The 72,089-nt window shown below is 41.3% G+C and overlaps 2 protein-coding genes across 3 annotated transcripts in view; one reads left to right on the plus strand and one right to left on the minus strand.

Annotated features, from left to right (window-relative positions):
* Nucleotides 1-13,265: 13,265 nt before the first annotated feature.
* TRMT9B (tRNA methyltransferase 9B (putative)) lies at nt 13,266-31,995 on the plus strand (the record flags this gene model as incomplete). The annotated part of the gene is made up of 4 exons (XM_084266895.1): nt 13,266-13,294; nt 24,860-25,014; nt 27,943-28,116; nt 30,959-31,995. 4 exons carry the CDS (start codon nt 13,266-13,268, stop codon nt 31,993-31,995), a joined length of 1,395 nt encoding a protein of 464 aa, XP_084123021.1.
* A 28,519-nt stretch (nt 31,996-60,514) lies between these two features.
* The window catches only part of DLC1 (DLC1 Rho GTPase activating protein), a 220,654-nt gene continuing 209,079 nt past the window's right edge, over nt 60,515-72,089 (minus strand). The window contains exons 9-18 of one of the 2 annotated variants that reach the window (XM_084266827.1): nt 71,448-72,089; nt 70,160-70,336; nt 68,097-68,256; nt 67,671-67,869; nt 65,094-65,307; nt 64,602-64,716; nt 63,471-63,692; nt 62,556-62,773; nt 62,216-62,389; nt 60,515-61,730 (exon numbers count right to left, since the gene is read on the minus strand). The exon at nt 71,448-72,089 is cut by the window's right edge and continues 785 nt beyond it. In XM_084266827.1, coding sequence (XP_084122953.1) covers nt 61,610-61,730; nt 62,216-62,389; nt 62,556-62,773; nt 63,471-63,692; nt 64,602-64,716; nt 65,094-65,307; nt 67,671-67,869; nt 68,097-68,256; nt 70,160-70,336; nt 71,448-72,089 — 2,242 coding nt within the window. In that variant the 3' untranslated portion in view covers nt 60,515-61,609. The remainder of the gene's footprint in view (nt 61,731-62,215; nt 62,390-62,555; nt 62,774-63,470; nt 63,693-64,601; nt 64,717-65,093; nt 65,308-67,670; nt 67,870-68,096; nt 68,257-70,159; nt 70,337-71,447) is intronic. The other variant, XM_084266828.1, reaches the window with a different exon arrangement.

Consider the following 72,089-nt stretch of genomic DNA (forward strand, 5'->3'; position numbering starts at 1 on the left):
CCCTTCTTTCTTGTCTGGAAGCCTACATAAGCTTTTCTTACAGAGCAGAGCCAGCTCTTTGGGGTCTCTAAAGGGGCATATTATACAAAGGCATTTATTTTAGCTTATCTCAAAGTCCTGACAGGGTTTTTTGTTATCTGAAGGGCAAATCAGTCAGAGATGCCAAAGAGTGCCTACGTAAATTACTGTAAATTATTTATGAGCCCCAGGTTTTCATGGCATGTTAAAAATTCATATGAACATTAGATTTAATATTTAAGTATCTCATTTAGCTGCAGCACTTCTTCAGGCTTGTAATCAGGCAGATATATATCACCATTTGCAGCAAGGGAGGCTCGGGACTTGTGTCTGCATCATCAGATGTAGTATGTAGCCAACTCTCATTGACAAAAATCTAAATTTGGTCCTTGGATAAACACCTTGGTCTTGGTTTACTCACCCAAAGACAAAACATGCCAGTAGTATATGTTCAAACAGTCTGATTTTGCTTAAGCATTCCCCACCCAAGGCAAGGGTTTGGAACGTGATGATCTTTAAGGTCCCTTCCAGCCCTAATTATTCTATCATTCTATGATTAAATTTCTTTAGGCAGGTTTGGATTGGTAGCCATTAACAACTTGTTTAACTAGAGAGCACTACTGGACGTGAGTGCTGGTAGTGAAATCTGACCCTGGATTTGCTCTTTGTTATGTTCATGGGTTTGGAAGATATATAAAACAGTAGTCTTGCCCTTGTTTGTCTCTTTTAGTCATACCACATAGCTTTGTTGGGGCTACATTGCTCTTACTTGACTGTAGTCATCTGAACATGAAGCATGTGCTCCAATTTAATCTGTTGCTGCCTTTTAGCAGGTAGCATGAGGCACCCCTGGAAGGCAAGTTGTTCCACCTAAAAAGAGTGGGGAAAATACGCCTCTATCTTTCTTTGCTATCCATGTGGGAGTCTGGACTGTTAGGTACACCTGGTCAGACAGGTAGCTTTTTTTTTCTCTTGAGAAATAAACCAGAATCTGCATGGTCTGACCTTTATATAATAATAAAATACTGGAGATAAACTGCTAAGAAAAGAGTCTGCTGGTATTCTCTTAAATTCTTAAGAAATTAAAATTATTGGCAATAGGAGTAAAGAGAGTGCTCTATTCATTGTTTAAAACTTTCATCAAGATGACAAATCAAATACCTTCTGATGTGTGCTTATGGGATTGCATTTGCTAAAATGAGTTTCTGAAGTTCCTGGAATGAGGTGGCTAATAAACTGAACGTTCGGCTTGAGAATTTGTGTGGGCTGGAGAAAAGCTCAGAGTTATATTGTCTTCATTGTATTTAAAACTGAAATTCTAGGGAGAGAGCCTTCCAATATAGAGGTGTTAAAGTTCTGAAAAAACTGAGATAAAGGGAAATGAAAATATTTGCTAATAAAGCCTTCTTACACAAGAGAGAGAAAGCAATAACTGACATGAGTGTAATGTAAATGTTTATATTCCAAATGTTCTCTACCAGACTCTACAAAATTTCATATATTCAAAGATATTTAAACTAATTGCTTACCTGCCTCCAGATGGTAGAGCTGCTCTTTGTTGTGGAAGTAAGCATAATCATCACAAGTAATGTGCATAAGTAGAAAGGAATGGGCCTGATTCTGTAATATAATTTAACAGCTCATGGTTTATCCTAGGCTGCATTCTGATTTGAGGCATCTCCTGCTAAAAAGGGGCTGCTTGTGTAAGAAGAAGCTGCAGATAGTTGGAGGTATCCGATGTTGCACCTTAGTTCTGAGGGAAGGTACTCTGACTCCCACAGAAATGGCAGTTCTTCTCCTCTTGTACATTTTTTGATGTTGTCTTCCTCTCCATGGAGCATTACTATCCCCTGACATGAAGTTCATCTAGATAAGAGCAGTTGCATTTACATTTCCTTTGTGGAAGCCAAGGGTAAAGGGTAAAATCAGTGAAGCAGCACAACGGTGGCATATTGCTCACCAAACGGGTTGATAAAACTTCTCAGGAACTAGGATCAAAATTTGCTAGCAGTGGCTTCTATTGTGAAGATGCTACAAGGGCTATGGTGTCGATTAGAAGGGCATCTTCATGGATGAAAATCTTGTCCCTGCCTCCCCTCATCTTTCAGTATCTTACAGCAGTGGCAGCCGTGGACTGAGAATGCAGAGTCTGTTCTCTGGAGATCAGAGATCTCCTGTCAGGATAATGGTCACCAAGAGTGGAGAATGTTTCATGAAGAACATACTCGGCACCAAGTTTTTTGTGCTTCAGACCAATAATCCTTTCTCTGAGCAAAGCAAATTCTTTCACAACTTGCCATCTCTCCTGCTCATGGTAGACAGGCAACCACTCCCGAAATACCATTTTTGTCTGCAGAGCTCTGAAAATCCTAAGAAGTAGAACAGAAATAGAAGCTGGAGCTTGGAGGTGTAACATGGGAACCTGTTTCCATTTCCCTGGGTACAGTCACTTCAGAAATATATGCTACCTTCATTGAGACCAGCCAGTCAGTCATTTTTTATCTAGGTTCATAAGTAGCAGAATGTACAATTTGCATCTACCTTAGGATTATCCTGTCATCTCAACAACCACATGTCCTGAATGCACACCAGCATGCATTCTGCAAGAGTTTGTTCACATGTTCTTCTTCTGCAAGAGGACCACTTTCTTGCAAGGCTCCTGAATAAGGTCACTCATGCTCATGGAAAGTTTTACAGACTTCAGGGTTTGCTTAAAAGGTGTGGCACCCCATAGCTTCCTGCCATAGCACTGAATTCAGCTGCTGTGTCCCGGGCCTTTTGGGCTGCAGCATCCACTAAACTCATCTCCAGTCTCAGGTAGGAAGTAAGAGTGCAAGAGCAGAGCAAAATAAACCGGGCAGAATCATGGGACTGCTGACTGATGCTGTACTCCTCATATGCTTGAACAGTGATTCAGATGCTTAGATGATGAGTACAGGTTGAGTCTGTTTAGAACAGAAAAATACAGTGAAATGAACAAGTAAGTCATGTACACAAAGAAAAACATTTCACTGGTACCATTACCAAACAGAAACTAGGCAAAATATTGTGGTTCTTGGAGAAGAGCACTGAACATTTCTGAGGGATCTTTGTTTCTATTATTATAAATGAACAAATGATACAAAGCAAACGGCAGCAACACAGGTGAACTACTAATGGTGCAGTGTAGATGGCTAAAGCTGTATTAAAACCCAACAGATCACATGCTTCCACAAGTCCATAAAGTTAACCTGCATGTAGTACGCTAAGGAAAAGAAGTCGAGTTTCTAGTCAGGCTGTCTGTAAACATTTATTAAAGCAGCACAAGAATCTCAACGGGCACCTCACGTCAGTAGTATGTACAAATTTGAGGACTCAGTCTGGTCTTGTGATTCTTACCCTAAATCAACCAAAAATAAGGACTTTTTGTTGTTGTTGATATTTTTTGTGGAAGGTCAGAACTCATAAATCCAAGCATCCCCATATTTTGCTATCTGATTTGCTCTGTGAACTCCAACTTCATAGGTCTGTTCTTGTGTCTCATAAAGGGATCTTAGATACTGAATCAAATTAACATCTTATTGTTATAGCATAGACTTCAATGCCATTTGTGGTGACCTAGGGAATCCCACCAGGCCTCTACAAACTGCTACAGACGGGCATAGGTCTTGAACAGTTCCTGTGTTTTCCAGTCTTGTCCAGGAACATTTCAGGTCCTCAGCCATCTAAACTGAGATATCTCCATCTGTAAGGAAATACTCATAGCTCAGGTTATATAACTAACATATCTTCAAGCAGATGGCTCAGCAGCATCCATTTGTCTGATTTAGCAGGGTTATATACATTGTCCAAGAGTGAGTGTGGAGATGCACTTACCAAGCTCTAAAAACGTGCACCACGAGTGCAGAACTAGTGCATGGCTATGTAACAGGTGTGACTAGTAGTGATTAAACTGGTAGTAACAAAACAAAGCAACTTATTATGTAAGCACATCCAGAGAAGGTAAAGGCTTTATTACAGTAAAGAGAGAGTCATGAGACAGTTGCAAGGATTGTGAATGGAACATGATCTTGACACTATTAGGAAATAGGAAAGTAGAGCTAGAACATTCTTCTTGCCACACAGTTCATTTAAATCAATGACTTTAATCCACCTTAATTTCCTCCTCCTGGTTTTCAATTAACTCATTGCTTTCCATGGGTGGAGCAGCTTTCAGACCTTATAATCCCTCATTAAGGCCATTAGTAATTGCCTTAGTGTCATCCACATGGTCTGGAAGGAAAAATCTGGTTTATGGCAGGTCACGCGCTGCTTTTGTTTGGGAGGAGTGGGCATGGCTGAATTGAAGCTGTGTCAGAGAAGCCACTGCCTGTGGATGGGGGTCTTTTCAGGTAAACAGAACTGTTTACTGTCAGCATGTTTCTTGTGATGTTTTGTCAGATGCCAGTTAGGATTTCCCCAGACAATTCCTGAGCATGGCTTAGAGGACAGGACTGGCTGGGGGTGTTTCCTGTACGGCAGTTCTGTGCTCCCTGTCCCATGCAGTAACGCTCAGCATCATGACCAGGGCCTGATTCACTGGTTTACTTGTAGTGTAGCATAGTGTACCTCACTCCTCTATCTTCTGTCCCTCCCTGGGAAAGATCAGCCAATTTACTTGAGGTCTTTATTGCAGTCCCTCTCAAAACATAGAGTTGCTAACTGGAGTTTGATAGTGCTTGAGAAATACCTTTTATGTGTATTTTTGATTTAAAGATTTTTTTGGGGGGGATTGCTTTCTAACCATGTATTTCTTCTTGTGCCAGGTGCTTTTCCTGCTGGTGGTCACTCTCACAAGGCCTGAAAGTTCCAAGTGAGATCAACAGAGAACCATGTTAACTTCTCTCACTTCTGGTCATGTTAGTGGAACAATAGTTTCTTTCCAAAGGAGAAGTCTGAAAGTCCTCAGAAAGTGAGCTGTATGGGTAAGTCTAAAATGGTTACCATTTCAAAGTCTGTCAGTGTTCTGTTAGGAATTCTGTGTGATCTTCCCAGTGTTAGGATCTCACTTCAGAGATGCAAGAAAAGTGAATCTACAGCTTTATTAAACTAAAGGAGGTGTGTTTTCAAGAACTGAAATTCAGAAAGACAATTTTGCTCTAAAAAGAAAAAAAAGTGTTCTCAACAAATAAGTGGAAACCTCTGGTAGAAGCCCAGCTGGAAATTACAGTTATTTCTGTAATTCACCAAAGCCTCCATCTGCAAAAGCTGTAGCCAGCAGGATAGCAACTCGGTACTTCTGCTGCCTGCAACAGCAGCTTGTCAGGATTTTCCCTATTATGTTTCTTTTTTCCTGGAGAGCGTGCTGAAAAGTTTCCAATATGGAAAGAGAGTATGATTCCCTAAGGACCTAATAATTGATTTAATTCTTATCCATTTTCATTTGCGTTGCTGGGTTTGAGTTTCTTCTTGTTCGTAGGAGGGCAAAGAAATGTAGAGTCTGTAATGAAGTGAGCAAGGGAGAAGTTTTTGCTGAGAAGATGCTATACGCATACAGAGATTTGCCCATTCCCCTGTTGGGGCACCAAAGCAGTAACAGGAGTTTTTCCAGATCTTAAGGAGCTCCTACTTAATTTTAAGGTCATTGTTACAGGCATGAGAAAGAGGCACGTTTTTTACTAAGTATCTTGTCCCAGGATGTGCAAGGACTCTGCAACCCTTCAGCACATGCTCTTTGCTTGGTTTTATTTTTAGTAAGGTTCTCTTTATTATTTTTTTGTCCATATTTTTCCGAATGCTTTTTCATAAAAGTAAATTATACTTGCAAAGAAAGGGGAGAGAACCAGTTTGTTATTTGCAATGAAGCATAAGATATTTCACTCTAACTTCAAAATGGGCAAAGGTGAAGGAACAGAAAAAAGGTCCTGGAATGTAATGGATCTATGAGCAATCTCTAAGAACTTCTTCCAAAGAAACCTCCCTTCCATTCAATCTCTTTCTAGATGCAAAGGACAGCAGAAACGTTTTCAGCATTTCACTGGAATATGTACTCAGGAGAAATACTGTGGGAATAAGTTCAGAAATATTAAGAACTCAGATTCAGAATGCTTGGTGTTAACAGCTTCTCTCGCCAAGAAAGACTTTTTATCTCTGCTTGGTATAGAAATCTCCACTATACGCATATACCACTAACATGAGACTCTTCCTAGCTCCAGTTGGGTTAGGACAGGAGCATCTAACTGGATTGTGTTGTGCATATTTTTCTGCTCCTTGGTGATCAGAAGGAATTAAATTAGACTAACCTTCCCTCCATCCCCCATGCCTATGAAATGGGTTGATAGATGAGAAAACAGAACTCAATTGATTGGATTGAGGTGAGCATTTTAGTTGCTTTGGTCTTGAAAGTTACAGGGTGTCAGAAAAATAGAGGACATTTTCCTAGCCCCAGGAAAATGGTTTCTGTTGGGAGCTCAGGGCACCAGAAAACTGATACATTCACAGTATATCTGGTAGATAGTTCAGCAGAGAAAGACAGTATTTAAGGCCCAGCATATTCCGAACTAATCTGCCCTCTGAAGAAAGAAAAAGTTGAAAAAGATGCACATGGTCGTCTTGTAATGGATCTTGGTCTGCTGTGAACATAGGAAAGCTGTGGACATGCCACCTCTCAATACTGTCCACCGTAGAGCTGCATGTGGCCACTGCCAGCAAGACACATATGTCCTGCCTTTTAGTGGCAGGTGATCCATTGCATGGAGGGACTGATGGGGTGCTTGCTTTTTGTGCTGCTTTTTTGTCCTGTACACCACATACTGGTTTTAAGCAGCATTCAAAAACATTTGTTGATGGTTCCATTTTTACAGTGTTTAGGTTTATAGTAAATATACTAAAATCACATGAAAACCAAGCCATGTACACCTACTTCCAAACGGTGTGTGTCAGGGTCTGAACAGTAGGTAAAACTGCTGGCAGTCCTTGTCTCTTTAAGGCTCAGAACCTCAAGCATCAGATGACCTAGCTGTGTTTTTTTTTTTTTCAAATTCTGACTAGATTTTCACCTGGTAAATATCTGCCCTTTCAGAAACACAATTTTCACTTCTGCCAAAATAAGCATTAAGATTACTAATTCAGGTCAAGTATTTTACTGTTGATATGAGCAACAGCACAAGTAACCTATAATTTGAATCTAAACTGAGTAATGAGTAGCTGCCACTGTACGATTCAAGACTCTCTAAACAAAACAGAAGGCAGTAAGGTAATCCAAGAAAAAGGTTCCTGAAAAGACAAAAGAAATTACCGTTACAGCTGAGTTGCTTTTCTTGCTTTAGCTGTGACACTGAGGTGAGAGAGCAACTGTGGAGGTGAGAGGAGGCTCAGCTGAAGGATTGGAAAACCTCTAAAGCCTGGCAAGAACAAAAAAAGCTGCGAATCTCTGTGTGAACTCTTTTGAGCTTAAGGAGCTGAGCCTGAATGAAGTAAACCACCTCCAGTTTTCCACATCTCCTGGGATAACTGGTCTGAAGACTGATAAGGCCCTGTTAACGGTTTGTAAAGTCAAATTTGCCACCATGTGTAGACAAATCTTTTATGTGAGCAGTGTGCACTGAGCTGTTGTATTCCATTTTAAGATGATGAAAGGTTAAAGGAATCTGGGTTGGGGATCAGTGTCTAGAAAGCTAAGCTGAGCTCTGCCTTTTTCATGGACTTGATGTATGCTTTGGGACAAATAATTTGATCTCCTGTGATGCAATGATTGTTAATAACTTCATAGAGGAAGCAAAGTTTATTCTTCCTGCAGAGAGGTAGGAGCATTAGAGACTGGCATCTTCTTTGACCCACGAAAGGCCAAGGATCCATGTTTATTGTATAAGTGCACTTTTCACTCTCTGTTTGCTCTCTTCTGCCTTTACTTGGCTCTAAAGCTCCAGTTCATCCTGGAGGCATTCAGTGAAGTGCATTTTTATTATATGCTTCAATTCAGATCAAAATGTCAAAACACTATAGGAGAGTAATCTTTATTCTTAGCCACAGAGAGGAAATGCGTACACTTGAAGAGTCTGTCCTTGTGAAATGTCTGCAGCACTTCTGCAGAGGCAGGAAATCTAAGTACTGAGTGCTTTGTCCTGCAAAGAGAGTGGCATTGAATAATAATTAGTCCTTCTAAGGTAAATACATCCAACTCTCTTTCCCTGCATGCCAAATAGGGTCTTAGGGCTTCAGGATGCTGGAATGCAAATCAAGGTCCGACAGTAACTGGCACAGGGTGCCCAGAGAAGCTGTGGCTCCCCCCTCCCTGGCAGTGTTCAAGGCCAGGTTGGATGGGGCTTTGGGCAGCCTGGGCTAGTGGAGGGTGACCCTGCCGATGGCAGGGGGTCAGAACTTGATGATCTTTAAGGGCCCTTCCAACCCAAACCATTCTGTGGTTCTAAGAGTATGCCACCCTGACATCTATAGTGCATGGATGCTGGCAGACCTGAAATGCTTGTGTTGGCAGCATAGTTAGGTACAAAATTATGTCATGTTCTTGCTGTTTGGCATAGTTATTTTATCAACAAATGCTTTGTCCCTTTGCTACCATAAAAAAACCCCTCCCAACAAACAACTACTGCTACTGAAAATTGATGTTACAAAACAAAGGAGAGGAAACATGATACAAAAAAATCAAACTCAACAAAGACACTGTCAAAAAAGCTGTCCTAAATCTGGTTGATAAAGACAACAGTCTGTGTTCATCTTTCTTCCAAAATTTTTACTTAAATAACTTTTAATTAAGTCAAAGCTAAAATGTGTCTGAAGTATGACTTGTCAGTGTACAGATTTTATCCATCCTTACTGTCACTTGGCAACAATTTCAGTGGGTAAAATTGATGTGTTTCATCAATTTATGGGTTTGATGGTTGGAGTTGTACTTCCTTGAGGACAGTCAGTGGGTCTGCTTGGGTAGGAGGGGACACAGATTTGGTAAGATCATAGAACAGGCACCTTAAGGAGCCCTGTATTTTGTATGTGGATTTCTTGGATCTACTATAGCATTTCATAATATTTTAAAATTACACTTTTTGCAATGCTATTACAGTTCTATCTCACTTTAGTCTCTGATAGTGAAACAAGAAAGGAATTTCAGCCTTGCAGTCAGTTCTGCTTGCCTTAGCTCTTGCAACAAGGGCATTGAAATCACTAAGACTCAGACTAGTAAGGTGAATGTGAATTGTCCTGTAAAGCTTGGTTATAATGCCTAAGTATTAAATAATAGTGTTTAGCACTTATGCAACTTGATGCCTTATAATCTTCAAAGCACTTTGCAAATCTTAACTAGTTAATCCCCACAGCAGCTCTGTGCAGTAGCTTCTGAAGGCCACACATTAAAAATCTCCCATGATATGAGCTTGTCTGCACACTAAGCCTATGTGGAAGAATATCTGCACGGTTATGTCCCCAAAGTCACAAGCATTTCATTTTACTGGACTGTAACATGCCTTGCCATTAATAAATTAGTTCTGCTTTCTTATCCCATTCAAGGTAAATCCATAATACCCTGCAGCATGGCTCAGCACACAGTATTATTACAACTTTGAGGCTATTTTTTATTATTATAACTCCCAGTAGCAAATAAGAAGCAGAGAATCTTAATTTTATTCAGGAAATCAAGTTCTAGTGCCAGTGGCTGTGAAGAAACTGTATGGGAAAGGGCCAGAAAGTCTCTCATGTCTGAAGCACTCAGGAGAATGACTACCATTTTAGGCACTTCTTTTGGAAATGTGAGTTTTGTGATACTGAGATTGATTGGCACTTCATTTAGGAAATAGCATGTTTCTCTAGCTCAAGTTTTCTTTTGAATTTTCATGTTCCTCAAAAGAAAAAAAAAAAAAGAGAGTATTGAATAGTTATTGCTTTAATAAGTGATGGAGCACTGTAACACACTACCCAGAGAGGTTGTGGAGTCTCTGCTGGAGACATTCAAAACCCACCTGGATGTGATCCTCTGTGGTTTAGTCTAGGTGATCCTGCTCTAGCAGGGTGATCTTTCATTACTAGATGATCTTTCGAGGTCCCTTCCAACCCCTAACATTCTGTGATTCTGTGCTTTAGCCTGTTTTGGGTCTAAAGTTCCCCATGAAGTGGAAATACTCCTTGTAGTGCACAATAATAATACTAACTTACTGATGATCTTTCAAACACCACTGGTTCTCTTTTTGTTAGTTCTGCTGGAAAACTTTAAAAAAACCCATTAGAGTTTGAAGGTAACATTATAATTCTATGTGAAGAACAAATTCATCAACTGAAGATGTAAGTTTATTAGGTCACGCTTACATCTCAAGCATCTCCATAGAAAATAATCCTCTGAAAAGTGTTTGTTCTTGTAATACCTAGCATAGAAAGGGAACAAAGGCTTTGACTGGCGAGGCCTTCTTCCAAGAGAAGCAGATAGAAAGCAGAGTTTTGTCACAAATTAAAAAAAAAAACAAACCCATCACCCACAATTCAAAAAAAAAAAAAGCATCAGAATGTCTACTGGCATGGTGCAGCATTATTTATAAATATAGTATGATCCTTGCCCTCCAAGACATCAGGCAACTTAATGCCTTCCTTTTGCTTTCACCTACAGCTGTGTCTCTGTAGACTTTGAAAGCTGATTTGTAAGAAGGAAGCTCTATATCATGAAGTCTGACCTCAAATCCTTATTTTCCTTCTGCTTCTACCTGGAATCTTTTGTTTCCTCCTTTTTTTTCTTCACTCCCTTCCTTGTCTTTGTTTTCCTTCCCTTTCATTTTTCTCACATTTGGAGAAAAATCACAAATAAGCTTTGAGGGAATAATTAGCAACCTCTGTGCCCCTATTATAAAAAACCTTTACCTGATTCACTATTAAAGTGGCTATCTGAGGGTAGGAGTTTCAGACAGATCGGGAAAAGAGAAATTTCCACATGAGAGATAAAAGAGATGAGGAGAAAAGAGGCCCCTAGAAAGTAGGGGAATAAATGGATGGGAACGCAGGAGGAGACGTAATTAGCCAGTCTCACATGCTTGCCACTACATAATTTCAGATGTTTGAAATGGAGCCTGGTGTTCTGCAGGCAAGCTCGTAATTAAGTACAGGGTAGCAAGCACATGCACAAGAGGGCTGAATTAAGATTTCATGGGCAGCCTTCTGGCTTTCCCAACCTTTGGTCACTTAATTTATTGACCTAAATCCTTTTTAATAGAGAGGGGAAAAAAAATTGATCTTGATGAGGTCTTTTAATTGTTTTGGGAGGAGGGGCTGTTAATGACTTCTATTTATATGTAATTGTAGATGCATAGTACTTCAGAGGAAAATGTATTCTATTTTTATTCTACATAAATTTGTATACCATGCTGAGACCTTAGTTACCCGTGTTTTGTTGGTTTGGTTGGGTTTTTTTCCAAAAGTGCATTAAGCTACATGACTAACATCTAATTGAGAAGCAGGAAGTCTGCCAGGGAATCTATAGAACCAGCAGATAATAGTGGGTTTAAAGAGAGTCCAGAAGAGGTTGGGTTGTGTGGGGAAAGGCTGTGTGAATTCACAACGGGGGGAGTTCTAAGAGAGTCTGCATTGGAATCTTTCTCTAAGAGGGTTACATTTGAGGTAGTTGCTTTAAAATGGAGTGGTCTTAAAATAAATCAATAATTATGCCAATAAATGGACTGTATGGTTTTCACATCTGAGGAATTTTTAGGAAGCTCAGGTACGAAGTTGCTGCGGGTACTGAGCTGTGGAACATTGCAGCCTTTTGCTGAAATCAGCTTGGTACCCAAAGGCAGGATGAGGCAGATATGATGGTGTCTTGCAAAAACTGGTCTCTGAGAGAATCTGGGAATGTCAGACCCTGATTTGTCAGCACCAGTCAGTTTAGCTGACACTACATTACAGAATTGAATTAGCACACGCACGTGGAAGTATGGAATGGCAGGGACAAGCCAACAGTGTTCCTAAGGGGCCATCATGTTCTATAGATCAGTCAAAGCTCTTTGAAGGAGTTAAGAAGGTTTTTTGGGATTTAGCCAACAGCACTGACTGTTGAATATCTTGATAATGAAGATCAAGAGCTGTTACTGTGACTTTTTTATATTTGATAGAATATTAGGTATATATGTCTTGAGTGTAGTTTTTCTTAGTTTGATCTTGCAGTCTTCCTAATCTTCCTGTGACACTGTTTTGGGTTTGTTTTTTTTTTTTTTGTGGGGTGGGTTTGGTTTTTGGTTTGGGTGTTTTTCTTTTTTTTTTGGGGGGGGGGGTTGGGTTGTTTGTTTTGGGTTTTTTTGTTGTGGGGGTTTTTTTTTTTTTAGTTCATGCAGGATTGTCAGAATAAAAGGAATGCATGTTCCTGAGTCATTTTGCCAGTTTTGAAAATCCCATTCCCACAATTTCCCCATAATCCTGTCTCCAGGTACTTTCCAAGCTGATTTGAGCAAAAGGCTGCACACAACAGCAAATAGTCCCGCACCTTCGGTACTTTGTGCGGTGCTCTCTGCCTGTCATACTGGCTCGTATTGTTTCCTCACGTTCTTCTCTATTTGAAATCTCTTATACATAATCTATGAGGTCTCTGGACAGGACTATCTCTTTAGCTGGTGTTTGTAGTGCTGATAGTATTGGGATGCTGATGCATGGCTGGGATTCTGTGTACTTTTGTCTAATAAACACCTATAGAGATGTGAAAGTATAGAAACAACCTGCCATTTTCAGACTGCTGTAACAGGAACCGGTGCTGGAGTAAGGGGGGAAAAAAAAGATAATCACTCTCAGGAGGGGAAGCCCTGCATGCAGGACCCAGTCACAAAGGTTATCTTGAGCTTAACCTTTAAATGAGCAAAGGCTAATCCTCCTTGGCCGCTTTTATCACCGGCGGAGACAGCGCGGCTCCCATCACCCGCGGTTTATTGGAGCTTGGGGACCCTGCTGCCCACCCCCCCAGCCGCCCCTTCGCTCCTTGACGGAGCATCCCACCGTCACTACCGTCTCCATCAGCACCATCTCTCCCCATCTCCCGGTGGAAGACGCCCAGAGGGATGAGACGAGACCGCAAGGAGAAGAGTTAACGGGGGAATTGATAACCCGGCCCTTTTTCCCCGCCTCCTCCTCCTCCTGCCTGCGGGGTAAAGGGAGGGGGGAGGCGATCGGTACCCACCGACCGGGGGTGGCCCCCGGCGGAGAGGCGCGGGGAGGGCAAAAGCAGTCCCCGCGCCTCTCCGCCGGGGCCCCCTCCCACCGCGGTACGGTACGGCCCGGCCCGGCGCGGCGCGGCCAAGCGCCGCCTCCGCGGCGGGATGCAGCCGCCGCCGCCCCGCGGGTGCAGGTAAGGAGCGGGGCGGAGTAGCGGGGGGCAGGGGGAAGGTGGCCGCGCTACGCCGATGGGAGGGGGGGATGCTGAATACAGACCACCCCCCCTTTTTTCCCCCCGGGTTGGCCATAGGAGAGAAAAAAGGGGGGGATCTAAAAAAAAAATCAATTCAACCCCATGCCAGCCAAAAAAAGAAGAGCCTCGCTGAGATTTATTCTTTCTTGTGGCTGTAGATTTTTATCAAACTGAGATGATCCGCCTCGAAACGCTGCCCACCGAGCCGGGAGTCGCCCCTAAGGCGCTGACCCACCCCGGGACTGAAAGATTTCCAGATTTTTAACTAATATTATTTTACCAAGCCACCACCCCCTTTCCCGTTTCAATTGAGTGGAGCCGCGGCTTGCAGACCTAGGGATGAGGAGGGATGCTGGTGCTGAATTTGGCGTAGCAGTTAGGGAGGATAGTTTGTGGATGTGCATGTGCGTGTGTGGAATTTTCAACAGAAATAATAAGTTTCTCTATGTTCACTTGATTAATTAAAAATGAAGTGTACCCTGCACATCACCAAACAGTCCTGAACAATGATCTGGAGCAATCCTAAGCTCCACTAGTTAATAATTTATTTTTTAATTCCCCCCCCTTTCTCAGAAAATCTGAAATACCTAAGCACTGCCTTTGTAAACCCTCACAGAGCCCTCGGCGTTGCAGTGTTCGCCGCTTAATGAATGTTTGCGAAGGGATTTTCATTCCCCACTGGATGTCAGTGGGAGCAGCCAGAGCTCAGGGAGTCAGGTCACCTGCTCCTTCCTTCCTTCTGCAAAGAACGAAGCAACAGAATTACTTGAGCAGCACTGCTGTGGCAGTGTAGTGCATGTTCCCTCTTGATAGAGTTGTTCGGGTGAAACGTGCTTCTGGAGTTTATGATTCTGAGCGTGAAACTCAAGAAATAGGTAAAGCCATGCAGCCGTGTCTCCGTGAGCAATGGAAAAGGTCCTCTTGGGACTTTTTAATGTGCCATAATGGACCCCTGGAGGGGGGGTTGGGTTACATTTGTGTAATTTGTTTTCAGTCTGGTGTATCGATGTATTTATTTGGGTTACCTGTGCTATTTATAGAGCAGGGCTTGGAGCCAGTGAGTTTTTATTTACTGATTTCCTCCTCGCATTGTGTGTTTGTAATGGGTTGCATGCTGAGGTATTCCAGTGGTGCTGCTGCTGTTTAGCTTACAGAGATGTGAATTTTGGGCAAATTAGATATGTGTAGGTAACTCTGCCTGTGCATTTTAATATCGCCTCTGGCAAGGAGATCTTCAAAGGCATCAAACCTTTCCAGACACACATATATATAATGCTAAGCTGAACTTTGTGCAAAGAAAAAATACAAGTAACTCTTCATATTTTTCTGCATTTGCTGAGGTAAACCAGTCATAAATCCACAGCTGAAGTTATAAAGCAAAGTCAGACTTTGAAATCAGCCTTGTATCAAGGGATAAACACTTGTCGTGCAAATACTCAGATTTGCAGGTATTTTACCATCTGTTCTGGATGCATGGATCAGAATATGGCATGGTACAAGCAGCACAATGCTCTGCCCTGACAAAAAGTTGTGTGCAGATTCCTGCTTTTAGTTATTATTAATAGGCTACCCGAGGTCAGTAAGATGATTTACAGTGCATAAAGTTAAGCGGATATCCATGCCTTTGCAGTACCTAGATCTACATGGGCAACTTTGTAAGTAATAATAGATACAGAGTAATCCTGTGTGGCAGAAAACCACAGCTTGAGGGCTGCCTGTCTCTTTAATTCATAAAGATTAAAGAGATTGAAAAAATATTATGGACTTTTATAAGCTTGTGAAGTAATTTAAAAATAATTTTAAAATCCATTGTGTTTAAAAGCACTGAACAGTAAAGACACTGGTTCTTCAAAAGTTATGTGTTTACCTTCTTAAATGGAGATGGAAATATCAGCTGAATTACTGGGAAGAAAAAAAAGTCTAACTATTGGAAAATAATTTTTTGGGTCATTGCCAGGCATGACTAAAACTCATGTTGCTTGATTATTTTTTTTCCTTAGAAAAGTTTTAAAATGGCACAGGTAGAGCAAAGGCACTGTATATTTTGGTTTGCGTTTTGCTGTTGAAAAATGTTCCATTTTGAAGAAAACTTTGCATTCAGATTTACATGTAATAATTTCAGAAAAAATCAATTACTTCTGGATCAAAGTCTTTCTAAGAAGATACTTGTATTGATGCTTCATATACTGATTTTTGTAGGTATCAACTCTTGTTCCCCGTCATACAATAATTTCCTGGAAAATATTAATTTTAAGGGGAAAAAATTTTAAAGAGCCATGGTATTAAAATATGTTCCAAATGGAGAATTTCAGTGGTGTTTATATGAAATGTCAGCTCCCTCAGGGAGCTTTTCCTTTTGATGCTGAATAGGAAAAAATGCTTTGTGTCAAGGCCTTTCTTTGCCTGGAAATAGAGGCCTTAGAAAGTTGTGTAAAAAGGTATCAGTCAAACTGTAAAGCATTTTAAGTGAAGTAATCTTACAGTGAAATTCTGGTGATTTATGGAAATGAAGGATCTTTCCTAGGGATTTTGACTACAGGGACACTAAGCCTTCACGCTGCTCAGTCGACTACAGCTACGACTGGAAGAACCTGTGTCTGTGACAGCAGCCAGGCATGTCATGGAGGGTCACACCTCAACCTTTTAGTAACAACATAATGCAGTTTTTGTGTCTCTGAGTCTAACTCTGAATCCTGGCAGGGTTACTGTCGTATCTTCAGGTGCCTTTGTCAGCTGCAGAAGTGCACAACTACTATGCAGTGGTACATAAGATAGCTTTTTGTCTTTGAGCCCTAACCTCAAAGACAGATAAGACACCTTTTCTTTGACAAGAAAGCAAATACATATATGTAACTTCCTATGACTAACAATTACAGAAACAAACAAAAAAAGCTAATTGATTGGATTTTTTAATTTAAAAAAGTAATAAACATATAATACTGTCTTTGCTTTTATTCTCATGTTCATCTACTGAGCTTAATACCTGTGTTCAGCACTGACTACGTTGGTACATGAATATTTTAAGATGGGAAATTATATGTTCAGTTATCATAAGCATGTGATAATCAAGAGTAGTTTATAAAAGGTATCAAGAGAATCCACTTAGTTCTGTAATTACTGTAAATGATTGGGCAATATTTTATGTTTAATCTTGGGATCAAAGGTAGCCATTGGCAACCTTAATTTGGAATCCTGTTTGATAATGTGCTGCTTATCTTTCTGACACTAAGACATTAGGTTTCAGCAGAAGGTGGATTTTCAAGTAAATTAGTATCTTAAGTTGGTTTGTAAATTGTTTTAATTGGGGAGGCTTTGTATATAGCAGTATGTATAAAGCAAGAAGTAACAGTGATGAGCTCTATGGGCAGAAAAAAAAGATAAAATTAATCCATCTGGACTATAGTACTCTAAATGCAAACCCACGGTGTAAGGAAACAGAAGGAATGTGGAGAAGTGTAATTCCACGACTGTAGGATGACATTAAGGAAGCAAATATTCCTCTGAATATAGTTTGGCATGAAGAATGCCAACATATGGAGAGGATATAGAGAATGACCACAGTACTTGCAAAAGACCACTGAGACGGATTCATCAGGAAGGATAAGAACTACTAAATATTTAATGTTTAATTAACTGCTGGTGAGTAAGGAGAGAAGACAAGATAACTGTTGATAGACAGTCACCAAGGAGGGAAGATAGCTACATTTAGAGCTTGTGAGGAGCATAGAGCAGACAAGGGCTTTGAGAAACTGCTACAGGGCTCTTAGGAAACCAACCATCTGAAAGTCAGAAGGAAATTAGTTTAATACCTGCATTGTTTTGACTGTAGAAACAGCTCCTCTGTTAAAGCATAATAGAACGTTGTGAAGCAGCCTTTCATTTTTGTGTTTCTGCAGCAGGTCACTGAAATCTTGCTTATAGCATGAAAAATTGATGTTTTGTACTGACACACAGTGTCACAAGGCTAGATGTTGGGGCAACATGCCCCTCCCCTGAAGCTGCATCAATTACATCAGTGTACTTTCTGACAAGTGCTTAACTAACTTCTGTTTTTTAAGACTTCACTGATAAAGACTCCATGATGTACCCAGTCTACAATAATTTCCAGTGCTTTACTGTTCTTCTTGGTTTTAAAATGCCTCACATGTATCCTTGCTGTAGTTTAAGCCCACTTATTTTGGTCTACCCTTCATTTTGGAAAATGGATTATTCCCTCCCATTTTGCACCAGCCCTTCTTGTATGAGAAGATGATCCTCTGTTGTCCTGGACAAACAATTTGAAACAACTGTTTTTGCCAGGAGTGTACTTGATTTCTTACCTCACAGAGATTTGCAATGGTCTCTGGCCATTGTTCTTTTCTGTAAGATTCTTGCTGGAAATCAAACATAATACTCAAACCCAATACATCAGCAGTGCTGACTGTAGGAGAAGGACAATTTTATGTAACTTGCAAGTATCTGCCCTATTTCTGTGTGCTGTCCTTAATTTTTTGCAACAGCGTATTGCAAAAAGCACAATAACAGCACAGACTATCCTGTTAAATCTGCAAAATGTTATAGTGTCCAGATCCACTTCCAGTGAACTGCTCCTGGTAATCTCATCCTTCCTCCTTCAGTCTTTATTTGTGCAGTTGGTTAGCCTTATCTAAATGAAATGCTCTGCTCTTTTGTCTTTCTCAGTTGATTAAAGCACCTGAATTCTAATCCATTGCATTTGAACCCTTGTCTGTTTGGTCCAACTGCAGACATAACGCTGCTCTCTAATCCATCACGCAAAGAAATCGCTGAGGAGTATCCAAAGCAGACTTCTGAACAGGCTTCTCAGGGCATCCTTCCAGTGTGATAGTGATTTGTTGATAATTACACTCGTGATAGTGAATTGTTAACTGTACTCTAAATACTCTCTTCCAAATGGTTCCACTTTCTACTGTGATATCATCTAAACCAACTGTCTCTAGTTTGTTATGAGTATCATGAGACCAGGGACTCTACCTGTTGCCCACAGTCTCTCAAAGCTAATTTCTTGCTGCTCTGAGGCAGTTTAATCTAAGGCTGGTGCAATCAGTTCCCTGAGTACCGTTTCTTAGGCTACTTGTTTTGAAAACCCTGAACTTACTTAAGAAGCCCCAGTCTGTCCTTTCCCTAAGTCCTTTTCCCGTTGGCACTGATGTATGGGCTGCCTGAGGACAGTTAGCATGAGTAGTGGAGAAAGAAAAGGAAAACCTCAGTGCTCTTCTCAGCACCACTTGCTGTTGGATTTCTCTTCCTGTATAGTAGACCAATTTTTTCCTAGTCTTCCAATGCCCATACTCACTGTTTCTGTCCAGGATCTGAAGGTGCACATTAGTGCACATCTAGCACCAGGGCTTTTTTGACTCTGTTGGACTTTTGTAAGAAGGGACCTTCTTTGCTGGCAGCTGATTTATGAGTTCTGATGTGATAGTAAAGACAAACAGACACTTCAAGGGACTGTGCAATATTTGCAAGAGTATGCTCCTTCTTCAGTGTTTTTAATGGCAAAGGGTCCATATCTGTGCGTTGTCATCTTAGAGAATGTTACCTGTCTACAGAATGGAGTCTATGTACTTTGTGAAGTAAATCTGTTACTGAGCAAGCTTTCAGCTGTGTAGAAAATGACCCTGAATGCAAAACAGCAAGAGGAATACATTAAATGATTAACTGATCCGAGAATGTGCAGCAAATAGTACTACTTTTTGTCTGGACTGGAAAAAAAAAGCTAACAAAAGGAACATGATGGTGAATGATTGTAATTTTGAGTAATTAGAACTTAAGCCATAAGCTCATTTAGCTCAAGATCTTGAAAGAACAGCCACAGCGCTTTCCATCTTAGATCAAGGCAAGATTCTCTCTATTTTTTGGTGAGGAAAAAATACAATGGCAGCAATTCTATTTCAATCAGTGAAATTACTTTAAAACGCTAGGTTCTCAGGCAGCATTTCAGCTAGCAACGATTCTTGTCAAACGTGTCTCAGCTCTATGGTTTTCACTTTAGAATTTCCCACATTTTCCTGCAGGGAGGGTCCCGAATCAGGACTTCAGCTCAGTAAGGTTTTAGATGTGCTGAGTGGAGTTCCTCTTGCTCTGATTTCAGGCAGTGCATTTTCACAGGATTATAAGAGTTCATGCGTGGGTGAAGTTAATTACCAGAGTTGTTAGCCTTATGTAAGCAAATCATCTCCTACTGTATCCTCTTGCTAAACTTTCATTGCTGCTAGTTTAACAATTCATGGCAGGATTCCCATCATTTGGTTTCATTATCCTTTATTTACTAATAAAGCTGTTTTACGTAATGATTTGTATCTGGAAGCAATTTAGTATGTCGTCATAGTCCAATTTGTTGCCTTCATTAATGAAACAAGAATGGGTTGTCAATCAGAATGAAGTTTGTGGCTGTGATTTATAAATTCAATCCTAAAAGTAAGCAAAGTTTTGATAAAGAAATCTTGGGTCTGCTTTTGAGAAGAGCTGCAATGGTGTTTTGCAGTTGGAGATTAATTGGATTTTTTACTTTGCTAGGAAAAAAAAGACTTATTTTTAAGTGACCATTAGGGCTGTACACTTATCTTAACTACTTACATTTGAGTGAAAATACTGGTAAATCTGAAGCAAACTGGAAGTAAACTGTAAGTATTTCTCACTGTATAGGCAGTTCTCCTTGTTCTGTAGATGAGGGGAGGGAAGTTGGACTAGGTCACTCTTACTTACCTGTCAGTATCAGCTACAGCTGCATGTGTCATTGGTGGAGAGCAGGGTACTGTAGGATGTAGACCCGGCCCTCATGGTTGATATAATTTGATTTAAAGCTAGTGATTAATTAGGTTATTGCATCCATTGCATGCATAGCTAAGATTTGTGTTGCTGTGGCAGCATAGAGACACAACTGTGCTGAATTTCCTAGGTCTTTGATTTAGGAGTTCTCGTAATCCAAAATGGGATTGAAAGTTCCCACTGGTGTGTGAAAAGTGCAGCTAAGAGGGGCACTCATTAATCGACTGAAAACCCCAATGTCGGATTCTCAAACTGAGTTGAATAATTTCCTGCTGCTCATCAAAGGGTTAGAGAAAATAGGCAATTGAGAGAGAGAAGACAGAAGGAAAGCATGTGGCTCAAATTAATCAAGAACAATTGATTTGAAGTCAAGAAGGAGCCATGCAGGATTTGATGACTACTGTGAATATCACAGGGTGCATCCAAGAGGCCATTGACAAAAAATTTGAAACATGTTCCAGATATTGTGACTGATCTGGAAATAGAGGCAAGAGGAAGATGAACGTGAGCCAGGAGAAGACTTTGCAGTACTACACACTGAATTAAAGAAGTGGTGGTGACATAGCAGATGCTAAGGTAGATGTAGTAAGATGTGAAAATATTAAGTGCATGGGAGGGGGTAACTTGAAGTAGCCAAGGAGGGGTACCAAGGGATTTGGAAGAACTGCAGGAAGGTGTGGAAAGCTTTGTGTAGACTGTGGTAGAGATAGAGGTTTTGGCCTGAACACGACCTCCTGCACTTTGGTGTCAGGGCACCCCTTGCATCTGGGAGCCAGCAGCTCTTTTGTCCAGTTGAGGATAAGGTATTTAATACAGTTAGTCAAAAATCACATCAGACACTTAGAAAAGAAACAAATCTGAACACATTACCTTCCCTTCCCCTCCCCCAAAATATCCTGATTTTTTTAAAAAAAACAAAAGTTGGAAATTTGGGTTGTTATTTTGATGGTTGTTATTTCAAGATCACATGGTTGAATGCATTTATTACTTCAGCAGTGACAGAAAATGTCTAAGCAACATGACTTTTCCTTAAAGTAGTATCCTTGAAATGTTAATCATCTAAAAGGTTGCAAAATGTTAATGGAAAAGGAAGAAATTAGATTACCTTGGAGCCAGGGAACCTTTAGCGAGGTATGTAGCTAGGAAAATACGTAATATCATATATTTGTACAATTCCTTTTGCCTCCTAGAAAGCTGAAATATTTTAGTCTGTTTTTTTTATTTTGCCTTTTTCTGGTTTTTAATGACAAAGGAAAGTGATAATGTAGGAAGGAGCCGATGGGCTATAACCTGTGTATGTTCAAACAGCTCTGTTCATATACTGAGTTAGATGTGATGGACTTGGTGATCCATTTCCCCACAAGTGCAATAGAAATCACACCAGAACTTCCATCAAGGTTCCCCATTTCATAGACCAGCTGCACCAAGGGCCTGTTGAAGTCTCATGAACAAACCTCGATGACCAGGAAGCGCTGAAGGAGAATCCCACGATTCATTCGTTGTCCAAACGGCTTGTTTGCAGGAGGCTGACATTTCTTCAGCTACATCCATGTTTCAGGGACTTGACAAGACTTGCTGCAGAGTGACTGAACAGCTGGGTGCCAATTTACTGCAAACTCCCTACACTGCACCAAGTCTCTGCTTGGGCCCTTTGACAGGAGCAGAAGCACAAGAATAGAAGAATTAAACACACAGAAAGCGTGTCCGTAACTTCCACCTTCTGCTCTTCTCTTTGCTGGTCTTATCAGGCAGCTTCCAGGTAGCTTCAGTGAGAACTGGAGCAGATGCTGGAGCAGATGCTGAAGCAGCAGGATTTCTGGACGTCTTGGATTTCATTACCTCTCTTGCAAAATAGACTGGAATTACCTGTGAAGTTGCCATCCAGACATTGGATGAACCAAACATTTTTCACAATTGATGTGCTGCAGAGACACTATCTGACACTTTCAAGTTTTGTTTATAAAGAGAAGTAAAAGAGTTGACTTTGGTTTGTAAGGTTCCACAGTTCCAAGTTTCTGGTGTTTTCAGTGACATCAGGCTTGTATGGAACTGCTACAGCTGTAGGTCTGGTCAGACTCCACAGGTTTCTTGCCTTTTGTAAGCATTGAAGTAGTTAATTGCTAGGACATTTTCCTGACAGAGTTATGGATCTTGACTGGAAAGTCAAATTGGCGAGTCTAATTTCATCACGTGACTTAATTATCTACAAAACATAAAAGATCAGAAGGGATGGAAATTGTAATGAAATGACCAATGAAATATTTTGTATGTTAGTAGACTACTCTTATTCTAAGGTTATAACCAAATTATTAGCTTGACAATGTTTATTAAGTGTTTCTAAAAGTAATAACCTCTAGGGCTGTGCTGTAATATGTGGGAGTCTCTAGCATGGCCTGTATAGCAGAAGACACGGTACCAATCCCAGTGAATGAGAAAGTTAAAGGCAAAAACTGGTCTTGGAGTTGAATAGGGAACTAAGGCAAACATCAGCCTACACTATAATTTAATCAAGACTTTTTAGAAAAAGTATAATAGAGCATTGCATCAATGGCAAAATTCTTACCATCTTCTAAATCCAGTCCAAGTTGGCTTTATTGTTTATTTAAAATATTCAAATCAATGAGAGAGCTACTTCTGTCATAAGCTAGAATTTCTGTAGCATTTGGAAATCAATATTCAGATGATTGAAAACATTCTCTTTGGTTTTTTTTAAGAACTGCACAGATTGAACAAAGAGGTTCAAGTGGAAAAACAGTTGGAAACATTGAAGCCCGTAGTAACCAAACATGAAATACTAACTAGAAAAAAGAACAGATCAGATGTCAAAAGAAAATAAGTTAGTCTTTTTAATCTTTACTTTTAAACAGAGGATTTCTAGGCAATTGAACAACAAAATAGAGTATGTTTTGAGGCAGAGAAGATAGCTAGCTACAGGTGTGGAACACCATATTTATTTTATTTAAGGGTCGAATAAGAAAAAAAGAATGGGCTTTTGACTCCCAGGAGTAATTAGTTGAGATTACAGAAACTAACCCATAACTTGAAATGGCATTTTGAGAAAAGTTCTGAGTAACTTCTGGCACATGTCATATCATTTAAAGTCTGCAATTCAGTACTGCTTCTGTTATTCAGTCTGTTATAGTTTCCCACTCTTCAAGTTGACACCGAAAATGCACCTACTAGGAATTTACTATACTGTTACTGTACTTCTTTTACCCACTGAAAATATAAGTATAAAAAATGAGCTAATGAATCATAAAATAAAAAGTGGATTGTGCCAGGAAAAAAAGGAAGGATTGTGAAAACATTGAGCAGAAACCTTCTAAAAAGTCTTCGTAGATACAGTCAGAATAAACTGTGACAATTGTAACAATTTCATTCAACCTCTTGCAGCGGAGAATACATAAAACCATAAATGAAATGGATCAAATATCCCATCTGTTCTTGTAAGCGCTCCCACACGCTTAACTTGAAGTACTTCTTTTTTCTTGCTCCACCCCCCCCCCCCCCCCGCCCCCCCGTCACTGAGGTTAATACCCACTTTCTAAATTAAAAAGGTTGGTTTTAGAGGACAGGTCTTTTGAAGAGTTCATATTATTTGTTATTCCTATATATTTCAACAGTAAAAGTGACAGAAAGAAACATTTTTATTATGATTCCAAGATGTTTAGTATTTGAAAATCAAAGGAAGCGAAAGAAGAACTTGTTGTGTGTTTGAAGTCTTTGCTTCTGACATTTTCAAATGCAGCCAGAGGAGTCACTTTTATGATTTCATTTTGATAATATATTGCTTGGTTTCTTGGAATAATTCTGGAAACAGGCTCTAATCTCTGCTGAGTACTTAGACAATTAAATAAGTGCTGTTTTAATAATGAAAAAGAATATTTCCTGACTAAACAGGCAGTTTGGATTAGTTTGCAGAATGCTGTAACAGTTTGAAATGTAATCTCGTCAGCTTCCATCAGACAGTAAAGCTTCACCTGGTTGGTCCTTGGATGAGGAGAAATCTTGAAGGAGATGTAGGGGTCTGTTTAGAGACATTCAATGTCTGCATCCGCATGGTGTTTTACGTGTGTTTAGGAGTAATATTTACAGTCTCAGAAGATGCCACTTTGAAAACGAATCACTAAAATAAAATACTTTGCTAAGAAAAGAAGATGGCAGAGTGGGAGCAGGGAAATCATGGTCTGTTGCTGGAAAATTTCAACCAACTTATCACTTCTAGAGGGTAGATATATCATAAATAACATATGTGTGATTTAGGAGCTTTGGTTTCAGGGTCCGGGCTGTTTTCAAATAACATGCTAATAGCTTGCTTACCTACTCACCTTAGCTACAACTGGAATGTCTATTCTTAACTTTCAGTTCTTGAACTTTCTGCATTTCTGCTGAACAGAGGCTCTGTTTTGCACCAGATAAGCCTTTACTACACCAGTGATCTTACTTAGGAATGTGCATAGTATTGAATAGGCGCACACACTTACATGGTGCTTCTTAGGCAAGACGATACATTCAAGTTTTCTTGAATTTCATGAAATAAAATCAGATGCTTCGAGTTGAGATCGTTTTATAAATACCATGGCTGTAAGATGGGTGTAATGATTTTATGAATGTAAACTTTCAAGGTCCTGAATTATGCATGCCTATAAAATGTAAAGTCTATGCTACAACAGTTGGTGTGGTGTCGTGCATAATCTTTCTTCATTATGTTTTCAGGATGGAACATGAGGCTACCCAGCTAGAAAAGCAGCACGTGCATAGCGTGTATGAAAATACAGCTGCCTACTTCAGTGATCTGCAGAGCAAAGCATGGCCCCGGGTTCGAAATTTTCTGCTGGAGCAAAAGCCTGGCAGCCTTGTTGCTGATATAGGTAAACCACTCTTTGAGGTGGCGTGAAAGATTGTTTACAAGCTTTATATCTTAATCATATGTATCCTTCAGAGCAACTGTTCTTAAAACTCCCTTAAATTTGTTTTGAAGATTGCTTTAAAATTGGTTTTAAACCCGTATTAGATGCCATATACAGCTTGTTTTCTTTGACAGTGTATCAGGTGGCCAGTAAATACATTTGTATTGAGCTAAGGCTTAATCTATCCATTTCCCCATGGGCTTAGTGGTCTGTCATTCCCCTGGAGCCCTTTTTATAAAAACAGTGTTAATAGCTTAATTATTTCATGTTTCAGTTTATTTAGGTCTCTCGGTTTAAGTACTGCTGGTCAGCAATTTATTGCTTTTCATTTGTTCTAAAACTCTTATTGAGGCTTTATTCTGAGATAAATCTTCTGATATGATTGTTGTTTAAAAAAAAAAGTTATGATGTGAGATCTTCCCTATGATCCTGAATACGGACACCAAAACCTCATTTTCCTGCTGTGGTGTTGGCTTCCCCACATATTCAGTTTATATGTTGATTTTTGGTTGCACCTACAGAATTTTTAGGGGTTTCCAGGTCCTAGTGCATTTGCTTAGTTTGTGTTATGATTTCAGTCCTATGCAGCACATCACTGCAAAACAGATGCTCCTTTGCACCACTGGATTTTCCTCACTGGAAATGCTGATAAAATGCTGGGATTTTTCCTCACTGATAAAATGCTTTTACACAGCAAAGTGTAATAAATGTAAATTGCAGCAAATCACACATCTGCCTTAATAAGAGAGTAGTTCTTTTGCTGCTGTTGAGCAGTACCCCAAAAATGCTTGATTGCTGTTATTTTGAATATATATGTTCTTTTATGTGTCTGCACCACTTTCACTAATAATCTCAGGAAATATCCTGTGGCATACACTTGCTCAGCAGTCAGTTTAACGTGATACCTTGTCGGCCAGACAATAGAAGTAATTTGAAGCTTAGCTGAAGTTCTTTGAGGCTGTATCAGCAGGTATCTGAGAGGCTGCTGAAAGCTAAAGATCACCCCATTACAGCTCCAGATGAAATAATTTAAATGCATGTCATACATCTGGAGAGAAGGTAGATGCTTACTTACAGTTTCCAATAGGAATATTACCATCAAGGCACATGAGGTATCTTCTTTTATGAGGTTTAAAAAAGTCTACAAGAGTCTGACTCTCTTGTTTATTTTTGGTGCATATTTTGGGAGGAGGTTTACACGATGGCACTAAAATTTTCAAATTGATAACTTCCTTTTCTGTTTAATGGCACCTTTTATTAAAATATAATTTTATCTAATTGCCTTTTTATTGTTCATTAATCAAAATAAATGGCGATAGCAGCTTCAAGGAGGAATCCACCCTCCTGATGACTCACTTAAAAGCGACTCTCCTGCAAACGTAGATTTTTAGAGTACTGGGAGTGTTATCACTATGTGGGCTCATTCCAAAGAGGACCATATATTTCTAAAAAACTCAGTGTGTTTAAAAAGCATTCATTTACCTGTGCGACCTGTCCTAGGGCACTTGCTTTGGCAGGGGGATTGGACTTGATGGTCTCTGGAGGTCCCTTCCAACCCCTACAATTCTGTGATTCTGTGAATGTATTTAGCAACTGAATCTTCTAAATTAATGTATATTTGACTAAATTTGTTCCTTCTGCAAATACAGTAACCGATAATACTTTTTACTAAGTGTAAAATTTGTTTCCTAACATGCCAAGCTTCATGTTTTATTGCATATATTCTTGAACTGCATTAACAATATTAGTCTTTTCCATTGCTCTCAAGCATTACTTGAAAGAATATTACTTGCTTTTTGCTTTAGAAATACACTCTTTTTTTCATCACTGAAGTGTTGTGCTGTTCTCCAACAGTTCCTGTGCTGTCTCTCTAGATAATGGTGCACATTAACATCAACGAGAGCAGCAGCGCTGCAAGAAGCAGTGATGTTTCTAAAGATAACTCCAGGCCTTTAAATTGAATTACCAATACTGAGATGGTTCTCTTTGCCAAGCTGCTACCCCGTTGCTTGGCTGTCAACTTCCAGAAATGATTCTTCACTACTGACCCATAACTGCAGTGAATGTTTCCTAATCTAATTTTGAAAAGTGCCTGTTATGCATGCGGTATTGAAGAACGCTCTGAAAGATTTCAATTTAGTACAGCACAGTCCTTGAGAAGACATACTTTGAGATGGAAGACGTTCTGGAACCGTTCATTGCATTTACATGCGTTACAAAGCATTGGCACGAAGGCACAGAGAGGATGTGCCTGCCACACGGCAGGGAGTTTTATGATTCACGGTTATTTTCAAGCCTGTATCTGAAACTAAAATTGTCCTTTCTGACTTGTGTCAGTGGCAGCTGTGGTATGACTTCTTGGAGAGAAACAGGATGCACTGGAGAGGTACCGCGTGGGGTTTAGCAAAGACTGGGGAAGTACTTGGGAGAGAGAGATCTCTCACAGGTCACTAAATGGCACAGGAAGTAGTTCCAGTAGAGAGCTGGCAGGGTATTGAGGAAAAGGGAAACAGGTTACCAGGCTGTTTACAGGCTCAGTATGAAGCAGCCTTGTTGTTTTGCTCTACAATATTCAGTAGTGGCCACAAAGGATCACTCCTTCCTCCTCCTATCTGCACCTACCCTTCCTCCCCAAACACACATTACACAGGGCTGTGTACTGAGTACCTTTATCGGTGGTGTTGGTACTGTCACAATCCTAACAATGTGAATGTGTAATTTCAAAGACTCCAGGAGAACCCTGTAGTGGGTGTACTGGTAAGAGCAAGCTCTCATTTTGCTTTCCAGGAAATCTTGGAATTAGCAAAGCCTCCCTACTATTTTTCACTGCTTTAGGAAAGATAGACAGTGCTTGGAACACACAACTTCTGATTCTTTTCTTTTCTTTAGGTTGTGGAACTGGAAAGTATCTCAGCGTCAACAGTCAGGTGTATAATCTTGGCTGTGATTACTGTGGACCATTGGTAGAGATTGCAAGGAAGAAAGATGAAGAAGTTCTGGTATGTGACAACCTTAACCTCCCCTTTAGGGACCAGTGCTTCAACGCAGTCATTTCCATTGGAGGTAAGACAATTTACACACTCTAGCCCACAGGAAATGTGATTTTTTTTTTTTCTGATCCTTTTCTTTCCATGCATATTCATCTCAATTAGAGTAGTTCCGAGACAGTTCCCATAGAATCACAGCAGATTAATGTAGTAAACATGGAAAAAAAAAAAAAAAGTTCCATTGCACAGCAGCACTGTTGACCAGGGAAATATGTGGATCATTTGTTTGTTTATATGTGGTCTTGTTCACCCTGTGGAGAAAAGATTTCCTTCCAGTGTGCATTTTAAACAAGTAAAAGCTAACATAAACATGGCTGCTCACAGTTTAAACAGATTAGGTGGTCAAGATAAACTCTTGGTTCCTCCTTAGGATCTGTTTTGACCACCAAATGCACTGAAATGAAAACTTGCTTTTTCTATAGCAGGACTTGAATCATGTTAACTACTCTGTGTTATGAATAGAAATTTTTCTCAGAATAGTCATGAAATGAGAACTTAGAGCCATACAAGTGCCTGTTGTCTAAAATGAGTGAAGCATCTCAGCATCTTAACTCCTCTGACCTCTCTTGTTAGTATAATTTGAGAAGTATAAACTGGGAAAGGGTAGATGAGGACAACATAGAGTTCCTAGTTACAGACTACCTTTTTAGCTTTACTCTTGCCTGAACTTCTTTCAGGCTGGTTTACTGTATCAGCAAAAATATAAAGCATGATAATTACTATTGTAGCCATCAACAAACTGCATTAACTATGATAGAAATGTATTTTTAAATGTATTTTTCACATAACCATGGTAAAAGAAAGGGTGACTAAATATGTGAGCTATATCTATGTTACTTTGCTTTCATGTTGGCTAGTTGACCAGTGAGCTCTATCCACATTTCAGGGCTTGCAGCATAATTTCAATGCTATCAGATCAGCCGACTTTGAAGGACAGCTTACCTATCTAATGTTTATACCAATTATAGGCCTAACAAGATTAAAAGTTCATGTATGCTTTCTGTACATTTAACAATAATGGATTTTAATCCTGCTTGAATAGACACATGCACATGTCCATCTAATTCTGAATAAAATGTTTCTAACCCCATTCCAGAGAACAGCAAGTATTTATGTTCATAGTTAAATACTCTTCTTGGCTCTGCTAGCATAATCCTGTTTATAGGATTTATATTTTTGCAGATCCACCAGACTGATTATATAATTTTAACCATGAAGAACGTGTAACCCATTAAATGGATAGCTTACATAAAGCTTGCACAGATTCTTTTGTTTGATTGGCAGTTCTTTCTGGTGAATTAAGCTCACGTGCTTATACAGTCTCTGTCAGTTTTGGTATTATTTTGGAGGAGTTCCTGTGGTGATATGTGGCCTAGCTCTGTATGAGAGAAAATACGAGTTCCTTTCTTCCCAACTTGTTACAGAAATTGAAATTGGTTTGGTTTGTTTTTCCAAAGTTCAAGAAGGTACAGGCAAAAGTAAGAAGTACCTGGAAATAAATACTGACCATATAGATTGGGGGACTCTTCGCCTCCAAGTTTGCTACATTGTGTTCTCAGCTCCTTGGAGGGCCTACTTAATATCAACTGCCAAGAACCATTTTCTTGGTTTGTGGTTAAAAAGTTAAGTTTTTTCCCCATGGCAATTTAAATCATTGTTTTAAGTAAAGTCATGGCCTGTTGGAAACACCTGACATAACTGCAGTGTGGAAATAACACTATTTCTACAAGTAGACTTGGCTACTGTCAAGTGGCACGTACAAAGGTAATCTATTTTCTCTGAAGGTATGGAGATGTCTTCAGCTAAGAATGTATACAATTATTGTATGTTGTTGTATGGCTAGAGTGAATGTTTTGCATGTAGAAGTGGCTGTCTCCAAGTCCACTTGAAACTAATTCTGGTATCAGTCCCTTTACATCATTGACCTGAATCAAATCTAGTGCTGATGACATATAGAACAACATGGCCAATGTAACCAATCTCAGTTAATGCTTTTGAGAGCTTAGAGAACAAATAGCTGTTATTCGCTGTCTGTTAAAATTGATTCCTTCAGGTGAGTAGGAAGCTACAAACCATGTGGAAATCTTGACACATAGCTTCATTTCACACTGCTGTGAAGTTTGAAAATGTGTAAATTATCCTGAAAATAAAATTCAAGTACAGTGATTGCGATAGCTTTATTTTTAGTTTGATTTTTAAATTTTTTTAATAGCACTATATAATCTAACAAAAAAATCAGCGTTCTCAGCCATGCAGATATAGATTGAGATACTGTCTTTTCACTTTTTTCCTCCAAAACAGACATTCTGTAAAGGCAACACCTTTCCACAAAATTAATGCAATTGAAAGTATTTCTGTCTAAATTTTCTCACTAGCTCTTTTGAAAGTGCACTGCTATAGAAATCTTCTTAGTGATATAACTTCTTGCTGTGTTTGTTACACAGTGAGAAGTTTTTCTGCTTCTGGTAAAATAAGCCTGAGATGTGACCCAAATCTAAAGTCAACCTTAATCTTACCTAATGCACCCGAAATGCCAGGCAGCTAAATGAAACCCAGTCATGCTATGATCTTTTATGGGTCATGTACAGAAACAGAAACCTCGAGCTTATATACCTGACTTCCTTTGAATCCCTGTTATAAAATGAAATTAATTTCCTTCTTTGGGATTGGCCTATTTTTATCCATTGAACAGAAATGTAAGAGAGACCTTTCTGGGCTAAACTTGCACTGTTGCTGACTTGCAGTGAGTGATATTTATGATATGGCAACTAAAATGATTAAGCACGTAGAAGGAGTTGAAGACAAAAATGCTGTGTCCTTGCTAGCGTTCACTACGTAATGCCTTTCCTTTTTGACAGTGATCCATCATTTCTCAACGAAACAAAGGAGAATCAAAGCAATAAAGGAAATGGCAAGGGTATTGATACCTGGAGGCCAGATGATGATTTACGTTTGGGCTATGGAACAAAAGAATCGCCGCTTTGAGAAACAAGATGTATTTGTTCCTTGGAACAAGGCCTTGTGCTCACGGCATTTTTCAGAATCGAATCAATCTGGAGATAAGGGTGAGTTTGTGCATGCTGTAAAAAGCCGGGACGTGCACCCTGCACAGCTGGTCATCTCTGACTGCAGCTACCAAACTAGTCTGCAGCCAGAACCTGAGTCAAAGCATTCCCAGAATTCGGACCATTGCTTATCCAGAGCCTGCTGCATGAAAATTTCCGAAGAAGAGAACAGATTTTACAGTGCCCTGGGAAGATCTTTCCGCTCATGGTTTTTCTCCAGATCTCTCGATGAATCAGCCCTGAGAAAGCAAACTGAGAAAATGAAACCTCTGAAGAATGAAGGAGAATGGGCACACAGCGCCGTGCCCATTCAGCACTCCCGACACTGCAGTTTGGATTTGGGTCACCATGGGGCACTGTTAAAAGAACGAAGTTTAGATGATGATGATGTGTTTGTGGAAAGCCTGCCCCTCAAAAACCCACAGTGGTCACCTGCCACAGATGCACTGAAGGATTTAAGTTTAAATGGGGGACACCAAAGTGTAGCTCAGAGCAAGAGTGAGGAACCTTCATTTATAAATGGCCCAATGGAAGACAGGGACTACAGCTCCGGTTGGATTAAAGATGGTGCTGGTAAATCCAATTCCAGCAAGTTTTTCAAGAGAACTTCAACATCTGACTCCACTGACTCTGCCTTGGATTCAGCAGTGTCTGTTGGGGACCAAACTGATGCTATGTTGGATACAAAAGCCTTCATGCGTTACTATCATGTTTTCCGAGAAGGGGAGCTGTGCTCTCTGGTAGAGGAGAACGTGCCTGAGCTTCAGATACTTTCTTCCTGCTATGACCATGGAAACTGGTGCATTATTGCAGAGAAAAGAGGAACATAGCTGTAAAGAGAACAAAGCAGAATCTGGTGACTGAGGATTTTAAGCTGCTCCTTGTGTTCCTGTGATTGTGCAGTGTGACACGGAATTTCAATCTCATGTAGTTGTGTGCCATTCATTTCTAAGTTATTATCTCTCTACCTATTTAACCATCTCATGCGAGGTCTGTACATAGGAAAGTAAGTGGTAAACAATATTTATGTTTTGTTAAACTTTTATGAAGTAAAAACTGGAGAGTTTTATATTGCTTTTAGCAAATAACCGTGTTTTTAAATATACTTTTCTATGGAAAAATAAAACCTTTTTATAAAGCCTTTTATGAGAAATATCCTGTTGGCAGAAAGTTTAGGTTTTGTTCTTCAGACACTGAAAATGTGTCATATAGCTCCCTGTTCTTGAAGCTCTATAAATAGAGACAGAGGCACATTTTAAAACGTACTTGACTGTCTACTGCTAGAGTGCATGCTGCAGAACTGGGAGCAAGCATGATCCCAGTGCTACTTAGTTTGGAGTAGAGTTGTTAATGGACAAAAATCTATGTACAAAACAAGCTCTGCGTATTCTGTCATTTGAGGTTTGCACTTGGAAGCGAATGACAGGACAAAATTTTGAACAGCATTTTTTGACTTTCCTTTTAAAAAGAATCTGATTTGTGTCTCAGGTGCAGGTTGAGTTTTCTGTGTTAGCTCTCACATCATCTTCCCTTTGCTGCAGTTTTTCATCTGTTATGTGTACACAGAAGTCAGAGGGATTTCTGAGAGCATCAGTATTATGTAAAGGTTACAAAATATCATATTTGAGATAGATCTATCTTTTTGATAAGCCTGGGAAGCTAAGGTAAAATAATAAAAAAAAATTCCAGTGCATATCTGGTCAGCTGTCATATTTGCTCTCCTTATTCACTGACAAGTAAATATATGTTAAATGATGTGTTAGATAATGTAGATAGGAAGTGGTTACAAGTCCAGTTTGTATATAAAATACGAATTCATGTCTTCCACAGCTCAAAGGAATATTCTGAGCCCAAGTGATAATAGATTGCTTAAACAAGTCTCCCATTTCCCACAAAAGAAACATTTTGCTGAGCATGGTGCCCCATCTTCACCCAGTTGTACTGGATTGTAGTTGTTGCCCTCATCTAGTTCTTTACACCCAATCTCACCCCTGTGATGTGATGTGCAGCTGTATGTACTGTGGATAAAATCCACCTGGCTTCTGAAGATCAGTAGTGAAACTGTAGCTGTTCCAACCAAAAGAGCACTGGACTGGGCTAATTGTCTCATTACCATGAAGTTACTCCATTTTTAGACTTTATTTACAGTCAGTGGTTTTAGTGCAGGGGACATCTTCAGCTGGTGTGTTTCTGTGACCTTTAGCTCAGCTGTCTTGATGCAGCCCACTGAGACACCCACGTGATTAACATGTCTGCTCTAGTTGGGCTCAAGTAACTTCGAATACAAAGCAACAGGAGTGAGACACTTTTCCAGTCTGTGCTGTGTGAGTAGATGGATTTTAGGTTGTTCAGTAGAAAGCCCTGATGGTGCTGAGTAATTTCAGATGTAGATGCACTGGAGAATTACCACATGGTAATGCATTATAGATTTACCTGTTGGAGCGATGCCTGTGGAACAACCATCTTTGTCTTCCTCATAATTTGGGATCCTTGTACTTTATCCTTCCTGGGTCTGTACCACTTGCACTCTCCACTGCCTTTTGAAAAGAAAAGTGTGGTCAAAGAACCATGCATCTCAGACTTCTGAAATATAATTCCACTCTAAAAATTACTTTCAGTGCAGCCTGGACCTGTGGTTTCCAGACACCGTGCCCGAGCCTTACCTTAGAAAGCTGGCAATATTCCTTGCATTGCTGGGTCCAGCTGCTCATGGCTGAGGGGCTGTTCCTGCTGTGTCATGAAGCTCCAGATTTAGAAGCACAGGGCACAAATGCCCGTACTGGCTGGCGTATTGCAGAGCCATCATGGATCATGCTAAACTCTCTACACCTCATCTGCAACGTGCTTGTGCTGGACCGGTGAGACCTGCCTTATTTGTTGGGAATTTCTGTCTGAACTTAAGGATTTTAACAGAAGACTGAGTTGCTTCCAGATAAGGTTTGTCAGTGGGTATTCAGTGTCTCTGGAATTTGGGCTGTATTTAGGAAGGAGGTAATGGATTATCATCCAATACTCAGTCTTGAAAGTTTTTCCCTACACTCCAGCATACAGAAACTCTATTACAAATATATATTTTTTTAAATAATGTTAATCTAAACTGTCAGTTAGTTTAGTTAACTGGGAAAAGGAACATTATAATTTTGTTATTTGCACTTCTGCAGTCCATCTGTGGAGTGTGCAGTGTGTAGTGAAGCAGGCTGATGAAATTTGGGGTAAAGTAAGAAAGAAAAGGCTTCCATTCTCTTTACAACAGATACTTCACTGTTCTTGTAAGAGGCTGAATCTATGTTTCAGGCTCTAGTAAAAACTTCCTACCCTGTCAGCTGTATGAAGAAGAGCTGTCAGATCACAGCAACTGAGGTACTTTAAACTGGTTTTGTGTTTGTAGGCTTTCCATGCGTTGTTTGGTTCTTGCCTGGGGATGTTCTCCAGTTATTTATTTCTGTATTGGAGTTCCTCTTGTTTTGTGCTGATGTCATAACATTGTGTTACATGCAAGTTTGGGTTGTATTGTTATAAACTCCTGGGAGAAGGGAAGGGGCAACTGCTCACTTTTCAAATATTCTGTCTTCTTCTGTGGACATATGCTCACCATGTAACATAATTTTTATAGACTGGGGATCAGTCGTCTGAGGTCACGAATGTGAGGCCTGCACAGCAAGCCTTTGTTCCCATGTGCAGGCTCCTGTCTATTTATGGAGGCCGCCCAAGTCTGTAACAGCTTTATCATCTCATAAGAAGCCAGATTACCTCACTTGGAGCATGGCAAATGTCTCTCTTGATTGGTTTCTGTTTTGATGAGGTCCATCTTAAGCAAAATGTAATTTCCAGAAGAATCCATGTGATTCCAATCTGTAATAGTTGACAGGCATGCTTGATGTGCTCAGAGAAATGTGTATCCCATTGAAAGGTCTGCAGTAAATGGAAGAATAAATTTAAAAAAACACCTGTCCTTGCATGCTGAAACTCTCAGCGATATCCAGACTACAAGCTCTGACTGTTACAAGGTAAAAGGCAAACGTGTTCTTCCCTTTATTGCCTGACAAACAGGCAATGCTCTTACCTGGTTATGCCAGTGACAAACAAACCCCTTTCCCCCTGCAGCCAGTTGAGATTGGTCCTAAACTGCTCATCCAGCTTCAAGTAGCACATGGAGAAGTCTTGATTATGTGAGGAAAAGATGTCTTTTTGATTTATAATTTAATTTATTAGTGTCATTGTGGGTCTGAACTGGCTAAACAAAAGCTGCTACCTGATTACTCTTACAGACTAGAATCCAAACGGACCATTGCAATAAAAAGATACTATTGAACAGACTTTTTGAAGGACTAATACACTTGTGGTCTTTGCTAAGCAATGTTTTGTCTTTTTTTTTTTTTAATATGTGACATATTTGTATTAGAAGTGAAGTGTGGAAGTATCATCTTTTTGTACTAACAGTGATTCATTTACTTTCTTCCAAACTTACGATGTAGGCATTTTAAAAGCACAGGTGAGGAACAAAAGCTATAAATATTCTAGCAGCTTTTTTTTTTCCTGGTACGTTTATATACAAGTTACTTATGTGCAGTTTAACTTGCTGAGTGAAGAGCTGCCTATGTTCCACCAGCAGAATCCTGTTAGTGGCCTGCCTTGGTGGATTCTGAACAGAAATAACGGCTCTGATCCTGTGTCCTCTCTGCTGTGTCGTGTCTGTTCTAGACTGTATTCATACTGCTGTTGGGCTGTATTGGTATCGACATTGTGTTGCATTTACTGGTCTCCCCACTTTCTTGCTTGGCACTTTTACAGGATTTGTGGCGACTTTAATACTCCAGGAAAATGAAGTGTGTCGGTGTTAAATGTATCCAGTTGTGTATCTCTTTTGTGAGTTCAGCATTTCTTATTCTTACAGTATATGAATTCTGGCAGCTACTGTTGATTTTATCTTCCAATCTGCTGGTCAAAAACCATGCTTAGGTACTGCTCTGTAGTCAACTCTTGTCCATACATGGAACTTATTCTCTAGTATTTCACAGAACATGAACCCTACACGATTGAAATATTATTTCCTACAGAACTACTGTGTTTTCAGATTAGTTAATAAATATATTAGCCACTGGAACCTCTGTGTCTGGGAGAGTTCTTAATAAATGCTAAATTTGATAAGACTCTGTTAGTAGTGTTTGGTCTGTAAGGTAGGCCACATGGAGATGATGGAGAGCAGGTAAGCATAGTGATTTACTACAAAGCCAAGGAGTCTGTCTTTACTTTAGACAACCACAGTCAACCTAGCCATAGATGTGATTGAACTAGGTAAATAAAGGTGATAAAATGTGGTTTCTAACCATGTCAATGCTGTATGTCCTGTTGATAGAAAAGCAGAATGCTCAAAAGATTTAATTGCTGCAGAACTACATTTCCTGCTCCTTCTGATCTGTTTACAGTCAGCCAGGACTGAGCTTTGTGGTATAAGGTAATGTTGGGATTGTCAATGTTCTTTTTGCACCGGTTGAAATCAGAAAATGGAAAAGGAATGTAAACAGAATTATGCAATTGCTTGGTGAGGTTACAGCTATACCGTGTTAAAAGTGTTCTTACAGTTACATTGATCATTTATTGTGTTTGTACAATCACTTATTGTGCTGATATGTTTATTATTAGTAATGTGGAAGAACCTAGAGGTAATTAAGTACTATCCAGACGGAGTATTAATATGTGCCCAGTAGTTCAGAGTATGTAACCTGATAATATTTAGATGATGGGAAAGAAGGGTGAGCACAGGCTGGATAATAGGGTGGTAACAAAAGTAATTTCTGGGGAATATGGAATGGCCTTTAGGAAGACGGAGTGAATTAAATCTGATGGGGTTGAGAAAGGCTAAGGAAAAAGAGCAAAACTAGGAAGTATAGAGAGAAGTGAAGGAGAATGGCAAAGATGGGAGCAGTCACAGCAGAGGAAGCACAGTCAGCACTTCTGGATATTCTTAGGATAGGCAGAGGTCCCTGTTTTGACTGCTCCTACTTTCCAATGAATCCAGTTGAAATCTTGTGCAGAGGGGGGAATGCACCTTTTCCCCACCCCTTGGAGTTCAATACTCTTTCCTGTACACTTCTAGGACTATGCATATGCAAAAGAAGATTGGTTAGGGACAACACTTTTTATTTCTTTTACATTTTAATCACTTCATTGCATCATGTTCTGTTTTGACTCTTCTTATTCTGAGTACTTCAGTTTGTGCTGGTTGGTTTGCCGTTCTTCAGCTATGCCCACAACCTGGGCTTGCATTTGTTTTACCTAGTTACTTCTACTACCAATACAGTTGCACTGGTACAAGCTTTCCATGTGGAAAGGGGTTGTAGGGGCAGATTAAACAAGTATTAAGGCACAAAAAGGTGCGTATTTTCAGTGGTCAATGGATACCAGTGGCTTGCTATTGTTACTTGCACAGTAACAAAAGCATATTATCCAGAATAGGATTTCTCTGAGACTTTCCATCAGGCGTGCAGAAGTTGTAGAAGACTGTACCAAGCAAGTACCTGCATCTTTGATACTTAGCTTTCAAAATCTGCCTTGAATGCTTTGCTAGGTACTCAGTTTGCTTTTCTAGTTGTAAATATATTTAGCATTCTATGTTCAGAACAATTGACCTGTTTAGGAGCCTGGTTGACAGCATCCCTTGGGAGGCAGTACTGAACAGCAAAGGAGACCGGTAAGGCTGGACATTCCTCAAGGTGCAGGAGCAGGCTATCCCCATGTGTCAAAAGACAAGCTGTGGGAGAAGATGACCAGCCTGGCTGAACAGAGGGCTTTGGCTGGAACACAGGAAAAGGAAGACTCTATGACCTTTGGAAGAAGGGACAGGCAACTCAGGAGGACTATAAAAATTAGGTGCAGGAGAAAATTAAACTAGAAGGGCTGAAGCCCAACTAGAACTTAATCTGGCTACTGCCATAAAAGACAATAAAGATGGTTCTATAAATGTTTCTATAAATACATTGGCAATAAAAGGAAGGCTAAGGAGAATCTCCACGCTTTTTGGATGGGGTTTGGAGGGGAGGGAAACAGTGACAAAGGATGATGAAAAGGCTGAGGTACTTAATTCCTTCTTTGCCTCAGTCTTTAATAATAAGACCATTTGTTATTTGGGTACCCAACCCCCTGAGTTGGAAGACAGGGAGCAGAATGGAGCCCCCATAATCAAAGGGGAAATGGATCTTATATCCCACTTAGACACAGACAAGGCTAGATGGGATCCACCTGAGGGTACTGAGGGAGCTGCCAGAAGTGCTCACTAAGCCATTTTCCATCATTTATCAGCAGTCCTGGCTAACCAGGGAGGTCCCAGTTGACCAGTGGTTAGCAAATGTGACACCCATCTACAAGAAGGATGGAAGGAGGATCTGGGGAACTACCAGCCTGTCAGTCTGACCTGGATGCCAGTGAAGGTTATGGAGCAGATCATCTGGTATGCAGACCATCACGTGGCATGTACGAGGACAAGCAGCCCAATCAGCAAGAACTTATGAAAGGTAGGTCCTGCTTGGCTAACTTGATCTCTTTCTGTGACAAGGTGACCTGCTTAGAGGATGAGGGAGAGGCTGTGGATGTGGTCTACCTGGACTTTAGTAAAGCTCTTGACACAGTTTCCCACAGGGTTCTTTTGGGGAGCCTGGCTGCTCATGGCTTGTATGGGCATAGGCTTTTGCTGGATAAAAAACTGACTGGATGACCAGGCCCAAAGAGCTGTGGTAAATGGAGTTAAATCCCCAGTTTTAAGTGTTGTTCCCCAGGGCTCAGCACTGGTGCCAGTTCTCTTTGATATATTTATCAACGACCTGATAACAGGTCCCCACAAGATGGATGGAGTCCACCCCCAGTCAGTTTGCAGACCACAGTGGGGTGGGAGTGTTGATCTGCTTGAGGACAGGAAGGCCCTACAGAGGGATCTGGATGGGCTGGATTGATGGGCAGAAGCCAAGTGTATGAGGTTTGACAAGGCTCAGTGCTGGGTCCTGCGCTTGTGTCACAACAACCCCCTGCAACACTACAGGCTTGGGAAAGAGTGGTTGGAAAGCTGCCTGGCAGAGAAGGACCTGGAGGTGTTGGTTGATAGCCAGCTGAATATGAGCCAACAGTGTTCCCAGGTGGCCAAGAAGTCTGACAGCATCCTGGCTTGTGTCAGAAATAGTGTGGCCAGGAGGACTGATGGTGGAGTGGTGGTCCCTCTGTATTCTGCACTGGTGAGGCCACACCTTGAGTACTGTGTAAAGTTTAGAGCCTGTCACTACAAGAAAGACATAGGAGGCTTGGAGCATGTCCAGAGAAGGGCAGCAAAGCTGGTAAATGATGTGCACAAGTCTTATGAGGAGCAGCTGAGAGAACTGTGGATATTTAGCCTGGAGAAAAGGAGGCTGGGGGAGACCTTATCACCCTCTGCAACTACCTGAAAGAAGGCTGTTGTGAGGTGGGCATTGGTCTCCCAAGTGACAAGTGGTAGAACAAGAGAAAGCCGTCTCAAGTTGCACCAGGAGAAGTTAAGGTTGGAAATTAATAAATGCTTCTTCAATGAAAGGGTTATCAGTCATTGGAACAGGCTGCCCAGGGAAGTGGTTGAGTCACCATCTCCGGAAGTGTTTAAAAGATGGGTAGATGTGGTGCTTAGGGACATGGTTGGACTTCTCAGTGCTAGGTTAATGGTTGGACTTAATGATCTTAAAGGTCTTTTCCAACCTAAATGATGCTATGAATGTGATTGCACAGCCTCCCTTTGCCTGACTAGTAACCAAGGGCTATTTCTATTTAATTTGTTTCTTGCTTTCTAATTTAATTTGTTTTCTTCTTTCTGAGCATTTCCTTCCAAAGACTCCCAATCTCAACCCACCTTTCTTCTATTCAAACAGATATAGCCAAACAACTACAGCAGTAGCACCTCAGATTTCCACAAATATATTTATATATCTCATTTTTACCTTTAAATCTCCATTTGGGATGACACTTCAAGGTTGTTTTCATACTTCTACCCCTGAAGGCAAAAGTGAAACAAAACACCCTTAATACATCAAAGTAACATAGCAAATCTCATTACAATGACAAATTTAGGAGATTATGGGCACTTTACATCTCTAATATTGCAAAATGTAGTGGTATCTATACCATTAGCTGTCATCTAAAAGGGTAGATCAGGTACTTAGGGATATGGTTTAGCATAGGACGGGAACGGTTGGACTTGATGATCTTAAAGGTCTTTTCCAACCTTGTAATTCTGTGATTCATATAATTCTTTTTCCTCCTTTTTTCCTCAGCAGTTATCTATTAATCATTGTCTGCATTTAGGAACCTTTTGAACTCCTTAAGCTTCCTGGAGCTTGGGGTGCTTGAGAACAGCAGATGCCTCCGTTGCTGTTGCTGTTGTGGCAAATCAGCACCTGAGCCAGCTGCTTTTCCTTGTGCCCAGTGGAGAACAGTTGTCTTAAATAGAATCCAAATAGTCTTACTTAAAAACAACAACCAACCTCCCCCAAAAATAATGACAAAAACAACAAAAAAAAACCCCTAGCAGGTGGTGCTTCAGCAGTTGTGATCGTATCCAAACTGAAATGGAAATGTGGGAGACGAAAGACAATATGGATGTTATGACCAGTGCTCCTGGCTTTGAAAAGATTCTTGGATAGAAATTCTCCTTAGCCCTGCTGACAAGGGGCTACGCTCTGAGGAGGGGGTATGTGGGTGGGACAGTGGACACAGGAACAGATGGTATTAGGTTGCCCTCTTCTGTTGTGACAGAGTAGGTGGATTTCTGTAGAATATGAACCGCTTGTTGTTACTGTCTGAACACCATCTGAAATTCTTTCCCGAATGTGGAGTGGGATTGCTCAATGGCTTTCAGTCATTTTGAAAATGTCACATGTAAGAGACAAGCATAACGAAGGGGGGCATGGACAAGCAGATGTTCACCCTATAGCTGAAAATACCACCTCTTACCAACGTGCTAACAAAAGAAGTCTGTGTGTGAACGCTCAGATCAAAAGCTGTTTGTTTCTTCTTGCACAGGGTAAAAATAAAAGTCCTTTGTGGGAGGATTTTTGGTGAGGCAACATCATGTTCTTTTCTGTGTCTCTCATCTGCCTCTTTATAGTAGAGTCTGTGTTACAGGTCAGATTTACTAAGAATAATTTGACCCTTCACAGGTCTGCTTCCTTGCCACAGGACTGACAGGATGGTCAGATTTCGTTCTGAACGTTTGAACTAGGTAAAATAGTGTTTCCCGTGAAAGGGGGAATTAGCCACTTAGAACAGATGCTCTAGTGCAGAGAAAGGACAATCATTCAATATGAGGTTAAACCTTTCCACTTAAAAAGAAGGAAACCAGACTGCTTTGTGGCTCACAGACCAAGGCTGCTTTCCAGTGTGTCCTAAAGAACACCAGAGGTAAGACAGTGATGAAATTAATAGAGAGCAAGTTGCACACAGCATCTCCAGGCTGCTTTAAATGGATGTTTTATTCAATGACACAGCCTGATGAAGGTCATTGCCTGTACTGAGTAGTAGCAGCTCCTATCAACATCAGTAACAGTCAAGAGCACTCACTGCCTCTTGGGATCTGGTCCTCTCCATTTTATGAAGGCTGTCTGTTCCAGTGTTGACCACTGGGCCATTTAAAAAGGTTACTCCAACTCCCCTTTTAAATAATGAACAGATACGAATATATATGTATCTATATTTTGGTGCAACTTTTAAAAGGAGGTTGTAGAAAGGTGGGTGATGGTCTCTTCAACCAGGTGACAGGAGATAGGACAAGGGGAAATGGCACAAAGCTGCACCTAAAGCAGGATCAGATTAGATGTTGGGAAAAAAAATTTTACGGAAAGTTGTCAGGGCTGGAACAGGCTGCCCAGGGAGGGGGTTGAGTCACCATCTCTGGATGTGTTTAAAAAAAGGGTAAATCAGGTACTTAGGGATATGGTTTAGCATAGGACAGGAATGGTTGGACTTGATGATCTTAAAGGTCTTTTCCAACCTTGTGATTCTGTTATTCTGTGAGAGTGCATGCCTGCTATTAGGGTGCGGGTTTTTTTAGGGCCAGCGTAGGGAAATATCAGCATGCAAACCTGCATGTCCCCAGATTCACCTCTGCCTTTCAGTCTGCATAAAGACTTTACAGGAAATGTGAAGTGATTTAATGCTGTGCAAAGAAGCTTTAAAATGTGAACTTATGATTGATATGTCTATGAAATATTAAACAAACCATTAGTGTTTCTGAGCAGGTTACCTACATGAGCTCTCCAACCTGTGCTGCATCGTGTCTCTCTGGTATTTTGAGGCTTTGGCTTATTGAGAGTGGAGAAGTATGTATGAGAACTCACTGGAGACTGTTTCAAAACTATGTTAAAGTGGACAAATATCAAAAACATGTTTAAGTGGGTAAATACCAAAAAGATATTTAATACAGCAGCTACATAAACAGTTTCAACATTCTTCCACTGAAGTTTGAAATGAAGAAAAAGTCATGTGCGGTGGTAGCCACTTGATGATAGTAAGTGCGGAGATTTCAGAGATGATGACACGGAAAAGCATTGTTGGCAGATGAAACAGAAAGTAGGAGAAAGTTATATCTTTGTGCACTTGGGTCAGAAGGGTTGTTCTGTACATGGATCAGGCTTTTGGAATGCCTGTGTGAAACCATGCAACAGAAGGAGCTTCAAAATAGGGGGAAGTGGTTGCACATTCCCAAACTTCTAGACTTGACTCACTGGACATGACTGGAGAGATGACATGCTTATGATCCCCTCCTTACATCCTGAGGAACAAACTACAAACAATGAAGATTTTCAACCATTGGCATGGTCCATACTTGAACTGCATCCTTGCTGAAGGACATTTGGTAGGGTGGGCTTCTCTGAGATGTTCACTAGAGGCCACATTGGCTACATGGTAGTATGAAAATCAGTGCTGCAGTCTTTAATACGTACAGACCTGCCTTCTTTCTTAGGTACAAGAGGATTACAGAGAAAGGTAACATAAAGCTATACCAGCACACGATCTGGAGCAATGTTTGTTGGCTTGATCCCTACAGTTTGCCTGTACCAAAGCTGCCCACTCCTGGATTTGTTGAGTGTTTGCAGAGAAAAACATGAAGTGACATGTTCCTGCTGAGGCCAAGGGTGTTGCTAATGATGCCATAGGTCACATTCATGTTGATGTGCCAGCTTTCCCTCAGAATAAATGTAAAGCTTTGTGTGGAAGAAATGGGAGAGAGGGGATGGAAACACAGTAACTAGGAATATTCCTAACAGTGCTGGAGAACGCCACAATTAAGAAATAAATATTAAATACATTAGTTTAAAAATATTAAGGGAAAAGAACAAAAATAGAAACATGAAATATAAGGCAGTGTTTTTTCTCATATAAACTGTCCAAGAGTCTATACAAGGGAGCACAGGAAGTTTCTCAACTTTTTTTTCCTTTAAATTGAGAACTAAAAGCTCAATAAATAAATGTAGTTTCAGTGAAGTCTAGACTAAAGACACTACACTGCCTGAAGGGATTAAGTGGATAATCAAAAGCATTTTGTGGTTTCTGCTGTTCCCAGAGACCAAAAGTAGGGACAGAGAGATGGTAAATGAGCCAAACTGAAAAACACCCAAAACCTTGGAGAAAAAGATGACTTTCCCATATCCAGCCAGAGGCCAACTGAAAGTAGCTAAGTGGTAGGAAAGACAGAATACAAACACAGGATCTACAGCTGTGATCTAAAGTCCTTGTTTTTCCTTGTAGCTATATGAATAGTCGAAAGAGTTTAATGTTCATTTAAGTAGCTATTGAATGTTCAATATTTAACTCAGTACAAGTCTTTGAATTTATTCAAATTGTATACGACAAATTAGAACGAGAACAGGGAGACTAACTGAGTCTATAATGTAATGTGATTATTTAATTATTTTGATAGGCAAAATTAGAAGTAAGACCTAGATTGCTCTGTGGTTGGCATGCAGAAACTTTTATGGGGTCATTAGTTTGGGATTTTATGTGACAAATTAACTTTTGGGTGGCAGTCCCCTAACAAGGTTTGGCTTATAAATAATACCTCAGGACCTAGTTATATATTAAGGTGACTTTCAGATGAAGCTGTGTAATTTCTTGCATTGCTTTCCTTTTAGATGGAGATCATTCAGATCTCTGGGATTTGGGTGTGAATGGCACTGCTGGTAGTATCAAGTTTTATTTTCAGCTACTTACCATATGGTCTAGTCTCTGTCAAAAATTATATACAAGATTACCTCTAAACACCCACGTCCCCTCAGTTTAGACAGAGGATCAAGGCAGACGAATATGGATTTTTCTGATTCAGGATCTGAGAGTTTAGATAACTTATTTTGGAAAGTACAGGCAGAGGTACAAGGAGAACGGACATGCTGTCCTAAGGAAGTGAATACAAAAGCCTCTCCCTAACAGGGAATTATATTTAGAGATTTTGTTTGCAAGAGAACCCCCTCTGTTTAATTATTCTCCCGCTGGACCTTGTAAAGTGGTTTCTCAGCAAGGTTTGTAAAGCACAGCATTGCTCCAATCAAATCTATTAGTCAAAAGCACATATGGGTGATGGTACCTACACCAGCCTGTGGGAGCTCTGGAGTCAGCTAAGCTATGTTTGGCGTTTGTCTTGCATTGCAAAACCCTTCACAGATGCTGAATATTAGGCGACCACTGAGACAAGAGTCTAAACCATCTACAGATCCTAATGACAAAGCAGAATTGCCTTTTCATTCTTATTGCTAATGAGACTAAAATGATACCATATAAGGAAGTTCTCTAATGCCATTAGTAAACAAATTTTTTTTTTGAAAATTAGGACTTTTCAGTTCTTAGATATTTAAACATAAACCATTAATACGGGAATCAATAATTCTGGTTTAGTAGAAACAACAACCCCAGAAGACTTTCAGTTTTGATAGTAGATTTATGTTTATTAGCACCCTGGGGGCTGCCAGAGCTGTGTGTTACTGGTCTGATCAGTGAGGCAGGGAGGTACCGTGGCTTCATACCAGACTCTGTTAAGCAGAGACCCTGTGTATAGTTTAAATTAGTTGCTGTTGGTCGTCCTGCCTGTGATTATGCTGAATATTTGTGTGCACTAATAAAATAGATATGAAAGGCAGGGAAGCTGTTTTTAACAGTAATGGTGAGGTGCGCTGAGTGCAGCTAACCGCGGCCTAGCGTGTCCTGCTCCGCAGAGCAACAGAGAGGAACACCACCAGGTGTCAGTCACTCTATTCCTTTGCTCAAATAGGATCTGTCTGCAGAAAAGCTTGGAGAGCAAAACGCAGATGCCCTACAAGCTGTTACTTTCTGCGATAGCAGGTTACTTTTTGATAGAGTCCGACCAAATGGGTGAACTTTATATTTTGATCATGCCTCCATGTTGCCCTGTTCACTTTACAATTGGCATTTAACACCAGTCAAGGAAAAACAGCTAACTCAAGCCTGATACAGCTGATCCATGAGCAAAGAACCTTGTCCAGGGAAAGCAGGAAGCAAGGGAAGGGGCAGGGTGACCCTGTCTCACTGCTTGGTTGTTTCATGTCACTCCTGAGCTGGCAGCCGCAAGGTTTGACCTTTTCCAGCAATAGGACAAGGGGCAACGGGTGCAAGTTGGAGTGTAGAAAGTTCCATGTGAATATAGGGAGAAACTTTTTCACTGTGAGGGTAACAGAGCACTGGCACAGACCTGCTCAGCGAGGTTGTGGAGTCTCCTTCTCTGGACACATTCAAATCCTACCTGGATGTGTTCCTGTGTGATTTAGTCTAGGTGATCCTGCTTTGGCAGGGGGGGTTGGACTAGATGATCTTTTGAAGTCCCTTCCAACTCCTAATATTCTGTGATTTCAAGAGGAGGGTGCCTCAGCTACCTCTCCTTGCAATAGCAAGCAGAATCCAGCACCTTTCACAGGAGCTCTGAAGCAACAAGCCTTTGAATTGGCATTGTGCTAAAGGAAGGCAGGACCTTTCACGGTGCAAGGCATGGAGAGGTCTTTGGGAAGGATCTTGAGACTGCAAGAAGAGTGCAGAAACATAAACCATAAACCTTGTCAAAGGCGAGAGAGAAGGCAGACGAAAAGAGAAGAGTGGTGTGTCAATATGGATTCAGAAAGGGAAGCCAGACATGACTCTTCCTAATTGTAGCCTTGGCCCCGAGTCACTGGCCATGAAGGTAGTCTAAGATGACTGATTGTACTTGCATCAGACTTGGCCAGACCAGAGGTGCTGTAGGTAGGGCAACACCCGAAGGGTCTACAGAAGAGGAAAGAAAAATGATGGTATGGAGCAAGACTCACCAATCAGACAACACAAGCCAGAGAATGCTACAGAAACCACCAGAGGCCACAGGGTCCTTCTTCATCCTAGCCCAGTAAAGACTGTCAGCTGAGACAGCCCCAGTAAAGACTGGGAACAGTGATCTGAAAATATCTGATCAAGGGCCATGATGCAAAAGTCAGAAGTACCTTTCAAAAAAGAGCCACAGTTTTGTGGTATCTGTTCACTTTACATCCTACAACCACCAAGGAAAGGGTTAAAGACTATCAGTGCTCCAGCAAGATGAAGCCCTCACTGGAGGAACTGGTGATCAATTCCCATAGAGGTGGCAGGGAGAGTGACTGGCTCCCCAGGCTGCCCAGAGAGCTTTTATGTTTGCCTTTTGCTTTTGGTCTGTGGCTGTTGGGCTATGTGATCTGGCAAAGTAGAGACCCAAAGGGAACCACCAATGTGGTATTTTGTCATGCAGCCTGTATTTTCTGCACTGGCATAAATGTCTTTGTATTTCCTGGCCCTGTTCCTCAGAGAGCTTCTTTCTTTGCTACTAACAACTTTTTCTGTAGTCCACAGAGATCTGTCACCCCTGAAGATACCCCTTCTTTCACATGCTCTTTGCATCTGCTCTTCATTTCTTGGTGCAGTATTTGTCAGATTACTAATCTTGTGTGTCGAGCTGCTGCTTTACTTCTGTGCAGCTCTCCCATACCCCCAGGTGTGAGGTTTCTCCCAGTGGCCAGTACAGTGATGGAAATATTATTAAAATAATCTGGTAGAAGAATTATTGAGGCATATTTTAACATAACCCCTTTCCCAATCTAAAAATTAGGTTATGATATTTGTTATTGCTATTTGTTGATGTTTAAGTATTGGTTTGGGGGCCTGGCTACATGTGGAGAAAGAGCAGAATGTTTCAGTGGATCTGTTTGTACAGCTTTGCAAGATGCATAGAATATGGGTGGAAGGCTTGACAGCAGCTACAAAAGTCCTGCAGGCTTCTTGGTTTGCTCTTTTGTCCTTTGAAATACCCAGGCCGTATCTCATTCTGCATAACAAAACATAGAGTGAATCAGTTGTGCCAGAGGAGCTATAGTTATAAGGAAAACAAACACCACTCCCTGTTCTTGCTGGTCAGTGGTGGGGCTGGCAGAGGGGTTGAGGCAGCATGATACTGTATCCCATCCCAGGAGGGACCACCTCCTGGAAGCAGCAGCAAGGATGACCTGGGAGCCAGTTCAATGGCTATGTGTTGTCCTTCAGGACTCGATGTTCTTAAAGGTCTTTTCCAACTGAAACCATTATAACTCTCTTCACCCATCTTCATTCCCAGCTTGAATGAGAATAAAAAAGAGAATAAAAGTAGCTTCTATCTTCACCGAGTGCTTTCTAGCCCCATCACCAAAGGTCTTACAGTGTAACATCAGGGAGTTAATAAAGAATGGTCTCTTTTTGCCCATGGTACTGTAGCAAACAGTGAGGTTCCCCACTGGATCAGACTCGAGAAGACTTTTCCTAGAAACATGCTGATTTGGAAGGTGCTTTGCTTTGATTGCCAAGGAACATATTCAGGTACTGTTGTTAGTAGCACACCCATGGTAGTGATTTTTCAAGATATTTATCTAACAGAGACTGCGCTTTGGATGTCACCAGGATCTGGCTTCTGCCATCCTTCCACTCAATTGGCAGCTGATGGGAGGCTGTGTTTCCTGGCAAGGTAAATCTGGGAGGTTTGGGTCCTGAATGTCAGGCGTGTCCCAGGGGAGACTCTTCTATATCAGCCTGCGGCTCCAGTTCAGCATCACCTTTCCCTCTCTCCCCCAGTTAGTGAGTTAACCAAGTTTAACTCTTGCATATGTCTTCTTCAAGTCTTTTTTTCCTTTACCCTGATGTGTTTCAAATCAAGCCTATGCAATTTTTTTTTTTTGTTTTTTTCAGCCAAAAGCTTCTTAGAACTTATTTATGTGGGAGATTGGTTTGTGACAGTGCAAGGCTGGACGAAGGAGCCCATGCTCTCAGGATGAGCCAGCAGTGCCTCTGGGGAGCTTGACCAAAACAAGCCCGCAGGAAAAAAATCCCAAACAACAAAAAATTAGTACATTGTATAAAAATTGCAATTCTAGTCAAGACTGGAATGGGTGCTGCTACTACACTGCACTCTTTTCCTGCGATTTGCAAGCATCCACAGTTTCTAGCTCAGCTGTGTTTTCTTCCCAGTTGACAGAAACCTTGGCTGTGAATTATGGGAATAAAACTTGGGATCTGCTGCAGTCAAGTTTTGTTTTGCTGTTGGAATTTTCACCTCCGTAAAATAATTCCAGAAAAAAAATGTTTTTATTTATGACATTGTATTTATTTGCCATTTCTATGACGTGTACTTCAGAAATTTAAGAACCCTCCTTTGTTTTTCTGTGTGTATCCAGCTCGTTCCCAAGAAACGGTGTGGCTGCATACTTGTTTGAGATGGAGGCGTGAGGGAAGTGCTGGCTCCCAGCGCGTGTCCCTGGTTTAACAGATGCGAGCTGCGGCTTTCCATGTGCATCTGTGGAGCTCAGCAAGTAAAACCATTTCTTACAGAGGTCTTCAGGGCAGAAGACTGCTTTTTCCTCCTGAGATGCTGCGATGGGAACACTTGCTGGCTGCTTTCCTTTGAGGTTGGTGCTCTGTCCTTGTTCAGCAGAGCTTTCTAATAGCTGACTTCTAGGGAGCCTCCAAAATGCTGAGCCGCTGAAAACCCATCATATGCCTCTCGCTGGAGGGAATATTGGCTGCTGGACGGAATTACCAATCCTTAATTATCGTGTCTGTGCAGACCATTATCTGCCTGGAGCCATAATCAGATATAAAAGGGCTCTGAAATTAATCTATAGACCAAGTTCTATATTTATGTAAAGCCCTGACAATTGGGAAGGCATGCCAGCACAAGTTATAAATGCCACCATATTTTTATCATGTGAATATGACTGTGTAGTTAGTGATGGTCAGGGCTTCTGGCCATGGCACTGCAGCCACAGAAACAAGAGGTTATTTCAGCCAGCTGGTTGCATTTGAGAGAGAATTTCATACTTGCAGTTCTGTGGTGAAAGGAACTCACTATACTGGAGAAGGAGAAAGAAGCATCTTTTCTCAGATTTTTTTTTTAACAACTGTACCGATTTGGACACTGTAATTCCCTGAGGGAACTGTGTTTTGGTTATAAATACCCTTTGAGCTAGCTCAGCGGGTTTATCTGGAGTGGGATTAATTTATAGGTGTTGTATTTGACTCTCACAGGGGCATATTTCTCTTTCTTTGCAGAAGTACAGTGTGAGGAGGGATCTGGTAGAGATAGATCTGCTTTTAGCTGGAGCCAGGCATCTGCCTGACTTGCAGGTATGTTACCTACATCAGAAGAGAGCTGGACAGAGGGGATAAATGTGGAATTGGGGTATGCAGATCCCAGTCTGATTAAAGAAAGTTATATTGGTGTGAGTGAGGCTCTGGTAGGAAACAAGTTAAACATAATGTAAGGTTGGCTCTTGCAGGGAATCTCCCTAGAGGCAGTTGCTGGCACTGAATGTCCTCTTCCCTGTTTTCCCCCTCATTTTAAAGGCAATGGGGTTGAATCTTAAGATGCTACAGTATTAGAACAAGCTCAGAAGTGCAATAAATTTAGCTGCTGAAAAAGCTTAATGAGGGGATCAGAATTGTCACTGCTCTTCTGAGGTCACTGCTTGACCTTGAGGAAATTGATAGGTGACTACCAAAAGCACAGGGTGAGTCAATCTCAAAAGAGATGCTGCAAGAGAGATCTCCATCCATGGAGCAGTAGGCCTAGGCTTATTCGTGTTTCCTCGGAAAGACAGTAAGTACTCCTCCCATCCCACCCCCCATCATAGCTATATCATAGGAAAGGCAACAGCCGGAAAGATGATGGGAAGCCAAAGTTATTTTTGCTGTGCCCAGAAAAAACATGAACAGTGGCTGACTCCTCAGCTGCTAAGTGTTTATGCATGATTCTCGAACACTTGGACAGGTGGTATCAGTAGAAAGCAGCTCCCGTGTAGTTGGGTCTTTCTCCTGACTAAAAGCATCTGGGTGCAACACTTGCCACCAGCAGCAACACAGCTACTTATCCAGGTTAATGAAAGAGAACACTTGGGCAATTCTTTGCCAGAGCGTGTCTCAGTTCACCAAGAGCTGCTGAGTTGTGGAATAGGGCACATCAGAAGCTCTTCTTGTTACCAGGCAAAAATAGTCAAATATATTGTATCAGACACATACTTTTTGATGATCCAGAACTTGTGGGTGCCTTGTTTAGTAACTTAATCTTCATAATTGGAAATAACTGTCAAGGCTTATTAATCATTTCTCATCACGTTCTGATCAGGTTCTCCTCTTGTCCCAGCCAAGGAACATTCTGGACAACCCCTCCTCTTGCATAAACTCATGCATTTTAGGAGAAAGTCTGGTTCTTCAGAACTCAAACTCTCCAAGAGGGTGATGACAGGCCTCTTACCTCCAAGTGTTGCTAAGCATGATGCAATCTATAAGAAAATAGGCCACCTAGCTTGAGCTGTGCGTATGCCTGTGAAAGGTTTTGTATCAGATCAGGGTGGGCAAAAGGGGAAGGAAATGAGATGCAAAGGGCTAAGCTTGACATGACTGCAGTGCTGGTTCTGTCAGGTTGAAGCAACCATCGCAAATGGATGAAAGGCATGAGCAGTGGAGACCTGCTCAAAAAAGAGAGTTTTCAGGCTCAGAGAGGTTTGCAGAACACAAAGTGGCAATACAGAAAATGTGACGGGCTGCAACAGCAGCAAATGATTTCAGAATCAGAGCAGCTTTGCTGCTCAGCCTCAGCAGCCTGCTCCTGCAATGTTCTACAGAGCAACCAGATCATCTCATTTGTAAATGAGGAGCTTTTTGGGAGTGTTTGGGAGATTAATGGTGGTTTTGTGAAATAAGTATTCATCTTCAAATCACATACCTTGATTAATAATCAAGGTAGAGAAAAAAAACAACAGTGCTTTTAAAGTGGTGAGACCTAGGGGAACAGCACCCTAGGAAACATTTCCTTACAAAGGGTGTCTTGTAGGCTATTGTCTGTTTCATTGCTTGAAACAACTGCAAACTATATGTTTTTTTTTTTTTTTTAATTCTAGTTTATGACCCCCTGGAGCATGACAATGGGTATAAAACATTAATCTGATTTGTATAAAAATATTAATCCAATTTTTTTTTGTTTAATGGTGCAAAGCTGGGCACAACTGATAACAAAAACATAGAGCACCTTATCTCTTTAAGGAGATAGCTAAATGTGATGCCATTCATCACGGTGATAGGTAGTTCCTCAGGCGCACATAGTGCAGTCCGTGCATGATGACGACCAGATCCAGCTCTGTTTTCTGTCTGCTCTGCGTGGCACTATCGACAAAACGTTATGAGCAAGGGCAAAGCAATGCTCTTGACAAACCCTTCACAAATGTTTGGGTTGCTCTCATGTGCGCTCCTCTAGCAGATTTTAAGCAATGGCTAGAAATCTGTGTCAGCCACAGAGCACGGGCACAGGCTGCAAACAAGCCTTCGCTCCTACAGTCAATCCAGCGTTGTGTTTGAAACTGGATTTCTTGTCTTTTGGTCAGGTTAAAGCTGATGGCTGGGCAAAGGCGGCCCCAAGGTTTGCTGCGTGGAGAAGAGCCCTGGAGAGCAGAAGACACCTTCAGCAGCCTCAGGGGCATGCACATGATGCGGTGCTTGTGCTGGGTCATAGTCCTATGGCAATGCCACATCTTGGTCCGTCAGTGCTGACTTCCGATTTGGTAACTGCTTTATGGTAAATATCCATCTGTGGTTTTAGCAAGCTGGGACTTCTATGAGTGGACATTACCAGAGAAATGTGGAAATACTTTAAAAATCCTCCTCATAACCTTTTACATTACTGCATTTTCTTTTTTTCCTCCCCTCTCCCCCAGTTTATCTAAGCATTCTTTAAACCAGGCTTATCAGCTCTGATATGTCAAAACTTGTTCCTATAGCTGGCATGCGACATTGAGGTTGCTTCTTGAACATTCTAGTTGCATCTCTAGGTCCCAAATCCTTTATGCTCTAGCTCGATATCACAAAATGTTGTTTAAGAGTAAACTGTTTCATCTCATGTCTATCAAAAATTATTTGATTTCAAAATCCTTTGGAGTTGTGTATAGGCAAGAAATAGCTCAAAGCAAAACTTGTTCTCAGCTTGGCCTCTAGGTATTTTTGTTTCAGCTTCTTGAAAAACTCTAATTTATGATTACTGAAGCGCAAAAATATTTTCTCTTTTTATTTTTCTTTTCTTCTTGAAGTTCAGGGCGGGTCTAACCAGGGAAACCGAAGCACAGAGGGCACAAGGTCTGGGTAGGAAACCAGAGTAAGGGGCAAGCTTAAGCCATTCAAAGAGCTTGGGCTGAGTTCCCATTTATACTAAAGAGTTTTGGATTATTCATTTGTCTCTGAGGTTGGGGCAAAACCTGGCAGGGTGGTGGGAACAGAGAGGGTAGGAAACTGAGCAGTAGTACAACCAACCTGGGAAATACTTGTGCCACAACTGCTCCTTCTGGGACTGGTTCCTATAAGAAGGAGGCAGAAGATGAGGGCAGAGCAGAGTAAGCTTGTTTGTTTAGACACACAATGTTCGCCTGTATTTCCCTCTATCTTTTCTAAGGGCCGTGACGGCACTTCCTTCCTAGTTCATTTGTGTGGCTGCCTGAAAGGGATATGTCTAAATAGGGGTCAGAGGGACTGCAGGGCAGTTTGCTTGTTTGTTAAACAATATGGGAAGAAAACAGAGGCCATGAAGAATACTTCCCTCCCCTCTGTGCCCCAGGGAACATTCTTTATAAAATTTGGCAGCAGCTCTTTCATCAGAAACCAGCAAAGCAGTGCACAGAGCGGCTGGCCCTGGAAACTGTTTTAGCAATTTAACAAGAGGAAGAGGAGGCACAGGAAAGAAGCTTTAAAAAAAATATAAATCATTGTATAAAGCCTCACAGAAAGTCCAGAATCAGTAAGAGTGTTTAAACAGTAAAAAAGATGTAGCAGTTTTAAAGGAATTAGAAGAGAACAGCATGTTGGCCTTGCCTTTCTGCATGGTGCATTATAAACAGGAGCACAATATGTCATGTCATGCCCCAGATTGTGCTGCTGATCAATTTAAATGAATGCTCTGACAGTGACCATGGCAAGGCTGTTCGGAAAACAGCACGAAAAATTTCCTGCAGGCTCTTGTAAGAAATATGTCCAGAGGTAAGTCCAAGTAGCTAGTGCGGAAAGTAAAGCAGGAGAAAAATAACAGGAACTTCTGTAAATGCATTTGTCTCCAAGCTCTACAGAAATCCCACCTCTGAAGACTAGTAGGGAATTCCAAATGTTAATGATATACTGAAAATTAATTACTTCTCTAACAGAATTGATGGTGCCAGAAATCAGTTTGGTTTGCCTCCTTTCCTCAGACAACTCGGTGTAATACTGAATCAGTGCTTCTGGGCTCTATCAGTTATCTGGGGATATGGTTCTATCCAAGACTAAAACTTCAGACACTTAAAACTCCCTAAGGTCTGCAGGTTGCTTAGGTTTTTATCAAATACACTGTGAGCCATGACTGGCCTGATAAAACCTCTGTGCTCCTCAGGGGTGGGGCCTCTCAACTCCATCACTGCTCTTGATGGGTCGTTCATTCCCTAATCCATCTTGCCTTGCCCGGTAGGAAGCTCCTTCCCCAGTTTAGTAAGTCTGATGAATTGGACCTAGTTTGATAGCCATTCTGCCTGATCTTGTTTGCAATTAACACTACAAGGTGAGTGCTTTACCTAGAAGGTTATATGCTATTGATACACATTTATTCTTGTCGTAGGCTAGAAAGGAGAAGAAAGCAAATGATTATGTATTATTTTTAGACTATGGTTTTGGCATTAGCTAGAAAATTTTTACTTCTCTACTTGCTCAAGATCAGTTTAAAAGGCCTCCAAACACAATTTAAAGTGTTTTCAGAGGCCTCCAAAGCCAGATCAGGGAGCTCACAGACAAAGCTGTGTGTAGTGCTAGTGCTCCTGAGTGCTTTGTTGCAGTCCTAGAATTCATGAGTGGTTATGACCCCCTTCTAAATGTGTCTTGTTTCCACTTTGAGTACCTGTCCCACGCTATGAGGAATATGTGTTTCTGTGCTGCATGTGCCATTTGATCTGGTGAGTAGCGTGGTGCAGGGATGGGATGCCCTTGGGGGAAGAGAATCACTGTTAGTTCTCACCACTTAATCACTGTTAGTTCTCACATCCATTGATTTCATCTGCTGCTCCCTTCACCAGGAGGTGGATGCCTCACTGTCACCCAGGATTTACAGGAGGCAGCTCCAAAATTTTGCAGTTTCAGCATTGTGTGCTTCTCCCTTTCTTAGATAAAGGAGCATGGTATCTATGCAGAGGGAGGGCAGTGCTGTTTTTCAGACACATTACCTTAGTAGACCTTCCATTCTTTTTAAGGCCTAGCAAGGCTTTCCAAGCTGCTTTTCTATGCATCACAACGTAATTTTTGTTGTTACCTGTTGGTGAAGGAAATTGTTCCTGGGTTTTACCAGCTTTCACTCGAGTACTGATTTTGATGCAGTTTTAGCTTTGTAGCCATGTCACCAAGGTGGGATGCTCAAAATCAATTTGGATTATTACTTGTATTATTATCAAACGCTTTATTACCTGTTACATGCTTTAGAAGCCCTAGCTGAGAAACGAGATAGGTGACAAAGGCTTCAATAAAGAATTTTCATCCTGTGGGCAGTGGTAATAAGGACTGTACATTTTAGAAATGTTAAAGGAAAAAAACCTGCAAAATTCCCTAAACGCTTTTTATGTGCCAAAGAGTTTAAAAATAAATTAAAAAAAAAAAGGCATTCCTATAGGTCAGTGAAAAACTCCATGTGTGCTCTTCAGACATTCTGTTGTGCTGCTGTGGTGCTGGCAGGTATTTAGAGGAATGAAAAGAGTACAGACTGCTGGAGACTACATGATTGAGTTAAAACAAATATTTTGGTTTCTTTGCATTCCTCTTCAAATGTTTAAATGGGCTACTTAAAATATGCTCTATTGTACAGCTTTCCACAGTAGTAGGGGTAAAAAAAGTGGCCTATGGGAACTCTACTAACAACACCATCAGTGTTTCTATAAATTTGAATTACAGCCTAGCTGAAGATTACATGTTTAACCAGCTCACAACAATGCCTTGGCTGAAATTCCTTTTCTTTCAACTGTTTTTGAAACAAAAGAGAATTTTTACCAGACAACCTGTTAGCTTTGAATAGATGTTTCAGAATACTTTGTTACTAAACATGCCAGAAGTGTTAGGCCAGCTGGGTCCTCTCCTTCATTTCAGAAGGATTCTATTACCCACACCTTGCAGAGGACCTTACTCTGGGCTGTGTTATGAACATGATCTCTTCCTGGTGCTAGCTGGTTTGTTTCAAAGAAACAGCAGTTCTCCTTTAGAGATTTACCTGTGGCCACCTGGGCCATCCTTTCTTGAAGTTCCCATTTCATTTGCTAAGTCTTCCAACTTCTCTACTAAATGAGGCATGAGCTCCCTAAAACCAGAGCCATCTCACCTATACCATCCTGTATTTATGCTTATAATAGGCTCATAGTATCGTGGAAAATGCTATTTAATTTTGCTCCCTGGAATACATGCATAACTGCACTGGCATTTTAAAAACTTTTACCTTTTGAATATTTGATTTTTGGAATAGTAGTATTCTTTCATTCACCGAGAATTCTGGTCCTAAGGGGCTTTTTCATTTTCAGTGTTACAAATCTTTAAGGAATGTCTGCGTGAGTCAGGAGAAACTGTGATGTTCAGACCCACCACATCACACTTTACTTGAGCTAATGAAGTGATTAGCAGAAGACTGGTACCTGGGGAAGCATATGTAACACACTTACTTACTGCAGGGCTTTTTCTTCTAATAACACACACACACACACACAAAAAAAGCCTATGGAATAATGGAGTTGATTCCCACTGTGATACGGGAATTGTGCTTATCTCTCTGGGTTTTGAGTAAGTGTTAGAAAAGCAAAAGCCTCTCCCAGTTACCTGTTAACCTCCCCATGCTGATCTTCATGCTCTTGCCCCATGGCACTGCATCTTCTCATTGAAATGACAGTCTACTTCATCTTCTCTACAAAATGAATAGACTGGGTTGCCTGGGAAAAGTGGTGGAGTCTCCATCCCTGGAGGTATTTAAAAGACGGTTAGATGTGGTGCTGAGGGACAAGGGTTAGTAGTGGATGGCAGGTTAGAGTGGTGGTTGGACTTGACTTGATAACATAAAGGGTCCCCTCCAACCAAGACAATTCTATGATTCTATGAAACTACCCTCCACATCTCCATGATGTGAGTCTTGGAGAAAGACTTGGTCATTAGTGACTTTTAATTGTAACTTTATTGCTCCCCAAATTGTTTCTTACTCAGCAAGGCAGCACCACATGACACTGACAGGTGAAAACTGGTAGCCTTTAAATCCTGTAATCCTGTCAAACAATGAAGAGAGGACCTTTTCTGGGTTTTTGTGATGTTTTAGGGAAGCTAGTGCAGGAATAATTCCAGGGCTTGAACATGAGCTTTTTTAAATGCCTTACGCTTTTGCTGCTTCTCAGGGAAAGATTGTCCCACAGCCTCAAAGACCTCTCGCTGTGTGTAAAATGCCTTTTCCTTTCCCTTCTGCCTCAGATTTTCCATTAACGAATTTTTATCCCAACTTGTACACCCACTCAGCTAGTTTGAACTCTTCTTCTGTGTTTTTATGACCTTCCAGTGCTAGTAGACATTTACTACATCCCTCTTGTCTAGTGGCCAGATTATGCATATTGAATCTCTCTTTGTAAATGTACCCCTTCAATGCCTTAATCTCTTTTGATGGAATTTTTTCTTCTTTGACTTCTTTCCCATCCTTCTCTGCTCTTTACTGTCCCTGGGCTCAGCTTGGAAGTTCGTTTCTTGTCAGCATTCTGGATGCCTCAGGCAATACAGGAAAACATAGTGGATGGTGAAGAAGGGGTGGGGGGGCTGTGAAAGCGAGCAAGCCTCAACTGTCCGGGCTAGACTCAATGCAGAAGCAGCATGGATGCAGACCTTGCTTATTAGCATCAGTAAGAACAGTACTTCACCTCCAGTGCTATGCTAGTCATCACATTAGATGTTGATACCTTTCCTTGCTAGGCAAATAAAATAGCTCTGGGTTGATAGACGAGGAATAGCTGACAGTAATTTTTCATTAATGTTTAGCATTTCCTTGTATAATGGATGTTATCAATGGCTGTATTTGCCAATGGCTGTGGTATAACACAGGCAAAGGAATTAGCATTTTGTCTTCAAAAATTTAAGGTATTGGTTTATTAAAACAATATAAATATAATGATTTCATTCCTTACAATTGTAGGACACTGCTTCCAGCACTTCACAGTGTATAACATCTTATTTTCATATCACAGAATCACACAGAATGTTAGGGGTTGGAAGGGACCTCTAAAGATCATCTAGTCCAACCCCCCTGCCAGAGCAGAATCAGCTAGATGAGGTTACACAGGTCTAGGTCCGTTTTGAAAGTCTCCAAAGTAGACTTCCCAACCTCTCTGGGCAGCCTGTTCCAGTGCTCTGTCACCCTCACAGCAAAAAAGATTCTCCTTATGTCCTGCTTTCCCAGTCTGTCCATGTGTGTCAGTTGCCTTCTGGCCTTTATGATGATGGCCACTGACTATTTACAGCTTCCCAGCTACCCAGCTGTGGAGTGGGATTACCTCCCCCTGAGGTTGGAGTGGGATTACCTCCCCCTGAGGTATCTGCTGCTTAACACCAGCAAGTGTCCGAGCAAGAGCCAGCGCCGCCGTGACACTTGAGAAGAAACAGAGACATGGAAACTTCAATGTTATTGTCCAACTACAACATGGACACCTGCAAATGAAGGTGCCAAGAAAACAAACATTTAGGCATTGGAGGCTATTTAGAAGAGTAGAAATTGACAGAATTATTTAGGAAAATGCTGATTTGAAAGTAACCAAAATACACTTTAGACAAAATGCTGAGGAAAACTTCGAGTTGCCCGAGGAGTCTGTTATGCATTAGTGTGCCTGAAAATGCAAAAAAACCCCTGTCATTACAGAGAAAAATAAATTAGCTTTAACTGTCCTTGTTCCAAAGGCCCCAAACTGTGAACAAACCTGGTGGTTTTTTTTTTTTTTTGTTTTTCTTTTGATTGTGCAGTTGTTTTTATTTTTACTATTGATTTAGGAAGAAAAAGGTGCTGAAAGAGCCAGACAAATGACATTTCCTTATCAGACAGGTTCTCTTAAATACTCTCTGGTGTGTGAGAACTAGTACCATGGCAGCAAGAGGCATGCTTTTGCCAGACTGCGAAGCAAGCAGCCCTCACTGCTCCCTGGGGAGCAACAGTGGGAAGTGATAGTGATCAGGACTTACGGGATGCCCAGGCAGAGAAAGAATAGGAAGATGATGGTAACTGAAAGGCAGCCGGACGCCTTCCAGCTACTCTGTCAGACAAGCCTCACAAATCAAAATCCTCATTCAGATGCCCAAATTGTGTTTCTGTTGGCTGAGGCTTTAAAAACTTTTAAAAGTTGCTTGAATTAACAGCTGTCTTTGGCTACGTTTTTCACCTTCGTCACTTGTTTGTGTATCCTCCTGGCCTCCTCCTTGGCTTCCTTTCACTGCTGCGTGTGCTTTAACTTTCTCCTATTACTTTCACACTTGTGTATTTTAAAGCGAAGCTGTGACTCTACAACTCATCCTGAAAACAGGACGGTGATGGACCATCTTTCAGCATTGCACACAGCTGCCTGTCACATAGGAGTCTGCTTTGCTCCCCGTTACATCAATGAGTACTCTTCCACAAGGCAGAGGCAAAACAAGGGGCTTCTTCCTACTTTTAAGTGTATAAAGGTATCAGTTGTGAAGTTTTTCTGCCCAGCTTGCTGACATCATGCAGGCTTGCCTTCTAAAATTCTTGAAATTGCTTTGGTACCTGCAAGTAACAATGCTAAAAAATATTGGCATGGGAGAAGGCCTGGGCAACCTTGTGTAGATCCAGGCCTGGAGGTTGGTAGCCCTGCCTGTGGCAGGGGCGTTGGAACTCTATGACCCCTGGGGTCCCTTCCAACCCAGACCATTCTATGATTCTAAGGCAGGGGGGCAGGGGCAGCTAATGCACTTGCTAGTAGGATGTGAAGAACCGGTGGTAAGACAAATGCTTCCTCTTCAGGCATGAGAGCAGAAGGAAGGATGCAGAATCAAATGAAACTCATTATCTTTCTCCAATTTTAAACATTTAATAGTGCACTTATTGAGTATATTCTGTACAGATACCTATAGCAAGTTAAACATTTTCCTTTCTCTCACATAGATCATAATAATCATGTAAAGCACATTTACAATAGAAAACATACTTGAGGTACAAAAACCCAAAAAGAATATCTGAGGTATAAATACAGGTATATTTTAAATAATCTTTATCATGCTTTATCTATGTTTGACAGTACACTGTGGGCAAGTATACATGTTTACAATAGAATGGTATGTACAACATACAATTTTACAAATTCAAAAGTGTTCGATGTAGAAGAATATACAAGGTTTTCCTACTCATGAGGAACATTGTTACTGGAAGTACTACATTATTTGCCATAATAAAAAAAATCTTCATCAAAAAGCTTAAAGTAATACTGACAATGGTAACAAAGTCTCAGTCAAAATCCCATCTTGCAACTCATTCATACCCTAGCCACAAAATACATTTATCACCTAATACTGCACCTCAAAAGCAAATCTTTACCTTTACAGTAAAACCTACAGAAGACACCTTTCCAGAGGACCTCAAGACTTCCTACAGTTCATACAAGTTTGATTCCCAAACGATTTAAAACCCAGCAAAACCCCACCCTCCTCTCTGCCCCCAAATATAACCCTCCAAATTGCTCACATCCACGTTCTGTTCGTGTTAACATGCAGCTTTTAGGAAAACAGGTAAAGGAGGAAGAGAAAGGGAGACTGCTCATGATGCTCTTCCTAACCACCTCACCTCCTCACTGCTGCAGGAGTCCTGCCACCTCCTGGCATTGCAACTCCACTGTTGACTTTTTTCCTCTTAAGCCGTTAGAATACATAAAATATTTAAAAGCGCATTAAAACACTTAGAGATAACACAGGTAGGAGTAAAAGCAACAGTTTGGTGTTTCTTTTGCAAATTAACAATTGACACTACTGGCTCTTTTCACTGTCACATAAACATTTCATTTCTAAGCTGCTCCGTTGCTCAAAGTATATTTACTTGAAATTGCTATAGAATTGCTAATCACTCCTAAAAGATCACCTGGATAAGAAGTGGACAGTAATTGGATCAATCATCTTGTAACATCTGCTATGGGGCTTAGGGTTTTTACCAAGATTAGAGCTGAGGAAAATGCAGAACTGGCAGATGGAAGGATAGCTACTCCTGGTCCACTAGCGAGTCCCATTCTAGGTTGAACTGTATCCAGCATACCAAAATCCATTCTGGTTGCCTAATAGTGTACCAGACACATTTCGACTTCTGCCATCCTTTCGACCATTAACACACTCATTCACACTTCAATCTCTGTGCAAACCTTTCTCTGCTTATCTCAGTGAGAACACATTGAAGAGTACCAACTATTCCAGTGGATACACCAGTCCCTCAACGCGCTACAAATAAAATGACATGGGTATGTACATAAAGCTAAGTATTTCACACGGGAATGATGAGCCTTCACCATATTTTTTAATATATTTTGCATTTAAAGAATTTTGCTTCTCAGAAGCAATTCAAACCATCTAATAGTACAATACTTTTTCTTCTTTTTTTTTTTTTTCCTTTTGCACAGTCCTCCTATGTATTCCAGTCGAGGCCTACACTATAGACCTTACATAGACAGGAAGCAGCTTTAAAGTGTATGGGTATGGCCACAGTCCTATAGTAATGCTCACAGTCAAGTTCTCATGCTGTCATCCCTTCATGACGTGACTTGCAGGTGGTACGCTAGTTCGGTCCGCAGTGGATGAGCCTCAGTTTTGGGTAATGTCTACGTTGCTAGAGGTGTGGAGCACGAAGCCCTTCCTCTTCAGTAGTCACCTGGATTTTACTTCCTTGCTCTCAAGACTCTGATGGCTGAAAGAGTCTCGTATCTTAACGACTTCAGATGCACACAAGTGTCCAAAAGACTTGGTGTACCAGTCTGGCATGTGACCCCTGATGTATGGAGAAAAAGCAGTGATAAAGTAGGTTCCATTAACTTAGCATGCATTTTCTTAGTCAGAATCAAATACAAGTCTAGCTCGCTGATTGACAGACTAGGAAATCTCTTCATTACTCTCTATTACTGCTTATTGCTCAGCTCAGCCATACTCACAAACAGAATCGCCCAAACCCAAGTTTGCCACAGTGAGAAGTTTGAGAACATGGTCCTCTTCACTAACTTAATATTATCATGTCCTTGCATCCAAATACATCTGGAGAACATACTGGAGGCTTCTAATGCAACAAAACACACCCACTGTTAAATGTGCACTGAAGCCAGTTTTCTGTGACATCAGAGACCTGAGAAGTATGTACTCTGAGAAGTATGTATTATTGGTCAAGCTAAAGCCTGTTGAACTGTCTAAACTACACTTCTGACTACACAGAAACCATACAGGAAAGTTACTATCACAAAAGGACACAGTGGAAATTCATACCTTAAATCAATTCTGCACATGTAGGTAAGTTTAGATTTTCCTGACCCGCAGGGCTCAATCAGGTACCGAGACAGTAGCACGTTGACTCTAACACCTGCCACTGGAGCACGGTCATGGTCCACTGAGGTTGCTAGAAGCACACAAGCCCCTTTGGGGAAGTTTGTCCTCCATGTTCTAAGAAAAAAGAAGAAAACAGTCTTATATTTGACAAACAGTAATTCAGAGATCTAGTAAGACTTCAAATTATGTACAGATAGACATAACTGACTTTATACAGAACTTGTAGCAAAGGCTGCCGTATGTGTAGGATGTACACAAGCATCACATATAAAAGTCTTACCTTAAGACTACGAAGTCCCTGGCTGGGTGAGGTGCCATGCTGTTCTGGACATACTGATATATATCTGTTTGGCTATCCAAAGGTTCGATTACTTTTGAATCTATAAGATCTTCATCCCAAAGATGCTGCTCCTTAAGTAAACGATTTAAAACATCCTCTGGTGCAGCTGGGATTTCAATGGTAGTTCTCCATAACCGGAGTGGGGGACCTTCGCAGACCTAGGGAAAATCAACAGAGTCCTCTATTTTACTCTTCCTTCCACTTTCTTTTCCTTTCTATTTTAGTGTTGGCTAAACACAGCCAATTAGACACACACACACACATATGTATATATTGTAATAAGCTTGTTGTAAGCTCAGGAAATCAACCTTAGTCTAACAGCCAAAGGCATCTGATGCACACTGACTTCCAAATTATTTTTAAATTACAGTTACCTGCTCTAGTGTGAGCCACTATCAAATTGTGAAGCTACCAAAAAATACACTATTTTTTTCAAGGTGGTTTTTTTTTTTAATATCTTAAATCTCATTGAAACTGTGCTAGCTTTGAGCGATGCAAAGTGAGGGCAGAGAAACTTCTTCCCTACTCCCTGCACAGTGACAGCGCTTGGAGGCTTCACTCAGCCTGTCATGGCTTTGCACGTGTGAGTCAAGGCGTGTAAATGCAACGCATTGAACATTCCTGGGCTGGATAAACAGAACACAAATCAGTGCATGTTAGCTGACTACTGCTGAAAGACATGTTGGTTTTAGGCAGTGTGCAACTATGTCAAAAGATTAAGGTTGGGGTTTTTTTATCAAATCTGTCTGCAAAGTAAAGATGTGCACTGAACCTTCTATAATATCCTATGTCAAAAGCCTGCTTATATTAGAGGAGTTAAAACTAGAGCTGTGGCACGAGTGACGGGGTGCATACCTTTTTGTAGGACAGCTCTGCTTGCTCTGAGGTGGAGCAGCTGACCCAGCCTTTGAACTTCTCCTTCATCTCTTTGAGCAAGTCGTCCACGCAGTCCTGGAGGTAGCAGTGGTAGTCAGAGGGCTCAGCCGTGCTGCTGCCGCCCCGGAGCTCCTCCAGGCTGAGGGGACGCAGGTCCTGCTCCGTGTAGGAGTTCCGGCCCCTGCTCATTTCTTCGGGTATCTGAGGGGCAACAAGGGTGAAATCATCCTCTTGCAGCTGCCTCCCCAAATCACAGAGTTAGTCTAGCAGCTTGATAGCCACAGAAAGATGGGTACATTAGTTTTGTAAATGGTGGGACGTGTGTGTGTCAGGTCAAGCACTCAGTGTGAAGAAAAGCCAAAATTAAGGTTGTCACTTTGGTTTAACTCAAATCAGTCTCTCATTTATGGGGCGTATGTTTTTTTGCTGTGGAGTATCCCTCTTTGCTACACAACTCGGATCCATTCCCACAGCACAGTTTATCCTGCAGACTGAAGGAAGGAGGGATCAGTTGTCAGCCACAAGAAGAGAGACAGGCACGTCTTCAGTTGAAGGCTCTGAAAAGACTCAATGACAGTGAGGAAAACCAGGACTCAAGACTTGTCTGGTTCTCCATCCCAGGCCCTAGAGGGAGCATGCTTTAGCTCCTACAGACCCTTCAACCTATGGTTTGACAATGTCACGTTCCAGGATGCTTTTGTGGGCTAGTCTTGCTAACTCTTGGGAATTTAAGTATAAAACAAGCACTGAAATTCCTGGAAATAGTTTCTTGCTTTGTAATTAGAGATGAAGTTCACAGACCCTCACGGCTGCACAACAAAAGCTTGAAAACATTTCAAATGCAGCCTGGATGTAACAAAAATGTCCCAAACCCCACAACTGCCTCATGACTTTGAAGCGCCAGTGCCAACAAAACAACTCTCTTTTCTTCTGGCACCACTTATAATTCACATAAGCACCCAGCTCAGGAGGCTATGTTTTTTAAAAAGCTATTTATTACGTATTAAACCTTATTAAAATAAAGCGACATTCTTAGCTTTCCATTATGCAACAGATCTAAGACGTGTTAGGCAATATTCCACCCATCAGGTTGGCAAAGAGATGTTTTACCTGAAAGAGCTTCTTGCATTCAGCGATCATATGAGCTAGCCCTTGGGTTGCAGCCAGATTTTCATTTAGGTCTTTCTGGTCAGGTTTTCCCAGGCTTGGTTTCCTTTGCATCACCCTTCATAGGGAAAAAGAGCACACACAGAGATCTAGTTATTAACTGCAAACCAAGAAACACTTGGTAAGAAAACAGTAGGATTTCCAAATCTGCTGGTGATTTGGAGCAGTGCTGCCTGGGACCAAATCTTGGCAATGGTGTCACATGCATCTCTCACTAAACGCCCCCTGGTTTGTCCTTCCTAAGAACTTGTATGTATTTTAACAAATCTCTAGCAAAAGATGGGATCCCATAACCTTTCTACACCTGGTGCCCTCTGAGGTGTCCCCAAGGTGATCACAACTGGCAGGGTCAGTGCCAGACCGTGACTGTTGCCTATCGCAGCTAGCTGTGGTATGGGACCCGCAGCAAGGAGCTCCTGCTCCCCAGAGACGTACCTTGGGGAAGAATTCTCTCTTTTGAGAGTGTTTAAGTGGAAGAGGGAAGGTGCTAAGCAGACGGCCAGGTTTGTTGGTGTCATCTGGTTTTCCTTCACTGCAGCTGTGACATCACTCAGGAAATAGAGAAGAATCTGGAGGACCTCCCTGTTCTCATCAGGTAAAAGCATAATGGCAGCCTTGATAGCCTGGAGACGCTGGTCCTTTGGCACATCTGCATAATATTAGTAATTCGCTCATCAGCCCATTGATTTTCCACACACACAGCATGAATACATCCCAAAGCAAACTCCAGCTTCAAATATTTGACTCGAGTTGGAAGTGATTTCCTTCAGGATGCATACCATTCATAGGAAACACGAAGGAATTTTTTTTTTAACCCACTAGTTTAACTACCCTCAGCTATTTCCTGCCTCACAAGAAATGCAAGCAAGAAGAAGCTGTGCCTAGGCCAGAGTTAATTTTAGATTTAATTTCAACAGCTACATGCTCCCGCAGATGCACTAAAATGACAGCAGCCTGGAGTCAGGCAGTGAACAAGCAAACACAGTCCAGCCAATTTAGAAATTCTTTGGCTTTCAAAGAAATTCAAAACACGAGTGCATTTTAGAATAGGTGAATTAATTAAATAAATTGGCTAGCAAACCTTTTCAACAATGATGTCATAAAATATCCAGAAAGTGCTTTACCAAACACAGAGGGTTGCTTTACTGAGCAGATCATTCAAAGTCATGCGGTGGAAAAAGAAAGTCAACGCTGTGAAGCCCCATACCATTAAACAGCTCCTTGGTTACTAACAACAAACAGCCATTGGAAAAATTTGACGTGTGTCTTTATATAAGGCCCTCTCCTCCAAACTTGAAGCGAGCGAAAAAAATGAAATAACCCAGACCCAGATCTGCTTCTTATAAAGGGATTTCCAATAAGCCATGTCTGAGGACAACTTCAGAGTCTGAGTCCCGGAGCATTTATATCATCATTAGCACCACATCGCCCTCACTGTACCTCTCATAATACATGTGGTGTTAACGAGGTATTTAATTGGTATTTGCTTTGGGCTTCAGCTTTAAGGCTAGCAGCTGAGTTTAGAAAGCAATTTCAAGCAAAACCCCAGTTTTCCACACCATCCCCTCCATCAGCTCAAAGCACATTTAAGCCACGTGCAGACAACTCCAGCGCACAGCCTAGCGCGTAACACCAAAGCAAAGGGGAATCTTGTCTTTTGCAGGGAAGCAGAATTTACAGCTGCTTTAAGGCTCTTTGCTTTGCACGGAGATAATACTTCCCGACCACCTCTGGGGACTCCTCAGACCTACCGCCTGTGAAAGGAAACGGACAGATACTTCTGCAATGCTCTGTCAAACCTTTTCTGGCACTAAACTCACAAAGAGCTGCTGTTTAATATGGACGGAAGTGGAGAGTCTGATTAATTTTCTCCATAAACCTTCTTGGGAATCCAAACACACACGCACACACAAAAAATGTGTGCGCTGAAGGAACAGCATCTATGGTTTTATTTTAAACTCTCGCTTCCTCCTACAGAGCTCTGGAGGCAGCTTCTGTAGCCCTTTTGTAACTATCATCATAAGGAAAGCATAAAATTGAACTTTTGCTGTAGGTAGGGTGTTTTTGCAGTATGCTCTGTGGCAGCTGCCCTACCATGGGACGAATCCGTGGGGAGAGAGCTGGGGTGGTGTTAGGGAGAGAAACCACAGGATCAGCAAGGTGCCTGTAGCACATCAATCAGTTAGGACTGAGTATTTCAAAAAGCTTTGGAATTTTGCTCACCAAACATTAATTAATCTTTAGCCATTGTAGAAAGTGAGAGTATTCCCATTGAAACAATGATGAAGAACACTTGAGAGAAATTATGTAGTTTGGAAAGATCCAGCACAAAATTACCATCTATACAGAACTCAATTTAACTAGCTCACAAGAAAAAGTTGCCTCTACCTTGCTGGAGTTGAACCTGCCATCTCAGAAAGATTAGTTATTTCTTTTCATGTGCATTGATAAACTCTATTTTTTTAATGTCATTTATTCTAAGCACTTTCTGTTTATGGTACTTATCAGTAAAGTAGCTATAAGTAAGAAAGCTTTCAACTTAAAGGCTGTTTTCTAAAGTTGTGCTGAAGGATAGAAGAATGAATTACAATAAAACATAAATTTTGGCAGCCTTGCTCTTAAAAAAAATTCTCAGTAATTTAGTGGATTTCAATCCCCTTGAAAAAACGACACTGTGTTGGTGTGGTGTTTGCACAGCTCCTCTACCTAGCCACATCAGACGCGGCTTGTTTTCAAACTGTACTATCAAGCGTGCTCAAAGAAGAGAGGAAGCTTTACAGCAAGTGATGGAAGATTTAGATATGTTCCCAAACTACATAGAAAGCTGAAATGAAAAGAACTGTAAATCATTATACAACTAGAACATCAAAAATCCATCCCTTATGTGTCAGCCTGAATTACAATAGCTGATGAAGAAAGGCAAAGACCAACATATGCAACATGCCTAGTGCCTGGAGCCTGGTGCCTATTCAAACCTTGCTACACAAATGCTGTAGAAATCTCACTACTTACATTGGTATATCTGTAAGAAAGTCTCGGAGAGCTTGTTGGTCATGAGAGGCTCAGGGAGATCACGGAAGAACTGCTTTAACATGTCTGCTACATCGTAAGCGGACTGGCCTTCGTAGCTGACACTGTCTGTTGAGTTCTCATTCATTTGACGCAAAGCCTGAATTCTTGATTTGACTCCAGATTTCCTAAACAGTCCAACCTAGACATATAGGGAAAGGTAAATACATTTACAATGGGTCCAGAAAATCTGAAATTTCAGTATGCTCTTTAGGTTCTCATGTAGGAGTTCTCATTTCAGGGAAAGCTTTCCTTGCATCAGTTTTGAACGTACTTTTTCTCAGTCTGACTCGGGAACGATGAAGAATTAACGAAAGGCTGGGCTTTAGGTGCTGCATATGTGTGGGATGAGAGTACAGCAAAACCCACCTGATCCAGGCAGTGGTTGCGGAGGTACCGCATGGCTTGCTGAATGCTCTGTGGAAGAGGCTGCCCTGTGCGCTGGACGTTGACTTGCAGTGGCACTCCAAACACGTTTCGGTCTTTATAATCTGGCACCTTTATCCTTTTCATAAATTTTGGCACTGCCCTATTTAAGCAAAGGGAAGGACAAAATTACATTCAACTTCCGTTGACCATTTATCCTCTGTATTTCCAGTAATTCAGAAAGTCAGTGAAAATAAGTGAAGCACTTCAGTAATATGAAAAGTACTGACATTATAAATTAGCTAATCCACTTGGGAAGGGAAAGAGGACAGAAAACAGAGTTTCTCTAAGAGGAAAGCTTGACATTGGGGACAGTATGCTGCCTGTAAGTATTAATGTGGTGCTACTCCATCAATATTAGTAGGACAAAAGCTACAGAGTAAAACTGCAGGGGCCAGATTGAATTGCAAAAGAGTCAAAATAAATCCTGCGGTCAGTGACCCCTTATAACACTGCTTCTTTAGGTTTCGGGAAAGATGGGCATTTGAACAATGAGCTTTTGTATGTCAACTACTTGTTCTGCAAAGTCCTCAAACTGGGTCCACCACCCACCAGTGTGCATAACAGCAGGAAACTGATGTAATACATTTGAGTTTGTCAGCTAAAAACTTCAGCTCTATAAACAACCTCTTTGAGGGACCCCCCTCCTTGTCAGCCAGTGACTGTTGTTACCCCCACCTCCCACTCCAGTTTCAATGAGAGGCCTTTCCATCAGCCTATGACTCCAAGGAAAAAGCTACTTAATACAAAAGCACGATTTACCCCCAGGCCCCCAAGAGTATTGGTTTCATAAAGGGGAAAAAAAAAAACCATTAAAATGTGAAAATATTGAGATCATTTTCCTAAACAGGGAGAAAAGCTAACGACCAGTGCAGCGACTAATAGGACACAGTAGCACTGGAAAACAGGGAGGCCTATTTAACATTTCAATATACAGTACAGCTATACAAACAGCGCATTAGATTTACAGCTGACTAATCTGGTACATAGTAAAACAGAACCAATTTGTATTGCCGTATAGTTAAGTTTAGGACATTTATTGATATATGCACGAATAATGCTTGCTTTGTCAAAAAACATGCCAATGGAATGTGAAAAAACACATTGCGATCTCCACCGAGAATCTGAAGCATGCAGGGATAACTGGTCAATACTTATTTCTGTCTTTCAGAACAAACAACTTCTGTATTTAGAAAGGCTGACATAATAACAGCCTTTGAACAGGAGGTACTTTGATGCTGAAGCTAAATACTCTTTCTGACTCCTGGGGAAGGGAGGAGGCTGGCCTGTGGTAGGGAGGAGAAAAATTTTATTGCGTCTTTTGCATCCTGAAGGTTACACAGGCTGCACGGCAGATACAGTGAGAAGAGAGCTTTCTATTCCATTCTTGAAACAAAAAGCAGTCAGCTGGGTTACAAACACCTGGCCACAACAGAGATTTGCTGCCTAAAAGAAACTCCATGTATGTCCCAAGCTTTCTTTTCTGCAAGCTACCTGGATTTATTAGTGCTTTAAAGAGGGGACATAGATTTTGGCTAATGAGACACTAGAAACAGAGGAAATTTACATTATTTAATTACATCATTACGTAAGCTAACACAAATATTTAGGACTAGCTAAAGAACAGCAAGCCTATTAAGATCTACTGAAGTTTGTGCCACTGCTTGCTAAACGCCTCAATAAACACCTAGTCCTTCCCTTGCTAGGCACAGCGGACATCTTCCTGCTTAGAAAGCTGGCCTATGCTTCATTGCTTTTGTTCCCTCATATGCCCCCATAAACATACTTCTCAAGCCTAAAAAGATTACACTTACGTAAAGGGTTAGTGATTTTAGCCCCATCTTAGGAAACCACAAATCACTGTCAGCACCAGCTGGAGGAAGAAGTGTAAATATGGAAAAAGAGGGATGGAGGGATTCATTGCATCTTTCCAAAAGTTGCTTAGGACAGGCCTAACGGTTGTGCTAGTGGAGTTGGCCTGTCTAAACATGGCACTGTGCCCTTACCAGCTGAAACCATGCTTGTTGGAAGGTGTATACTTCTCCAGGAGAGCAGTCAGCTTCAGGAGAGAGTACTTCTGCAGCAGGTTCATCTGTGCCACAGACTGGCAGTTGATCTGCAGTGACGCTGAGCTGAGGCTGGGCCGGTGGGAGCTCTGGAAGCTGTGCCACCTCAGCCTGTGCCTGCGGAGAAGATGGGCAACAGAGTAAGGACCAGTCACTGAAACATCTCTGCAAGGCACGTGCAGCATTGCTGCAAATGTACTGCTGAGGTCCCTGCGCATAGCAGCCACGATGCAGCACGTGCACGTGTTTCAGATGGGTATGTGTGCTCCGAGCTGACCTGCAGCTCAGTGTTAGCTACATGGTCTTGCCCTATCGGATATCCTTGAGGGCTCTAACACCCCTTTTCAGAAGCCCTTTTAGCATAAAAGCTGTGAGAATCCAAAAACTACATTAAAAAACATCAGCCCAAATTTTAAAGACACATCAAAAGTGAACTAAGCCCTTCTGAAAGTCCCATTAAGTTTATACAAGCAGCTGTACGCAACTAGATGACAGCTGAAACCAGGCCTTAAATGATTTGTACCAGTTTTAAAGGAAAACTGGAAACAAAGCTAGGAAGAATTAAACTCCTGGGTGCTCTGCTCACAATACAAAATACAGCCATCCACTCCATGGTAAAACTCCCAGCAGAAACTGGGAGGCCACTGGAACTCCCCCAGTCTCCCACTGTGCTACAGCGATCAGGCGAAAGTAAACAAACCTCATTTTCCCTGCAGATGTAATGCCCTAGCACGCTATTCAGAAACAGCCTGCTACTGAAAAGTGCGATTTTTTGAAACAGTCTGAAAATCAAGGCTTTTACTACACACTGACACAAACCAGACCATACTTGCCTTGGTTATCCTAGCCAATTTAAAAAGCGAATAAACCTTCTTGAGGTCCTTCTCCCTCCCACACGCCATTTCAGTCTGAAGAATTACGGTCCCAAAAATTGCCTTAACATCGCTCCTAATGCTGACTTGCTGAGTGGGCTGTTTTTCAATGACGGCTCAGGCCCAATATACAAATGTACAGCTACCAAGTGTGGGAATCACCCGTCTAAAAGTCTTGCACAAATACCTCCCTTGCCTATAACTGCTTTGGGAAGCGATGGCAACAACACGTGTGTGCTTGAATGGCCATAACTTCTACTGCACTTTAACTACATGCGGTGCAGCTACTATAGAGCTGCTCAGGATGGAGGGGACCTCACTGGGGCCAACCCAAATCCCAGCGCTCATGATCTCACCTGCTGGACCGTGTCAGTGATGCGCCCACCCCAGAGTCCCTCCTGTCCTGCATCCCTGTGGGTTCTTCTGTTTCATTCAGCGAATTCCCCGTACTGTCAAGATCACTCGGTGTTGTTCGATCATTATCTACATCGAGGTGGATCTGCTTTGGAGAGGAGGGACATGGGGAGATGGAGTCGAGGGCTGAGTCAGAGTCCCCTTCGTCTGAGAATTTCTCTGACCACTGGTTTACTATTCTCTGCATCCCTTTGACGTGGTACAGTATGTCATCTAGCTCTGGGAATATGTCTTCATTTTCAAGGTCGGCCAGGTCGCTTGTACTGGAATACAGGATCGAGCCTGGCACGTTGTCGTAAATACTCAGACGGCTGCTCACTGAGCTGGAGGAGTTGCGCCTTTTCCCCATGCCCAGCTCTTTGGAGCTGTCACCACTGTTTTCTCTTCGGAGGGTGAGATGGCCATGCCCATGGAAACTCCCTGTCCTCCAGTTCACAGAGGTGTTGTTTTCTGTTGGGGAGAAGTTGCCGTTGGAGAGTGCTTTGGGAAAAGTGCCAGGCTTATGGTCTTCAGGGATAAAAAACACAGTGTCCTCTGCAAAGCTTCCCCGGTTCTTGAAGTTCTGCTCCATCACATCACTGAAT

The sequence above is a fragment of the Gallinula chloropus genome, assembly GCF_964237585.1.
Source record: "Gallinula chloropus genome assembly, chromosome: 7".
Lineage (NCBI taxonomy): Eukaryota > Metazoa > Chordata > Aves > Gruiformes > Rallidae > Gallinula > Gallinula chloropus.